Source organism: Lepisosteus oculatus, chromosome 14 (assembly GCF_040954835.1).
Source record: "Lepisosteus oculatus isolate fLepOcu1 chromosome 14, fLepOcu1.hap2, whole genome shotgun sequence".
Classification (NCBI taxonomy): domain Eukaryota; kingdom Metazoa; phylum Chordata; class Actinopteri; order Semionotiformes; family Lepisosteidae; genus Lepisosteus; species Lepisosteus oculatus.
This window is the reverse complement of record NC_090709.1, coordinates 56,040,001-56,109,927: the sequence shown is the minus strand read 5'-3', so window position 1 is coordinate 56,109,927 and position 69,927 is coordinate 56,040,001. Positions and strand designations below refer to the sequence as shown.

General features: G+C 42.0%; 24 non-coding genes and 1 pseudogene across 24 annotated transcripts; 22 read left to right on the top strand and 3 right to left on the bottom strand.

Annotated features, from left to right (window-relative positions):
• Nucleotides 1-4,457: 4,457 nt before the first annotated feature.
• On the bottom strand, nt 4,458-4,529 carry trnat-cgu (transfer RNA threonine (anticodon CGU)). Its single transcript has one exon. It is a non-coding gene; the product is annotated as a tRNA-Thr (tRNA).
• A 2,381-nt stretch (nt 4,530-6,910) lies between these two features.
• Nucleotides 6,911-6,983, bottom strand: trnak-uuu (transfer RNA lysine (anticodon UUU)). Its single transcript has one exon. It is a non-coding gene; the product is annotated as a tRNA-Lys (tRNA).
• Nucleotides 6,984-9,837: 2,854 nt separating this feature from the next.
• LOC138218230 (5S ribosomal RNA) lies at nt 9,838-9,956 on the bottom strand (annotated as a pseudogene).
• Nucleotides 9,957-18,127: 8,171 nt separating this feature from the next.
• Nucleotides 18,128-18,201, top strand: trnan-guu (transfer RNA asparagine (anticodon GUU)). The gene has a single exon. It is a non-coding gene; the product is annotated as a tRNA-Asn (tRNA).
• Nucleotides 18,202-19,642: 1,441 nt separating this feature from the next.
• Nucleotides 19,643-19,714, top strand: trnaw-cca (transfer RNA tryptophan (anticodon CCA)). The gene has a single exon. It is a non-coding gene; the product is annotated as a tRNA-Trp (tRNA).
• Nucleotides 19,715-21,321: 1,607 nt separating this feature from the next.
• On the top strand, nt 21,322-21,395 carry trnan-guu (transfer RNA asparagine (anticodon GUU)). Its single transcript has one exon. It is a non-coding gene; the product is annotated as a tRNA-Asn (tRNA).
• Nucleotides 21,396-22,836: 1,441 nt separating this feature from the next.
• On the top strand, nt 22,837-22,908 carry trnaw-cca (transfer RNA tryptophan (anticodon CCA)). The gene has a single exon. It is a non-coding gene; the product is annotated as a tRNA-Trp (tRNA).
• Nucleotides 22,909-26,030: 3,122 nt separating this feature from the next.
• Nucleotides 26,031-26,102, top strand: trnaw-cca (transfer RNA tryptophan (anticodon CCA)). The gene has a single exon. It is a non-coding gene; the product is annotated as a tRNA-Trp (tRNA).
• Nucleotides 26,103-29,224: 3,122 nt separating this feature from the next.
• On the top strand, nt 29,225-29,296 carry trnaw-cca (transfer RNA tryptophan (anticodon CCA)). Its single transcript has one exon. It is a non-coding gene; the product is annotated as a tRNA-Trp (tRNA).
• A 1,609-nt stretch (nt 29,297-30,905) lies between these two features.
• trnan-guu (transfer RNA asparagine (anticodon GUU)) lies at nt 30,906-30,979 on the top strand. The gene has a single exon. It is a non-coding gene; the product is annotated as a tRNA-Asn (tRNA).
• A 1,440-nt stretch (nt 30,980-32,419) lies between these two features.
• On the top strand, nt 32,420-32,491 carry trnaw-cca (transfer RNA tryptophan (anticodon CCA)). Its single transcript has one exon. It is a non-coding gene; the product is annotated as a tRNA-Trp (tRNA).
• Nucleotides 32,492-34,100: 1,609 nt separating this feature from the next.
• Nucleotides 34,101-34,174, top strand: trnan-guu (transfer RNA asparagine (anticodon GUU)). The gene has a single exon. It is a non-coding gene; the product is annotated as a tRNA-Asn (tRNA).
• Nucleotides 34,175-35,614: 1,440 nt separating this feature from the next.
• Nucleotides 35,615-35,686, top strand: trnaw-cca (transfer RNA tryptophan (anticodon CCA)). The gene has a single exon. It is a non-coding gene; the product is annotated as a tRNA-Trp (tRNA).
• Nucleotides 35,687-37,293: 1,607 nt separating this feature from the next.
• trnan-guu (transfer RNA asparagine (anticodon GUU)) lies at nt 37,294-37,367 on the top strand. Its single transcript has one exon. It is a non-coding gene; the product is annotated as a tRNA-Asn (tRNA).
• A 1,441-nt stretch (nt 37,368-38,808) lies between these two features.
• trnaw-cca (transfer RNA tryptophan (anticodon CCA)) lies at nt 38,809-38,880 on the top strand. The gene has a single exon. It is a non-coding gene; the product is annotated as a tRNA-Trp (tRNA).
• A 1,608-nt stretch (nt 38,881-40,488) lies between these two features.
• On the top strand, nt 40,489-40,562 carry trnan-guu (transfer RNA asparagine (anticodon GUU)). Its single transcript has one exon. It is a non-coding gene; the product is annotated as a tRNA-Asn (tRNA).
• Nucleotides 40,563-42,003: 1,441 nt separating this feature from the next.
• trnaw-cca (transfer RNA tryptophan (anticodon CCA)) lies at nt 42,004-42,075 on the top strand. The gene has a single exon. It is a non-coding gene; the product is annotated as a tRNA-Trp (tRNA).
• A 3,123-nt stretch (nt 42,076-45,198) lies between these two features.
• trnaw-cca (transfer RNA tryptophan (anticodon CCA)) lies at nt 45,199-45,270 on the top strand. The gene has a single exon. It is a non-coding gene; the product is annotated as a tRNA-Trp (tRNA).
• A 1,608-nt stretch (nt 45,271-46,878) lies between these two features.
• Nucleotides 46,879-46,952, top strand: trnan-guu (transfer RNA asparagine (anticodon GUU)). The gene has a single exon. It is a non-coding gene; the product is annotated as a tRNA-Asn (tRNA).
• A 1,441-nt stretch (nt 46,953-48,393) lies between these two features.
• Nucleotides 48,394-48,465, top strand: trnaw-cca (transfer RNA tryptophan (anticodon CCA)). Its single transcript has one exon. It is a non-coding gene; the product is annotated as a tRNA-Trp (tRNA).
• Nucleotides 48,466-51,588: 3,123 nt separating this feature from the next.
• On the top strand, nt 51,589-51,660 carry trnaw-cca (transfer RNA tryptophan (anticodon CCA)). Its single transcript has one exon. It is a non-coding gene; the product is annotated as a tRNA-Trp (tRNA).
• A 1,608-nt stretch (nt 51,661-53,268) lies between these two features.
• Nucleotides 53,269-53,342, top strand: trnan-guu (transfer RNA asparagine (anticodon GUU)). The gene has a single exon. It is a non-coding gene; the product is annotated as a tRNA-Asn (tRNA).
• A 1,441-nt stretch (nt 53,343-54,783) lies between these two features.
• On the top strand, nt 54,784-54,855 carry trnaw-cca (transfer RNA tryptophan (anticodon CCA)). Its single transcript has one exon. It is a non-coding gene; the product is annotated as a tRNA-Trp (tRNA).
• A 1,608-nt stretch (nt 54,856-56,463) lies between these two features.
• On the top strand, nt 56,464-56,537 carry trnan-guu (transfer RNA asparagine (anticodon GUU)). Its single transcript has one exon. It is a non-coding gene; the product is annotated as a tRNA-Asn (tRNA).
• A 13,101-nt stretch (nt 56,538-69,638) lies between these two features.
• trnak-uuu (transfer RNA lysine (anticodon UUU)) lies at nt 69,639-69,711 on the top strand. The gene has a single exon. It is a non-coding gene; the product is annotated as a tRNA-Lys (tRNA).
• The last annotated feature ends 216 nt before the right edge of the window (nt 69,712-69,927 follow it).

Sequence of the window (69,927 nt, the reverse complement as noted above, 5' to 3'; positions counted from 1 at the left end):
ACCAATCAGAAAAAAAACCAAACGCAACAACTTCAAAAGAAAAAGAACATTAAAAACAAATCTGGGGAACAACATAAACACAGAATCTAATGCGAGAGCTTTATCAAGTCTTCAGTGCTCCTCTTGTCTCAGTAGACCTCTCTCATATATTTGTGTACAGGTCAACTGGAGGTACACAGCTGATAGAAATTTAAGTAGGGAGCTGCATCACAGCATGCGTGGGCTGCAAATGGAAAAGTATAGGTTTATTCCATGCTGAAAATAGAAGTAAACACAACGTTTCAGCTGTGGAGCCTTCTTTGATTGTGACTCGAAATAAATCTTTACTTGTTCGTTTGATGTTAATTTATCTCCATCAAATACCTAACAGTATCTAAACTCGACAGTTGCTCTCAGTAGCTAAAGACACTGCTCCAGGTGAGGCTTGAACTCAAAACCTCAGCATGCCTCCGCTGTGCACTGCTGTATAAGTACCGCGCACTGACCGATTGCGCCACTGGAGCTGTGCAAGTCGTGCTCCTCATACAGACTGACGCTGCAGAAACACAGGGTGAAAACGGTTTCGGTTGTGGATCCATCTATACATGGGGAACACTAAGATAGCAAGGAAAATACAAGAAAAGAAACTGAAAGAATTGTGCTAACAGCAAAGGGGAACTGAGGGAGGTGGTCAGACAAGTAAATCAGCCTGGTAGATTATTTGTATCGACATTTTTTGAGTCAATCAGCAAACAGATTTCTCTTCATGTGCCTTAAACTGTGCAGTTTGTATCTTCGCTGTAGATAGGTTTCTTCAGAAGTCCAGTAAACTGACAATAATGGAGAACTAGCTGACGCACCCCGTCGTGAAGACCTTCTGTAAGGTGATTACACGTTTCAATTTCAAGTCGCCTCCTTTACACTCAATTGCAGCTCCGAAACTGAGAGAAAGCATGAGAAATGGCTTCAGTTTCAATGTGAAAGTGCAGTACAGGCTCGATGGCTTCACATCTCCCATCAATCACATAAAATTGCAGTAAAGCGATCTAAATATGACTCTTTAGTACTTGGAAAGATGATTATTTTGAGCGTGCCTCCAAGGGTCTGCTACGAGGCTTAAGTTGGCTTCTTATTCGCCAGCTTCTTATGCGTGTTTTTCGTTCCACCTTAAATGGTGCTGCTGTGATGTTATGTCGCCTTTCGCCTGTAGATGGCTCTCTTCGATCAGTACTAATCCGGCTGGAATACTGCAGACATCTTCACTGAAAAGGAATATCCAAATAAATAGCGACTGTCCAAATTATATTTTTGTATGGAATATATTTCAGAAAATGGCAAACCAATTTTAAAAACTCACCACAACACGGACTTACACTGGGAAAAGGTGACTGCACTTTCTGCTTATTGCTACGGCCTTCCCCCCGATTATGAAAATGTCTCACAGTTCTAACACCGACGTGTGAAAGACAATGTAACAGACTATCAAAATCCTGAAGTACAAGAAATTTTAAGGCACCAGTTTTTTAAATATGACCCTCTGACCCTGGCATGTCAGTATACATTTCGAAAAAGTATGGCACCAATCGCACGAATTGCAATGGCACAAATTGTTGAGAATATCACTGACCTTGCCGATATTTGCAGGGGATACGAATGTTTTGCACATGTTGAACTACAACACGTAAAAATTGAGCTGCTTAGTCAATATCATCGGGAATGTCCAATAATGACGAACATCAGTAGCTTCAAGGAAACTTTGACTCGCACATGGAGTTTTATCTTCAAATGGAGGGTGGGAGAATTTATTTGTACTCTCGTTGCTCATTAGCTAAACTATTTTAAAAATATGACACAGATTTGTTCGAGAAACTTGTAATTGCCTTAAAGAGAGTCTTCTTGAAGATGTGCACCAGCTAGCTCTCCACTGTCAATTGACAGGACTTTAGGAGAAACTGTTCTCATACAACCAACATACAAATTACACATCTTAAGGAACATGAAGAGAAATCCATGTACTAAATAACATAAAACTGTCGCTGCAACGTATCACCAAGCTGTTTCATGTGTCTGACCACCTCTTTCCTACTTTGCAGCGAGCACAAATCTTTCTGTTTCTTCATCGCAATTTTACTGTCTCTTTCCCCCATGTGGAGATAGATCCACAGCCGAAACTTTAGGTCAGTTCCTGTTACTCTGTCCGATTGAAAGAGCTGTATTAAAGGCACTCCCATCTCTGCAGGAAAGTTATTGCTGCTCTCAACACAATATACTGCAGCCAAATATAGCGATACTGTCACTGCCTGTGGGCCACGTGTTCCTGCTGTCAGTCTATAATGTCATGTTCATCCACACCCAGAAACATTACTGCTGGAGCACAAGAGTTATATAGGCGCAGTCCATAGAGCAAGAATCTCTTAATCTCATAACTGTGGGTTCAGCCCCTACATTGGGTCCCTCTGTGTCAATTTCATCCCCCCAATCCTCCTAGCATGACCTGATGGCGTAACAGTGATACCCAGTACCCAGCGTAATTCAGCTTTCTTTCCACTTGATTCAGATTTTGATCTGAAATCGTCAGCCGAACAAGAGTTTGTCTAAATCGAGGGAGATCTGCTCACAAGCAAGTATTAAACACTTCAGCATTTACTGTTCGAATACCACACTTTGTCAAAACACTGCCGTTTTGTAAGCTAATAAGTAACGGTTTTTGAGCACGCATTGTATTGTTAATGCTTATATTAAAAAAGCATAAATTCACATAGTGGAATTTGGACTGAACAAAGTAGTCCAGCCCTTTTACAACATTACATACCCACTGATTAAAGCTTAAAACTACAGCAGCAGGAGTAACAATAATGGCAACAACATTTATTTATTCTGCGGAAACGTATCGGAATGAACTGCCCGAGATAAAAGAGTAATTGCGGCTTCAGATCGTTTTTACAGAGCATTGCGTTGTTCTGTTCATGCTGACTACACGCATTACATTTGTCATTTACTGCAAGCGTTGCTTTTCCAGGTTTTTCTGAAATTCCTCGCATTTGAGCCAGCACTAAAATATTTCATTCCCGTCGCTGAATACATCGTGGAAACGGTATTTGGAACGGAATGCTGTCACTCATGAAACCTCTTTGTTATTCGGTTCTGAAGTTTGAAAATGAAAATAAAACGGGGGTCACTTCATAGGCTTGAAAGAAGTCCAAGCAGCATAAAAACCCGCGAATTCTCACAAAGGCTGCACCTTTCTTCTGCTGCTGTTATAAATCAGCCTTAAACATTTGAATACATACCTTACTGCTGCTAATCACATTCACGTGTTTACGAAGCTTTTTTCTGTCCGTTATGTTTTTGCTAAGCAGTTTCTCCGTTTTCCTCGTACTGTGATTGTCAGCGAGCACAACAAGACTGAAACAGTGTAAAGGCAGGTAAAAAAGACCGGGTAAAACGCCTGATTGTCGGCAGTGGGATTTGAACCCGTGCCTCTATTTGGAGAGTGAAACACGAAGCTGTGAATTTGCTGTTTTAAACCGCTCGACTATCCTGAAGAAATAGGTGCTGACTGCACCAGTCGCATCCGATTTTCCGTAATTTTAGGACGATTGATACGACTGGACTAACACAATTTGTGGCGTTTAGTATGACATGGAAAACGGTACCGGAGCATTCGGGTCCGGACTACTAGACTCAGAAACAGTTTTTACCCCCGCACTATCAAACTATCAAACTCCCAGCCTCTCTCACTCTCTCCTCACCTCTCACCTATGATCTGAACCTCACAGTGCCTTCTTTCTTACCAAAAACCCAAACACACATCTACCTCTACCATACATGTCAAAAGCTCACTCCCCATCATTTCTATCCCTTTATTTCATTCTTTTGATGCATGTTTTTGCACATAACCTGTTACCTTTTTGTTGTTTTGCACGCTGCCTGTTGTTTTTTGGACATCGGCTGTTGTCTCTGTCTTTCTTTTGTTATACAATTGTATTGTTGTTGTGTTTTTTTCTTTGTACTACTTATGTCCGAGAGCTAGCTAAATAGCATTTCGTTATACCATATACCTGTGTATGAGTATAATGACAATAAACTTGAACTTTAAACTTGAACTTGACATAGTCTTGCAGGCAGTATATTATTTTATCGTTTACTCGTTTAAAAAAACACGGTCTTCTCGTTCCTAAGTCAGATTTTTAGTGCTTTCGAACGTTACTTCCAACCTGGACTGACAGCTCACCCGATCTGTTTGTGATCAGACCATGGAGTCGGGGGCTGTACCAAGCGCACGTTCCTTCCCAATGCTAAGGCGATCATTCGGAAGATGGGTGTGAAGAGAAACAAGCTTTGTCGACTAAAAAACAAGGCAGGATATGCAAGAATACTAATCACTGGCGACAGTTATGTTCTCTTACTATTGAGATCCCTACATTGCGAGTTTTTTTAAGACTTTGAAACTGAAGGAAAGCGGTGACAAATGAAACTGGCACGGGTGGGGCTTGAACCCACGTTCTTCGGTTTACGAGACCGACGCCTTACCACTTGGCCACGGCTCCCTTCGCGTAAGCAGGGGAATAAGGTTGTTCAAATTATTTTTTTCTGAATCTGGTTTACATCGCCAAATGTAAACCGGAGGCAGCAACAACAATAAAAGGGATACTTGTCCTTAAACTCGGACGTGATGTTCTGCAGACATGTGCACAATGTCCTGTTTTCTTGCAGTGTAGACATTTTGCTGTTCACGCTCCGCATTCATCTGCTTTGTGCATTGTTAGTCCGCACCTGTAACATGTAATGTCAGCCGTCCCCTGTTCTTCTATTTCTCTAGCATGACTGCGTCCTGCTGCTCGGCTTTTGTTTGTAAAGTTTGAGCGAGCGCCCCGTTCAGTTTCACTTTGTCACTGTGGTCAGAAAGCATTCTTGATTCTGCTTGAGCTGCTTCATGAATTCTAGCGACTGTAAGAGCTCTTTCTAAAGTCAGCCCTTCCTCCTGCAGCAATTTATAGTCTCTTATGTGCACATTTTTCCACAAGTTGATCTCTTAACATGTCAGTTTCCAATACTCCAAAGTCACAAGATTTAGCCAGTTCTCTTAGTGCAGTCACAAAAGCATCAACAGATTCGTCCTGAGACTAAGTTCTCTGCCTAAATGTATGCCGTTTCTCCGCGGTGTAAAGGAAGCGTCTAAAGCAGCTACAGTCTTTTTTCTCCAGGGAGGTTGGCGAAAATCCGCTGCACGGGAGCCCCGATACAGTGCAGTAATGTAGCACGTCTCACGGCATCCTGAGCTTCTGTAGATCCACTGGCTATTTAAAAAAAATCTGTACGACTCCATCCATATCTTGTATTCCGTATACAAATCCGGGGCTCCGAGGTTCATTAGAAGCGGTGGAAAAAGCTGGGCATAAGCAAAGCTTCTCGGCGCGGCTACCATATCTTCCATGGCGCAAGCTAAACGAAAAGTCCGAAAATTCAGAAGTTCGTTTCTACCAGTAAGAGAACTAAAATCTGCACTGCACTCGCTTTGAGTCCGTCAAGCACTCATCTCTCGTCGCCTTCAATGTTGTGTATCTTAATAAAGAGACGTTTTTATATTATTTTAACTATTTTGTTAACTACACAGATCACACCCTTACACCATATATTCCTGCCTTCTACTCTCTCGTTCTGTTGTCTCGCGATGTCTACTCACTATACTACATTAAGCATGACTTCTTGTTGCAGTTGAGCTCAAAGCTGGAGATGATCTCCATATTCTACCGCACTATCTAGTCCGAAACGTAGTACACAGTACATACTTTTTTAAGTGAAGTCAGGTTGTTAAAAAATTAAACCAGCGCCCTGTCACAGAAACGTACCCCCAGTCTCCCGCGCAACAAGCGGGGGTACTCAGCACTATACTAAAGAGGAGCGCTTGTCTGCAGCTGAGCGTCAGCTCTGTTTACTGTCAGCAGTCATTGCCTCATTTCCAAAGACTTTTTCACCTGCTCTCAGCTTTAAAAGACAGTCATAAACGCTCAAGAAGTAATTCATGTCAGTTGGAAGTCTGTTTCTGTTGTCTCAGCTCTTGATAAAGAAAAACCGTGCGTGGGAGACTCCCTCTCTGAAGAAGTTTGCCGTCACCTTGCGAGGGAGAAGAGCCATCAATCACCGAGGCAACCACTGAGACAGTTAACATTAAACACGTGAAATGCGAGATGTTGTGATTTTTTTCCCGCTTAAGGCTTCTATCGTTTCTACTCTAACGAGAAAGACCTCTTTATTAGAAGTGAGATTTTAACAAACGTCTCCAGGGTTAACTGCGACCTGAACGCAACGCCTAAGACCATAGCAGCGCTCAATAAAAATGATCAGAAACCGAAAGCGCTTCCTATCCGGATCAGTATATTCCGATACCACTGGTTCTACCGAAGAAATAAGAAAAGCCGAACTCAAAGCACTGTGTTGCCATTACGGGTACTCTGTCTGCAGCTGCTTTAAGATCTACTCACACCGTGTTGCCATTAAGGCTACCTAGTTAAAAAAACTTATCGTCACCTTTTTGAACGTGATTATTAGACACCCGTTAAATCTTCACCGAGGTTTCTTGAGAGATCGTTCAGCGAGCGAGTAATAAAAAAATACGTCGCTTCCAACCTCTGCTGTCACTGTAAACTCGGACGTGATGTTCTGCAGATGTGCAGTGTGCCTTTCCTCTTGTCAAATTCAAGAGTACTCACTGTGTGAGCTCCTCACTGCGTGTTCTGTACTCTACTGTGATTTAATTTGGATGATTACGTGGAGTAGAGCGACAAGATCTACTTGAACATTTTCGGTTTGTGAAATGAAACACTAAATACACTACTGTAAATACAAGTAATGGACATTACAGCTAGAAGAGTGAAAGATAAAAGACTAATTAGAATGACATTCACAATAGACTTAAGAACAGCACAACCGCCCGAACAGGGACTTGAACCCTGGGCCCTCAGATTAAAAGTCTGATGCTCTACCGACTGAGCTATCCGGGCTCTGAAAGAAAGTTGACACTGTCGGGATCCTCCCAAGTCACCTGTCTCTTGTGCCGAAGAGTAGTCATACCTGACCCGTCTGGAATGACCACTGACAGACTTTATCCAGAAGCGACGGCACCACTCCCAGTAGAATGAGTGAGAAATACAGCATGACATGGGTAGTTAAGGGGCTCCCACAATCCATCTTTCCTCACATTACTGATTTTTTTCAATAGCATTTTGACCTTTTTTCACATTCAGATTTTTTTCACATTTAATAAAATCTTTTAATCAACAACATTAAAAAGAAAACAAATAGAACATTTTTTGGAACAATAATTAAAAAAAAAACTTTCAATGCCTTGGTTGTATACGTGTGCACACCCTTTATAAAAGGAGTTGCAACAGTGCTGAAATGTAAAGAGCATTTCTGTAGAGAAAACAGCATTTTTTCTGCCTTGATGTTATAGGGAGCCTGTCTTTTAGAAATTCTATTTCTTAACACCTTGCACAGCCTCCCGGCAGACTAACAAATATTTTTTTGGAGAAATTGGCTCACACACCGGAAGACACTAACGTTTATTTACGTTAGAGTATGTAAAACTCAGGCTTTAACAGATGTTCATGATGTGTCACACGGGGTGTTACCTGTTGTAGTGTTTCAAAAGATGTGTTAGCGGACCACAAATTATCTTGAAAAGATTTGGATTTGTACTGGCTGGGATTCAAACCCGACTCAATTATTTGGAAGGCGCCTGTACCACCAACGCACTTCCGAGAAGCACCTGCAAATTATCACAATCAGTGTTGTCAGGCCCTGACAGACAATGTACAGATTTGATAAAGTTATAAAATAATGTAATTAGGCACAGAACAAGTTTACAGCACAGTACAATAATAAATGCTGACCATGACTTTAGCATAAATTACCTTACACTCAATTTAAACACAAGCTGTCTTTAGCCCTCTAAGCTGGTTCATACAGAAATGTAGAGAACCAGGCTCAGAACACACAGCTTCATTAGCGAATACATATGCAGGACAACTAGAGAAGACGTTTTACAGAGGATGGATTTTTAGAAACATCCCATCAGTGACATCACTGAAGTCAACTCCTAGGTACTGTAACTGTCGTGTGGATAGTTTCACAAGAATCAGACAAAGGTTTAAGCATCGCTTGTTCTAGATAAAACTGCAAAAAAAAACAACAACCCATAATGTACTTCTTTGCGGCTCTGTTTGCCCAAATCATATATTCACAACGTGAAATCTAGAAAATAATATTACGTAACCAAAATCTGCAATATGGAAACAGAACCTGTGTAATTGTTCACAGATGATGTACTCTTAACATTTTTACAAGATGAACTACAACATTTAAAAAATGACTTGTATGTACTTGATATCTCTAATCAATCCACTGCAATGCATTAAAACAAAACGAAAACTAGAACGCCCTGGGCATACCGTTTCGCGCTTCTTATCAGTTGCTCAAAAGTAATTGGACCGTATGAAATGCATAATATAAACCTAGAAACATATACGTGAGCAGTATTTACGTAGTATCGGTGTCAAGACCGATTCTGGTCATAATGAAACCATGTTTCGTGTATGTTTTCTTTAAAGTACCGAGACCAGCCATATACTGTATGTTTATGTTCCAAAATTAATATCGTTTATGGCCTTCACACGCGTTGCAGTATGTTCCTATTCTTTTTATGCTCAGGCACTAAGATTTCCCTTCAGTGGTAAAATTCCATATAAATATTCAATACTTAAACGGGCACAGTTAAGACATTAAATATACATATACATACTGTATACAGTACAGTTTGCATACGGTAATATGTTTATGTTCCTAAATCAATCTCTTTTATGAGCATGTGAAAGGCATGGTGAATCGATTCTCAAAAATTACTGTACTTTGCATGATTGGAAAAAAATGCGTGATTGTGAAATGCTGTGGTGTTACTTTTACAAAGACGGTCAATGAAAAAAATAATGTGGACCAGGGCAATACTTTGAGTTTACAGCTTGTCCAAGGTCATTTATTATTAATACTATTAGTAATATCTTTGTTAAAGACTTTGATGGCTACAGCTCAAACATGAGAGGTTGAGCTTTATTAGCTCCACCTTGCGGAAATTCCGGATACTATTATTTTGCTAGCGGTATTTACCGGTAACTCGCGGTAGACTGCGTACAGCGTACCGGAAAATAATGCGGTATCACATGCGCATTTTGAATGGCTGCATCTGTACTAACCAGGCCCATCCCTGCTTAGCTTCCAAGATCAGATGAGATCAGGTGTGCTCAAGGGGGTGTGGCCGTAAGCGAGAGCAAGGCTCACTGGCACCCTTCTTATTGAGAGGACAGCTCCGTCACCTCTTTTACGACGCTGCTTTTTTTCCCTTGCGTTTTTCTCTTCTTCCCACGTTCTCTCTCTTCACTGCCTTCGTCCCCGCTCTATTTCACTTCAGCCTTTCACTCTTGCTTCCTTCCAATGAGGACGGAGCTGCGGGAGAAAGGGCGCTATAGAGGATCGCTGTGGAGAGCTGCTGCTGTGCTTTGACATCTGAGCTCTGTGGAAAACGATCTCAATACAATTCTGAAAAACGCGACTCCCAGAACGCCAGCTGAAAAAGTCTCCACAGCTGAAGCGCTGTGTCTCTTTTCAGCTGGCGATAAACCTTTCCTCGATCCTTTGCGGACTTGTAAAACTGTTCATGATCAGAATAAAAAACGCTCACGCTAATACACAAGCACCCGTGTCTCGCCAAAGCTGACAAATAAACAGACGGACAAGCCGCACTGCACGTGTGAACAGGGGAATGAGCGAGCGAGCGGGGATAGGGCACCTCCTGCGCTTAAAAGCTTACAGCACCTGGTATTCCCAGGCGGTTTCCCATCCAAGTACTAACCAGGCCCATCCCTGTTCAGCTTCCGAGATCAGACGAGATCAGGCATGCTCAAGGGGGTGTGGCCGTAAGCGAGAGCAGGGCTCACTGGCACCCTTCTTATAGAGAGGACAGCTCCGTCACCTCTTTTACGACGCTACTTTATTTCCCTTGCGTTTTTCTCTTCTTCCCACGTTCTCTCTCTTCACTGCCTTCGTCCCCGCTCTATTTCACTTCAGTCTTTCACTTGTAGCGGCAATGCTTGTTAATAAGCCAGAATTAAGTGTTGCTGTGCTTTTCCAAATGAGGCCCCATCTCTCTGTTCATCTCTGTGGTGCAGCCACAGATAAACTATTCATGCAGGCTGATTTAAAGATGTTTTCTTTTGTTAAGGGACAGCTCCCAAATGGGGATGCACTTAGCTAAGCCTGGCTATCATGATCAATGGTCATCCATTGGCGCCTATCTGTCTAGGGTGTGCCAGATGGACATCTGGACTGCATTCCTAAGTGTCAGGAGTAAGTGACTCATATCTCACCCTGATCAACCAATCAGGGACTGGTAGGGCCGAGTAACCCACGTGGGACTCTGATGCCCATGGAACTTTAAGCCATTGAACGAGCTGAAGTTCCTCCAGGTAAAAACAGGCAACACAGAGGGCCTGAGAGACTATTTCGTGGACTTTTCTAAAGGGAATTCAAAGGAGAATTGCAGGGCAGGACAGCCCAGGAGCAAAAGGCTCCCAAGGGCAGGACATTCTCGCAGTGTGCCTCCTGACCATCCTGAGACTCAACCCGGACAACCACGGAACGGCCAGTGTGTCCGAGTGCCAGAACTTTCCTTTGTTCTAAGAGTCTAGAGCGGAGGTTGCCAGAGAGTAACCAGAGGATCCACCTGAGGTTAGCACCAGCAGCAAGCCTTGTGAACTGGTCGGAACTGTGGACAGCTGAATCAGCTGAATGAACCGGTCCTCTTCCTTACTTGCTGGGACCCACAGTCAATTTTTCTCCTGTGCACAAACTTTGCTCGTTAAAGCCAACACTAACTAGCCGGTCAGTGAGCATCTGCAGCACAGCACAGCCTGGCACGGAGCCAGAGAGCCCGCAGGAGATCTGAATCCCCAGAGATTGGATGAGTATTCAACTTCAATGCATTACAGCTTGAGAATTCAAATGTTATCCCAACCAGTTGATATCAACTTAATTCCTAAGAGTTATGTACTTGTTTTCAGTATCTAATGTAGAAGTTGTAACAAAGTTCACTTTATGAAACGGTCTTAATGAATGATATACTGAACGTATGTCCTCTTGATATATGTAACTCTTTGTAATTGATTGTATATATACCTTTTGTATTCTGATAACCCTCTCGATAAGATCTGTTAGGTTTATATGCATATTTTATGTATTAATAAATGTATCCTCGTGTATTAGTACCCGTGTGTGTGCGTTGTTTGAGTTATATCCCATGGTTGGATTCTAAGGCCATCAAAAGAATCATTTTGTGATTTATGGCTACAATTAATAAATGTCCCCGTAAATGCCCAAACCCTACAAAACTGGTGCCTTCAGAGAGCACACTACATTTATTGGTGTCCCTGGACGGGCTATGGTAAGACTGAAATGAGTCAACCAAGCTGAATAATTCAATATAAAACACCACGGGTTTCAAACTCGACAATACAGTGTGCTGAAAGCCGCAAGGAAAAAAGTTCCCCTTGCTCTTTAAGCAGTGCCTGATTGTTTTGTGATCTTTTGCGATCTACTGGGTTGATTGCATACTTTATCTTATGGTTTTCTGTGGTAGAACTGTGATTTCGTACTTAAAATTGATACTCTTTAAGTTTAACAATGGTTGCTAAAAGGTCTGAATTCGAGTCGCTATTAAGCACTCTCTCTAGCAGTGACAGGTCTGACCATGATCTCCATCATATCTCCATCAGCGGAGAAGCTAGGAGAATAAACCTCCATTCTCTGAGAGAGCTAGCGAAGGACATGGAGAGATTTTACCCTGCAGTGTCAGAGAATAATATCGAGAGTTATATTCAGGACCTCAGGTATACCCTGCAGTACCTGCCAAACGCCACAGAACAGGAGAAAGTGTTTCTGGTCAGGAAAACTAGCAGCAGAGCTGTACATGAGTGGATGGCTAGGCAGATGAAGAAAGTCTGTGATGACTTTGAAGAGCTGTGTCAAGCACTTATCCGAGAATACAGTGCGTTTATTGACCCGACTGCCGCGATAGCCGGCGCCCTTAACATTAAGCACGAGAGAGCAGAGTCCCCTCGCGAATATTACGAGAGACTTAGACGAACTTATTTTGCAGGGCGAAATGATGAGGGTTGCGAAGAGAACACCCGTCAGTCAGAAAGATGATCTTAATGCATACAGATGCACAGACCATGAAAATGACTGATATTAAGAGATTCGTGCAGAAAGCCTGGGAGTATGATGTCCAAAGTCACTCTGAGCAAAAAGCTGTTAAAGCGACTGTGTTCGCCGTCAGAGCCAGCAGGGTTAATTCCCCCCTGCTCGAAGGAGCACAGGCTCCTGAGCTGGCTAAGCCCCGTTCCAAAGCACTCACACAGGACCGCACCCAGCGTCCTAAGTGCCATGAGAACACCGGGGGAGGGAAAGGGCTAGAAAAAGCTGAACAAAAGGATTCAGTAGCCACCCGCCTGGCCAGGCTTGAACAAGCTTTATTAGGACAGGGACAACCGCTCCCCAAGGCTGCCGGAAGCGTGAATGAGCTGATACTCTCCACTGGAGGAGGCGGAGACCCGCCCCCTCTCCCTCCCTCAGTCTATGTGATTGAGCGGAAGGGTTCCTGCCTGGATGAATTCAGCCACTCCCAAGTGAGTGCTGACTCCACCCCTGAAGTCACAGAGCAGGCAGTAAAACACAGAGGAAAAGCAGGAAGCTTTTACCTCAAGTCTGCCATGGGAGATGTCTTACACAGTGAGACACTGATTGACACTGAGGTTGAAAGGTGTTTGATGTCACACGGCAAGCTCAAACGGGTAGAAAAAGAAAAGGGCATGCTACTCAGAGAGGAACCTTTGGTGGATCACCAGAAAGGCAAGGTGTGGAAACAGGTCAAGGCTCCTAAGCCTTCTGTACAGAAGGAAAGGGGGGCCAAGAGGCAGACTGTGCTCACACAGTGCCCACCGAACACAGAAGCCTATGTGGAGATTCCTTCTGTTCCCTCTGGACAAGAAATAAAAATAATTCCTTGTTCCCCGGATATACCGGGAAGTCGTGTCCCGGCTGAGGTCCCAACAGCCTCCATGCCACAGGAGCGGTGCTCCAAGCAGCCGCCTGATCCACCAGGTAAAGCACACACCTTTTAAGTCCCTAAAAAGGAGCAGATCTCCCCACCTGGCGATGAAAAGGAGCTTTCCCCGTGCACCCTGGCACCCAAGAGGGGTCAGGACCACCACCCTGCAGTGGTGGAAGGGATCCAGATGGCAGGAGAGCAGGTTGGTGATGTAGCCCTCACCCTTAGCCCTGACAGGTCCTCTATTAGTGAGGATCTGCTTGAGCAGCTGTCGCTGGGCCACCGCCAGGTGCCCCTGGTGCAACATTCACAGGTTAGACAGGAGGTCCAGCTGGACACTGGGACTACTGCGCTGTGGACACACCTGATCCCAGATGCCGATTCCCTCTGCTGTGACCCAGGGAACCTGCAGTCAGGTAACATTATTTCTCACAACTACCAGGTAGTGAGTGAGACTGACCTGATTGTTCCTGCCTCAACGGCAGGGTTGCCAACACACCCAGTCCCCCAGAAGGGACAGGGAATGAAAGCCGAGACGGTTTTCTTACGGCCACCAGCTCAGTCTGTCAGTCTGAGTCTGACCAACAGTGGTTCAGCCAGACTGGAGCTGGATGGTAAAGTCACCCGCCTGCCAGTGCAGGACATCGCAAAGAGAGGTGTCAGAATCCCCGCCTGCACTGACATGGGCCTGGTGAGTGATAGTGAGTTCAAAGACAGTGAACTAGCTATCCCAGTGCTGGGGCAGCTCCCTGAACCCCTAGCGAGGGAAGGGGGGAGCGAGCAGGTGTCCTACACCTACCCCCAGCGAACGATTGTAAACATGCCGATAGAAGGATTCCTCAATCAGGAAGTGTGCATGGACCTGAACAGTGAGAATAGGGTAACAATCCCAGATCACTCAGGTGCTCCAGATGACCACTCAGCTGAGGGTCAGGCATGCTCCACCGCTGCACCACCCCCTGCAGGGTTCTTAGAGCACAGGCATGGACAAATCGAAAAAGCAGATCCTGATCCTGGAAAAGGAGGAGCAGCATCAGCAGCTGTGTCAGATCTCCCCAGATTTCCAGGATGTTGGTGCCCAAGATGCCACAGGGCATACTGAGGAAGACACCATGTACATGCTGCGCCAGCTTAGAAAGGCAACAGTCACTCAGAAGGAGATGACTGGGATCAGCCACCCGAAAAGACTTTTGGGAGGACTGATTGATGCCACCACTGTTGCACATTTGCTATTTCTGGTAGGTTTGTGTGCTACTGGCACTCTCACCCTGACTGCCCCAAGAAGGCAGGTGTCAGAAATGCCAGAGGGTAGTGACAGACTGTATCGACAGCAGAAAAAGTTGGAAAGCTTAGGGAAAACCCTACAGGCAATTTCCTATGCAACAGGGTTAAACCTTATTCCCCAACCAGTGGACATGATTGTTGGTGTTATACAGTGGGTTTATGCTTGTGTGCAACAGGCCAGAATGTTGACACAAGACCTGTTAAGGGAGTTTAGTGCCACTGTAGCCAGTCTAACCATGGCACAAATCCCAACCCACTTGATTCCACTCTTTTCAGTAGAGGAGTATGTGACATTAACCCCATCGCTCATAGCTCACCCAGAAGGCAATCCAAGATTGAATTCGGTTCCAAATCTTGAGATGGGTATGGCTACCAAAGCTATCCATTGGCTGTGTATAAACGATTCACCAATGAAGGGTGTAAAGCTGCTAACGAGCAGAGGGAGGTTAATGAACCCCATGAAGAGCAGGTGGGAAGTAAATGGCTGGTCAGCACACCACATTTAACTGACACTATGACTTGTGACAGGCATGATACAGCTACCGCAATGCAGCTACCTAATCAAACAGTTTTCCTGTAAGTTTCCGAGGAGGCCATAGTACAGCATGGTAACTTAACACTGTACGGTCTGGAACCAGACAACATAAGACCAAACTTGAGGTCATGGATGCCTTCAGGTGCCACACTAAGGAATTGGATAGAAATCCAAGAAACAGTAAGCCCTGAAGAGGTACAGGTAGTTGAGTTTGCTTTAATGGAACAAACCTCCAAACCACCCTAGCAGATACCCAACACAGGTGTTGTGGTTTATCTGGGGGGCTGGGAACAGGAACTGTTGTTATTGTAACACTACTGCCAGGTAGCTGGATCATGACTGACAGTGTACTCTGAATGATGTACTCTCACATCAAGATGTACTCTGGGTAGCATGAATGAGTCAAAGGTAGCATGCCAAAAGAAAGGAAGTTACTTCTTCCCAAATATCTACTACAGAGGTATCAGATATTGACAGTGAACTTCCTGATGTGTAATTCCTAGACTTAGATAATGTCTCCTACCGTGTTTATACATACTCCAGATGTTATTCATCCTGTTTGTATCCAATGCTGGTTCCGGTATGAATTCTCGAGGAGTAATGTGGACATTTAAGATTAATGTTCTAATGGCAAGGAACATCACTTAACTCTGTTTTGTTTTGAAGGCAACAATGCCTCAGGACCTCGTGACCTTCAAAAAGGGGGGATATGTAGCGGCGAGGCTTATTAATAAGAAAGAATTAAGTGTTCTGAGCCTTCCCAAATGAGGCCTCATTTCTCTGTTCATCTCTGTGGTGCAGCCACAGAGAAACCATGCAGGCTGATTTAGGGTTCCTTTGATAAAAGACAGCTCCCAAAGGGGGGTGCACTTAGCTAAGCCTGGCTATCATGATCAATGGTCATCCATTGGCGCCTATCTGTCTAGGGAGTAACCCACGTGGGACTCTGATGCCCATGGAACTTTCAGCCAATCAATGAGCTGAAGTTCCTCCAGGTAAAAACAGGCAACACAGAGAGCCTGAGAGATTCAACGAGATTCAGTAAGATTCTGGAGAGGATTCTGTGGACTGTTCTAAAGGGAATTCAAAGGAGAATTCCAGGGCAGGACGGCCCAGGAGCAGAAGGCTCCCAAGGGCAGGACATTCTCGTAGCGCGCCTCCTGACCATCCTGAAACAGCCCGGACAACCACGGAACGGCCAGTGTGTCCGAGTGCCAGAACCTTCCTTTGTTCTAAGAGTCTAGAGTGGAGGTTGCCAGAGAGTAACCAGCAGCAGGCCTCGTGAACAGGTCGGAACTGTGGACAGCTGAATCACTATTCAGAACTAGCTCTTCATCAGGAACGAACCGGTCCTCTTCCTGACTTGCTGGGACCCACAGTCATCTTTTCTCCTGTGCACAAACTTTGCTAGTTAAAGCCAACAGTGAGCATCAGCAGCGCACCGTCGCAAGCCGCACAGCACAGCCTGGCACGGAGCCAGAGAGCGCGGAGTGCAAAGAGTTTTTCTTTGTGCCCGCAGGAGATCTGAATCCCCAAAGATTGGATGAGTATTCAACTTCAATGCATTACAGCTCGAGAATTCAATTGTTATCCCAACCAGTTGATATCAATTTAATTCCTAAGAGTTATGTACTTGTTTGAGTATCTAATGTAGAAGTTGTAACCAAGTTCACTTTACGAAACGGTCTTAATGAATGATATACTGAACGTATGTCCTCTTGATATATGTAACTCTTTGTAACTGAATGAATATATATCTTTTGTATTCTGATAACCCTCTCGATAAGATCTGTTAGGTTTATATGCATATTCTATGTATTAATAAATGTATCCTCGTGTATTAGTACCTGTGTGTGTGCGTTGTTTGAGTTATATCGCATGGTTGGATTCTAAAGCCATCAAAAGAATCAACTTTGTGGTTTACTGCTACAATTAATAATTGTCTCAGTAAATGCCCAAACCCTACAGAACTGGTGCCTTCAGAGAGCCACTGTGATTACATATTTGGCGTCCCTGAACCGGTTTTCCCTACACAGGAAAGAAAGGAACCCAGACCCAACGTTTGCTTTCAGGTGGGGTTCATTTACATAACAGACATTGATTTCTGAGGAGCCTGATTTGAATCACACAACCCCGGTAGAAGTCGAATCGACAATCTTATAAACCGAAATCAGACGCGTTATCCATTAAACCACTAGCCCGTCACGTAAATTAATTGCACCATGGTGAGTTCAGTGCCGCTACTAGTAATACCCCACCCCCATCTTAAATTTCTAAGTGAGAAACGTGTTTTCTACATTTTTTTTAGTTTTAAAAAATCATCACTTTTAAGCAGACAAAGCCTTTATGTGTCGCTCTGAATTTCTAATTGATTTAGAATTTCAAGACAAAAGCGTTTCGTTCCACAACGGCGTGAAATGATCACGTCTTTCACTCTACTTCTCTCTAGTAGTAAAGCAGATCTTGCTTGGTGAGCATTTGCTCCGGTAAATTAGGTCACTTTTCATGTTAACTCACTTCTTCTAAACACAACATTTCCCGGTGCATGTTTTCTCCATGAAAAAAGACATTTTCCCTTACATGATTTCTCGTTTTGTTTCATCAAAGTGTACAGAAAGAAGAAAGAAAGGAAAAGTGTCGTTAATGAACTCTGTCCCCCTTGGGAGATGTCAAGCGCATTGGACATGAAAAGTGCCCAATAAAAGCCATTTCTCTTCATTTCTCTTACGGTCAGGGCTCCTGTTCCGTGTAAAGGAGGCAGCTTGCTCAGCCGGCAGACTCAGGGCTTCGTGAACGCAGATGGCTCAGAGCGGTGTGTCCAAGCCGCTATAAAAGAGGAGAATTCTGCCGGCACCGTAGCTGAGTCGGTTTAAGTACCTGTCTCGTTAACTGGAGATCCGGGCTCCACATCCCAGCTGTGCCTTTCTTCCTGTCTTTTTGTGCAGAAACTACCATCTTGGACAACCGCATAGGGCTTGATTTAGTTTAAAGCATGAATGCATTTCCTTTCTGCAACAACTTGTTTTTCAAGAAATTCATACAGCTTGTGAAAAATGAAATGTAATTCTTGGCTATCAGAGCAGTAGGAATATTGCCGACTGGCAAGAAAATGCAAGCAATGTTTATTTTTTGACCGGAAAGGTGCGAATGGAGAAAAGCCTCTCTCGTCAGTCTCTGTGGCGCAATCGGCGAGCGCTTTCGGCTGTTAACTGAAAGGTTGGTGGTTCAAACCCACCCAGGGACGATCTTCTTATTATTGTCAATGTAAACACTGTCTCTGCTAAAGCCGAAACCTTAACCCTCTTTATATTTGCAGAAAATGCGAGTCTTTTGCCCGTGTCCAACAACAACACTTGAGACCGGGGAAGTCCAATAGTGATCAACACCGCAACTCCCCAGAAATCCATATTCACCCTTGGAAACGTATCTTTGAATGGCTGGCGGGAGATATCATTTATACTCCTGTTGCGTCTTCTGCTAAAAGAGTTTAGAAATACAACGCAGATTTGTTTGAGAATTTGACAAGCACTGTTACAGTACGTTAGCACTGTGAAGTTGGATGTTGATATTTTGATATATTTACCTTAATTTTAACATAAATGTAAACATACATGCTGTACAATCTATGCTGTACAATCAAACACAGGTATATTTTGAGTCTCATGCTGATCGTCCTGTGGATCCAAAAGAAAATTTTAAAGCAGATACATTTTCGATTGGAATTTGCATCTAGCTACAACGTCCCTGGATAAGAGATTTTATTAGTTGCGTGCAATCGGTATCTTTTACTTTATGTATGGTAGTGGAAATAGTTTTAAAAATGTTTTCTAAAGAAGATTGTATTGCCAGGACCTGCCTTTAGCGCTCAGTAGCGATGACGCTGTTGATATAGGTGGAGAAGAAATGTAAGATGAATTGATGATCTAAGCTAAAATAGCCCTAACACGCCTCCTGTAACAGTGTTTGTATTCATAGCAAGTAATACTTTTTTTTCAAACCCGAACGTTGCTTTTGCATTAAGTGTTATGTAACCATTAGCGGTTTCAGTAGCTTCTGAAGACCGCACTTTTCCAAACTGAAGCCTATAAGAACATTATTCAAGACACACCATGGCCCAGAATCGTGCATCGGGACAAAGATTAACATCCATTGAAAGTACTCCCAAATAAAAGATTTGACCGAAAAATTAAAAGAGTAGGCAAGTATTAAAACAAAACCATAATTTCTTGACTTCCAGCCTCTTTCCTGGTTCAGGCCATGTAAAATGACATATTCAGTGGACTCATGCCGAGGTTGTGAGTTTAAGCCTCACCTGGAGCAGCCTGGTTTTCTGTCTTGACAGGTAAACAGTGTTTTGTGTTATTTGCTAAATGGAGAGAGGATTCTGTGTTAATTGTGCTCCTCCTGGGAGAGGTCAAGATGAGAAGTTCACCGGGCTGGTGGTAAATATCCTGTCCAGGAATATCGGGGCTGTAGGGGGTCAGATCTATAGATGTAGTAAACACATTAGTGGAGACGGTGTGTCTGCTCTCCGTGAGAGAGCCGGGCGGGAAGAATAATCTGTGGTCTGGGAAGAAGAGACCCTCGTTGGAAGAGCGGCGCTCCTCACAGGAGAGAATGAAAACAATCTTTTTCAGGGACGCTGATTTTTCTCTTTGGGTGAATTAAAAGCACTTGTCGCAAGTGACCTCGTGGCGCAACGGTAGCGCGTCTGACTCCAGATCAGAAGGTTGCGTGTTCAAATCACGTCGAGGTCAGCTGATGTGTTGGCAGGTGCGGCTGGTGCCGAACCCGGAATTTACACCATGCAGTTGGGTTTTAGCTGTACACCACCTAGGTAATCCGAACGAAATAACAGAACAGTACAGAACACCCAGTCAGGAGCTTATGCAGCATTTCATCTTGAACACGACAAGAGAAAAGGCACACTGCACTTCCGCGAAACATCACGTCCGACTATAGAGACAGTGACATCAGAGAATGGAAGTTTCAAACTGCTTTTCTGTTACAGGTTCAAGCAAACCTGAAAGTTAGGGAGTGTTTGGTCACTTTTGTATGAAAAAGTGTCTGAAGCCTGTAATTATAATTTGCCCTTCTTTTAATTGTGGTTGAAATCCACTCCCATGTACCAGGACCTTACAGTATATTCATGTTTACTTAAATGACTAACTATTGGACTATTGGACATTAGTTGGTGTTTTTTTTGTAACGATTTGCTATTTCATGCAGGAAAGAAAGGAACCCAGACCCAACGTTTGCTTTCAGGTGGGGTTCATTTACATAACAGACATCTATTTCTGAGGAGCCTGATTTGAATCACACAACCCCGGTAGAAGTCGAATCGACAATCTTATAAACCGAAATCAGACGCGTTATCCATTAAACCACTAGCCCGTCACGAAAATTAATTGCACCATGGTGAGTTCAGTGCCGCTACTAGTAATACCCCACCCCCATCTTAAATTTCTAAGTGAGAAACGTGTTTTCTACATTTTTTTTTAGTTTTAAAAAATCATCACTTTTAAGCAGACAAAGCCTTTATGTGTCGCTCTGAATTTCTAATTGATTTAGAATTCCAAGACAAAAGCGTTTCGTTCCACAACGGCGTGAAATGACCACGTCTTTCACTCTACTTCTCTCTAGTAGTAAAGCAGATCTTGCTTGGTGAGCATTTGCTCCGGTAAATTAGGTCACTTTTCATGTTAACTCACTTCTTCTAAACACAACATTTCCCGGTGCATGTTTTCTCCATGAAAAAAGACATTTTCCCTTACATGATTTCTCGTTTTGTTTCATCAAAGTGTACAGAAAGAAGAAAGAAAGGAAAAGTGTCGTTAATGAACTCTGTCCCCCTTGGGAGATGTCAAGCGCATTGGACATGAAAAGTGCCCAATAAAAGCCATTTCTCTTCATTTCTCTTACGGTCAGGGCTCCTGTTCCGTGTAAAGGAGGCAGCTTGCTCAGCCGGCAGACTCAGGGCTTCGTGAACGCAGATGGCTCAGAGCGGTGTGTCCAAGCCGCTATAAAAGAGGAGAATTCTGCCGGCACCGTAGCTGAGTCGGTTTAAGTACCTGTCTCGTTAACTGGAGATCCGGGCTCCACATCCCAGCTGTGCCTTTCTTCCTGTCTTTTTGTGCAGAAACTACCATCTTGGACAACCGCATAGGGCTTGATTTAGTTTAAAGCATGAATGCATTTCCTTTCTGCAACAACTTGTTTTTCAAGAAATTCATACAGCTTGTGAAAAATGAAATGTAATTCTTGGCTATCAGAGCAGTAGGAATATTGCCGACTGGCAAGAAAATGCAAGCAATGTTTATTTTTTGACCGGAAAGGTGCGAATGGAGAAACGCCTCTCTCGTCAGTCTCTGTGGCGCAATCGGCGAGCGCTTTCGGCTGTTAACTGAAAGGTTGGTGGTTCAAACCCACCCAGGGACGATCTTCTTATTATTGTCAATGTAAACACTGTCTCTGCTAAAGCCGAAACCTTAACCCTCTTTATATTTGCAGAAAATGCGAGTCTTTTGCCCGTGTCCAACAACAACACTTGAGACCGGGGAAGTCCAATAGTGATCAACACCGCAACTCCCCAGAAATCCATATTCACCCTTGGAAACGTATCTTTGAATGGCTGGCGGGAGATATCATTTATACTCCTGTTGCGTCTTCTGCTAAAAGAGTTTAGAAATACAACGCAGATTTGTTTGAGAATTTGACAAGCACTGTTACAGTACGTTAGCACTGTGAAGTTGGATGTTGATATTTTGATATATTTACCTTAATTTTAACATAAATGTAAAGATACATGCAGTACAATCTATGCTGTACAATCAAACACAGGTATATTTTGAGTCTCATGCTGATCGTCCTGTGGATCCAAAAGAAAATTTTAAAGCAGATACATTTTCGATTGGAATTTGCATCTAGCTACAACGTCCCTGGATAAGAGATTTTATTAGTTGCGTGCAATCGGTATCTTTTACTTTATGTATGGTAGTGGAAATAGTTTTAAAAATGTTTTCTAAAGAAGATTGTATTGCCAGGACCTGCCTTTAGCGCTCAGTAGCGATGACGCTGTTGATATAGGTGGAGAAGAAATGTAAGATGAATTGATGATCTAAGCTAAAATAGCCCTAACACGCCTCCTGTAACAGTGTTTGTATTCATAGCAAGTAATATTTTTTTTTCAAACCCGAACGTTGCTTTTGCATTAAGTGTTATGTAACCATTAGCGGTTTCAGTAGCTTCTGAAGACCGCACTTTTCCAAACTGAAGCCTATAAGAACATTATTCAAGACACACCATGGCCCAGAATCGTGCATCGGGACAAAGATTAACATCCATTGAAAGTACTCCCAAATAAAAGATTTGACCTTAAAATTAAAAGAGTAGGCAAGTATTAAAACAAAACCATAATTTCTTGACTTCCAGCCTCTTTCCTGGTTCAGGCCATGTAAAATGACATATTCAGTGGACTCATGCCGAGGTTGTGAGTTTAAGCCTCACCTGGAGCAGCCTGGTTTTCTGTCTTGACAGGTAAACAGTGTTTTGTGTTATTTGCTAAATGGAGAGAGGATTCTGTGTTAATTGTGCTCCTCCTGGGAGAGGTCAAGATGAGAAGTTCACCGGGCTGGTGGTAAATATCCTGTCCAGGAATATCGGGGCTGTAGGGGGTCAGATCTATAGATGTAGTAAACACATTAGTGGAGACGGTGTGTCTGCTCTCCGTGAGAGAGCCGGGCGGGAAGAATAATCTGTGGTCTGGGAAGAAGAGACCCTCGTTGGAAGAGCGGCGCTCCTCACAGGAGAGAATGAAAACAATCTTTTTCAGGGACGCTGATTTTTCTCTTTGGGTGAATTAAAAGCACTTGTCGCAAGTGACCTCGTGGCGCAACGGTAGCGCGTCTGACTCCAGATCAGAAGGTTGCGTGTTCAAATCACGTCGAGGTCAGCTGATGTGTTGGCAGGTGCTGCTGGTGCCGAACCCGGAATTTACACCATGCAGTTGGGTTTTAGCTGTACACCACCTAGGTAATCCGAACGAAATAACAGAACAGTACAGAACACCCAGTCAGGAGCTTATGCAGCATTTCATCTTGAACACGACAAGAGAAAAGGCACACTGCACTTCCGCGAAACATCACGTCCGACTATAGAGACAGTGACATCAGAGAATGGAAGTTTCAAACTGCTTTTCTGTTACAGGTTCAAGCAAACCTGAAAGTTAGGGAGTGTTTGGTCACTTTTGTATGAAAAAGTGTCTGAAGCCTGTAATTATAATTTGCCCTTCTTTTAATTGTGGTTGAAATCCACTCCCATGTACCAGGACCTTACAGTATATTCATGTTTACTTAAATGACTAACTATTGGACTATTGGACATTAGTTGGTGTTTTTTTTGTAACGATTTGCTATTTCATGCAGGAAAGAAAGGAACCCAGACCCAACGTTTGCTTTCAGGTGGGGTTCATTTACATAACAGACATCTATTTCTGAGGAGCCTGATTTGAATCACACAACCCCGGTAGAAGTCGAATCGACAATCTTATAAACCGAAATCAGACGCGTTATCCATTAAACCACTAGCCCGTCACGAAAATTAATTGCACCATGGTGAGTTCAGTGCCGCTACTAGTAATACCCCACCCCCATCTTAAATTTCTAAGTGAGAAACGTGTTTTCTACATTTTTTTTAAGTTTTAAAAAATCATCACTTTTAAGCAGACAAAGCCTTTATGTGTCGCTCTGAATTTCTAATTGATTTAGAATTCCAAGACAAAAGCGTTTCGTTCCACAACGGCGTGAAATGACCACGTCTTTCACTCTACTTCTCTCTAGTAGTAAAGCAGATCTTGCTTGGTGAGCATTTGCTCCGGTAAATTAGGTCACTTTTCATGTTAACTCACTTCTTCTAAACACAACATTTCCCGGTGCATGTTTTCTCCATGAAAAAAGACATTTTCCCTTACATGATTTCTCGTTTTGTTTCATCAAAGTGTACAGAAAGAAGAAAGAAAGGAAAAGTGTCGTTAATGAACTCTGTCCCCCTTGGGAGATGTCAAGCGCATTGGACATGAAAAGTGCCCAATAAAAGCCATTTCTCTTCATTTCTCTTACGGTCAGGGCTCCTGTTCCGTGTAAAGGAGGCAGCTTGCTCAGCCGGCAGACTCAGGGCTTCGTGAACGCAGATGGCTCAGAGCGGTGTGTCCAAGCGGCTATAAAAGAGGAGAATTCTGCCGGCACCGTAGCTGAGTCGGTTTAAGTACCTGTCTCGTTAACTGGAGATCCGGGCTCCACATCCCAGCTGTGCCTTTCTTCCTGTCTTTTTGTGCAGAAACTACCATCTTGGACAACCGCATAGGGCTTGATTTAGTTTAAAGCATGAATGCATTTCCTTTCTGCAACAACTTGTTTTTCAAGAAATTCATACAGCTTGTGAAAAATGAAATGTAATTCTTGGCTATCAGAGCAGTAGGAATATTGCCGACTGGCAAGAAAATGCAAGCAATGTTTATTTTTTGACCGGAATGTTGCGAATGGAGAAAAGCCTCTCTCGTCAGTCTCTGTGGCGCAATCGGCGAGCGCGTTCGGCTGTTAACTGAAAGGTTGGTGGTTCAAACCCACCCAGGAACGATCTTCTTATTATTGTCAATGTAAACACTGTCTCCGCTAAAGCCGAAACCTTAACCCTCTTTATATTTGCAGAAAATGCGAGTCTTTTGCCCGTGTCCAACAACAACACTTGAGACCGGGGAAGTCCAATAGTGATCAACACCGCAACTCCCCAGAAATCCATATTCACCCTTGGAAACGTATCTTTGAATGGCTGGCGGGAGATATCATTTATACTCCTGTTGCGTCTTCTGCTAAAAGAGTTTAGAAATACAACGCAGATTTGTTTGAGAATTTGACAAGCACTGTTACAGTACGTTAGCACTGTGAAGTTGGATGTTGATATTTTGATATATTTACCTTAATTTTAACATAAATGTAAAGATACATGCAGTACAATCTATGCTGTACAATCAAACACAGGTATATTTTGAGTCTCATGCTGATCGTCCTGTGGATCCAAAAGAAAATTTTAAAGCAGATACATTTTCGATTGGAATTTGCATCTAGCTACAACGTCCCTGGATAAGAGATTTTATTAGTTGCGTGCAATCGGTATCTTTTACTTTATGTATGGTAGTGGAAATAGTTTTAAAAATGTTTTCTAAAGAAGATTGTATTGCCAGGACCTGCCTTTAGCGCTCAGTAGCGATGACGCTGTTGATATAGGTGGAGAAGAAATGTAAGATGAATTGATGATCTAAGCTAAAATAGCCCTAACACGCCTCCTGTAACAGTGTTTGTATTCATAGCAAGTAATATTTTTTTTTCAAACCCGAACGTTGCTTTTGCATTAAGTGTTATGTAACCATTAGCGGTTTCAGTAGCTTCTGAAGACCGCACTTTTCCAAACTGAAGCCTATAAGAACATTATTCAAGACACACCATGGCCCAGAATCGTGCATCGGGACAAAGATTAACATCCATTGAAAGTACTCCCAAATAAAAGATTTGACCGAAAAATTAAAAGAGTAGGCAAGTATTAAAACAAAACCATAATTTCTTGACTTCCAGCCTCTTTCCTGGTTCAGGCCATGTAAAATGACATATTCAGTGGACTCATGCCGAGGTTGTGAGTTTAAGCCTCACCTGGAGCAGCCTGGTTTTCTGTCTTGACAGGTAAACAGTGTTTTGTGTTATTTGCTAAATGGAGAGAGGATTCTGTGTTAATTGTGCTCCTCCTGGGAGAGGTCAAGATGAGAAGTTCACCGGGCTGGTGGTAAATATCCTGTCCAGGAATATCGGGGCTGTAGGGGGTCAGATCTATAGATGTAGTAAACACATTAGTGGAGACGGTGTGTCTGCTCTCCGTGAGAGAGCCGGGCGGGAAGAATAATCTGTGGTCTGGGAAGAAGAGACCCTCGTTGGAAGAGCGGCGCTCCTCACAGGAGAGAATGAAAACAATCTTTTTCAGGGACGCCGATTTTTCTCTTTGGGTGAATTAAAAGCACTTGTCGCAAGTGACCTCGTGGTGCAACGGTAGCGCGTCTGACTCCAGATCAGAAGGTTGCGTGTTCAAATCACGTCGAGGTCAGCTGATGTGTTGGCAGGTGCTGCTGGTGCCGAACCCGGAATTTACACCATGCAGTTGGGTTTTAGCTGTACACCACCTAGGTAATCCGAACGAAATAACAGAACAGTACAGAACACCCAGTCAGGAGCTTATGCAGCATTTCATCTTGAACACGACAAGAGAAAAGGCACACTGCACTTCCGCGAAACATCACGTCCGACTATAGAGACAGTGACATCAGAGAATGGAAGTTTCAAACTGCTTTTCTGTTACAGGTTCAAGCAAACCTGAAAGTTAGGGAGTGTTTGGTCACTTTTGTATGAAAAAGTGTCTGAAGCCTGTAATTATAATTTGCCCTTCTTTTAATTGTGGTTGAAATCCACTCCCATGTACCAGGACCTTACAGTATATTCATGTTTACTTAAATGACTAACTATTGGACTATTGGACATTAGTTGGTGTTTTTTTTGTAACGATTTGCTATTTCATGCAGGAAAGAAAGGAACCCAGACCCAACGTTTGCTTTCAGGTGGGGTTCATTTACATAACAGACATCTATTTCTGAGGAGCCTGATTTGAATCACACAACCCCGGTAGAAGTCGAATCGACAATCTTATAAACCGAAATCAGACGCGTTATCCATTAAACCACTAGCCCGTCACGAAAATTAATTGCACCATGGTGAGTTCAGTGCCGCTACTAGTAATACCCCACCCCCATCTTAAATTTCTAAGTGAGAAACGTGTTTTCTACATTTTTTTTTAGTTTTAAAAAATCATCACTTTTAAGCAGACAAAGCCTTTATGTGTCGCTCTGAATTTCTAATTGATTTAGAATTCCAAGACAAAAGCGTTTCGTTCCACAACGGCGTGAAATGACCACGTCTTTCACTCTACTTCTCTCTAGTAGTAAAGCAGATCTTGCTTGGTGAGCATTTGCTCCGGTAAATTAGGTCACTTTTCATGTTAACTCACTTCTTCTAAACACAACATTTCCCGGTGCATGTTTTCTCCATGAAAAAAGACATTTTCCCTTACATGATTTCTCGTTTTGTTTCATCAAAGTGTACAGAAAGAAGAAAGAAAGGAAAAGTGTCGTTAATGAACTCTGTCCCCCTTGGGAGATGTCAAGCGCATTGGACATGAAAAGTGCCCAATAAAAGCCATTTCTCTTCATTTCTCTTACGGTCAGGGCTCCTGTTTCGTGTAAAGGAGGCAGCTTGCTCAGCCGGCAGACTCAGGGCTTCGTGAACGCAGATGGCTCAGAGCGGTGTGTCCAAGCGGCTATAAAAGAGGAGAATTCTGCCGGCACCGTAGCTGAGTCGGTTTAAGTACCTGTCTCGTTAACTGGAGATCCGGGCTCCACATCCCAGCTGTGCCTTTCTTCCTGTCTTTTTGTGCAGAAACTACCATCTTGGACAACCGCATAGGGCTTGATTTAGTTTAAAGCATGAATGCATTTCCTTTCTGCAACAACTTGTTTTTCAAGAAATTCATACAGCTTGTGAAAAATGAAATGTAATTCTTGGCTATCAGAGCAGTAGGAATATTGCCGACTGGCAAGAAAATGCAAGCAATGTTTATTTTTTGACCGGAATGTTGCGAATGGAGAAAAGCCTCTCTCGTCAGTCTCTGTGGCGCAATCGGCGAGCGCGTTCGGCTGTTAACTGAAAGGTTGGTGGTTCAAACCCACCCAGGAACGATCTTCTTATTATTGTCAATGTAAACACTGTCTCCGCTAAAGCCGAAACCTTAACCCTCTTTATATTTGCAGAAAATGCGAGTCTTTTGCCCGTGTCCAACAACAACACTTGAGACCGGGGAAGTCCAATAGTGATCAACACCGCAACTCCCCAGAAATCCATATTCACCCTTGGAAACGTATCTTTGAATGGCTGGCGGGAGATATCATTTATACTCCTGTTGCGTCTTCTGCTAAAAGAGTTTAGAAATACAACGCAGATTTGTTTGAGAATTTGACAAGCACTGTTACAGTACGTTAGCACTGTGAAGTTGGATGTTGATATTTTGATATATTTACCTTAATTTTAACATAAATGTAAAGATACATGCAGTACAATCTATGCTGTACAATCAAACACAGGTATATTTTGAGTCTCATGCTGATCGTCCTGTGGATCCAAAAGAAAATTTTAAAGCAGATACATTTTCGATTGGAATTTGCATCTAGCTACAACGTCCCTGGATAAGAGATTTTATTAGTTGCGTGCAATCGGTATCTTTTACTTTATGTATGGTAGTGGAAATAGTTTTAAAAATGTTTTCTAAAGAAGATTGTATTGCCAGGACCTGCCTTTAGCGCTCAGTAGCGATGACGCTGTTGATATAGGTGGAGAAGAAATGTAAGATGAATTGATGATCTAAGCTAAAATAGCCCTAACACGCCTCCTGTAACAGTGTTTGTATTCATAGCAAGTAATATTTTTTTTTCAAACCCGAACGTTGCTTTTGCATTAAGTGTTATGTAACCATTAGCGGTTTCAGTAGCTTCTGAAGACCGCACTTTTCCAAACTGAAGCCTATAAGAACATTATTCAAGACACACCATGGCCCAGAATCGTGCATCGGGACAAAGATTAACATCCATTGAAAGTACTCCCAAATAAAAGATTTGACCGAAAAATTAAAAGAGTAGGCAAGTATTAAAACAAAACCATAATTTCTTGACTTCCAGCCTCTTTCCTGGTTCAGGCCATGTAAAATGACATATTCAGTGGACTCATGCCGAGGTTGTGAGTTTAAGCCTCACCTGGAGCAGCCTGGTTTTCTGTCTTGACAGGTAAACAGTGTTTTGTGTTATTTGCTAAATGGAGAGAGGATTCTGTGTTAATTGTGCTCCTCCTGGGAGAGGTCAAGATGAGAAGTTCACCGGGCTGGTGGTAAATATCCTGTCCAGGAATATCGGGGCTGTAGGGGGTCAGATCTATAGATGCAGTAAACACATTAGTGGAGACGGTGTGTCTGCTCTCCGTGAGAGAGCCGGGCGGGAAGAATAATCTGTGGTCTGGGAAGAAGAGACCCTCGTTGGAAGAGCGGCGCTCCTCACAGGAGAGAATGAAAACAATCTTTTTCAGGGACGCTGATTTTTCTCTTTGGGTGAATTAAAAGCACTTGTCGCAAGTGACCTCGTGGCGCAACGGTAGCGCGTCTGACTCCAGATCAGAAGGTTGCGTGTTCAAATCACGTCGAGGTCAGCTGATGTGTTGGCAGGTGCTGCTGGTGCCGAACCCGGAATTTACACCATGCAGTTGGGTTTTAGCTGTACACCACCTAGGTAATCCGAACGAAATAACAGAACAGTACAGAACACCCAGTCAGGAGTTTATGCAGCATTTCATCTTGAACACGACAAGAGAAAAGGCACACTGCACTTCCGCGAAACATCACGTCCGACTATAGAGACAGTGACATCAGAGAATGGATGTTTCAAACTGCTTTTCTGTTACAGGTTCAAGCAAACCTGAAAGTTAGGGAGTGTTTGGTCACTTTTGTATGAAAAAGTGTCTGAAGCCTGTAATTATAATTTGCCCTTCTTTTAATTGTGGTTGAAATCCACTCCCATGTACCAGGACCTTACAGTATATTCATGTTTACTTAAATGACTAACTATTGGACTATTGGACATTAGTTGGTGTTTTTTTTTTGTAACGATTTGCTATTTCATGCAGGAAAGAAAGGAACCCAGACCCAACGTTTGCTTTCAGGTGGGGTTCATTTACATAACAGACGTCTATTTCTGAGGAGCCTGATTTGAATCACACAACCCCGGTAGAAGTCGAATCGACAATCTTATAAACCGAAATCAGACGCGTTATCCATTAAACCACTAGCCCGTCACGTAAATTAATTGCACCATGGTGAGTTCAGTGCCGCTACTAGTAATACCCCACCCCCATCTTAAATTTCTAAGTGAGAAACGTGTTTTCTACATTTTTTTTTAGTTTTAAAAAATCATCACTTTTAAGCAGACAAAGCCTTTATGTGTCGCTCTGAATTTCTAATTGATTTAGAATTCCAAGACAAAAGCGTTTCGTTCCACAACGGCGTGAAATGATCACGTCTTTCACTCTACTTCTCTCTAGTAGTAAAGCAGATCTTGCTTGGTGAGCATTTGCTCCGGTAAATTAGGTCACTTTTCATGTTAACTCACTTCTTCTAAACACAACATTTCCCGGTGCATGTTTTCTCCATGAAAAAAGACATTTTCCCTTACATGATTTCTCGTTTTGTTTCATCAAAGTGTACAGAAAGAAGAAAGAAAGGAAAAGTGTCGTTAATGAACTCTGTCCCCCTTGGGAGATGTCAAGCGCATTGGACATGAAAAGTGCCCAATAAAAGCCATTTCTCTTCATTTCTCTTACGGTCAGGGCTCCTGTTCCGTGTAAAGGAGGCAGCTTGCTCAGCCGGCAGACTCAGGGCTTCGTGAACGCAGATGGCTCAGAGCGGTGTGTCCAAGCGGCTATAAAAGAGGAGAATTCTGCCGGCACCGTAGCTGAGTCGGTTTAAGTACCTGTCTCGTTAACTGGAGATCCGGGCTCCACATCCCAGCTGTGCCTTTCTTCCTGTCTTTTTGTGCAGAAACTACCATCTTGGACAACCGCATAGGGCTTGATTTAGTTTAAAGCATGAATGCATTTCCTTTCTGCAACAACTTGTTTTTCAAGAAATTCATACAGCTTGTGAAAAATGAAATGTAATTCTTGGCTATCAGAGCAGAAGGAATATTGCCGACTGGCAAGAAAATTCAAGCAATGTTTATTTTTTGACCGGAAAGGTGCGAATGGAGAAAAGCCTCTCTCGTCAGTCTCTGTGGCGCAATCGGCGAGCGCGTTCGGCTGTTAACTGAAAGGTTGGTGGTTCAAACCCACCCAGGGACGATCTTCTTAATATTGTCAATGTAAACACTGTCTCCACTAAAGCCGAAACCTTAACCCTCTTTATATTTGCAGAAAATGCGAGTCTTTTGCCCGTGTCCAACAACAACACTTGAGACCGGGGAAGTCCAATAGTGATCAACACCGCAACTCCCCAGAAATCCATATTCACCCTTGGAAACGTATCTTTGAATGGCTGGCGGGAGATATCATTTATACTCCTGTTGCGTCTTCTGCTAAAAGAGTTTAGAAATACAACGCAGATTTGTTTGAGAATTTGACAAGCACTGTTACAGTACGTTAGCACTGTGAAGTTGGATGTTGATATTTTGATATATTTACCTTAATTTTAACATAAATGTAAACATACATGCTGTACAATCTATGCTGTACAATCAAACACAGGTATATTTTGAGTCTCATGCTGATCGTCCTGTGGATCCAAAAGAAAATTTTAAAGCAGATACATTTTCGATTGGAATTTGCATCTAGCTACAACGTCCCTGAATAAGAGATTTTATTAGTTGCGTGCAATCGGTATCTTTTACTTTATGTATGGTAGTGGAAATAGTTTTAGAAATGTTTTCTAAAGAAGATTGTATTGCCAGGACCTGCCTTTAGCGCTCAGTAGCGATGACGCTGTTGATATAGGTGGAGAAGAAATGTAAGATGAATTGATGATCTAAGCTAAAATAGCCCTAACACGCCTCCTGTAACAGTGTTTGTATTCATAGCAAGTAATATTTTTTTTCAAACCCGAACGTTGCTTTTGCATTAAGTGTTATGTAACCATTAGCGGTTTCAGTAGCTTCTGAAGACCGCACTTTTCCAAACTGAAGCCTATAAGAACATTATTCAAGACACACCATGGCCCAGAATCGTGCATCGGGACAAAGATTAACATCCATTGAAAGTACTCCCAAATAAAAGATTTGACCGAAAAATTAAAAGAGTAGGCAAGTATTAAAACAAAACCATAATTTCTTGACTTCCAGCCTCTTTCCTGGTTCAGGCCATGTAAAATGACATATTCAGTGGACTCATGCCGAGGTTGTGAGTTTAAGCCTCACCTGGAGCAGCCTGGTTTTCTGTCTTGACAGGTAAACAGTGTTTTGTGTTATTTGCTAAATGGAGAGAGGATTCTGTGTTAATTGTGCTCCTCCTGGGAGAGGTCAAGATGAGAAGTTCACCGGGCTGGTGGTAAATATCCTGTCCAGGAATATCGGGGCTGTAGGGGGTCAGATCTATAGATGCAGTAAACACATTAGTGGAGACGGTGTGTCTGCTCTCCGTGAGAGAGCCGGGCGGGAAGAATAATCTGTGGTCTGGGAAGAAGAGACCCTCGTTGGAAGAGCGGCGCTCCTCACAGGAGAGAATGAAAACAATCTTTTTCAGGGACGCTGATTTTTCTCTTTGGGTGAATTAAAAGCACTTGTCGCAAGTGACCTCGTGGCGCAACGGTAGCGCGTCTGACTCCAGATCAGAAGGTTGCGTGTTCAAATCACGTCGAGGTCAGCTGATGTGTTGGCAGGTGCTGCTGGTGCCGAACCCGGAATTTACACCATGCAGTTGGGTTTTAGCTGTACACCACCTAGGTAATCCGAACGAAATAACAGAACAGTACAGAACACCCAGTCAGGAGTTTATGCAGCATTTCATCTTGAACACGACAAGAGAAAAGGCACACTGCACTTCCGCGAAACATCACGTCCGACTATAGAGACAGTGACATCAGAGAATGGATGTTTCAAACTGCTTTTCTGTTACAGGTTCAAGCAAACCTGAAAGTTAGGGAGTGTTTGGTCACTTTTGTATGAAAAAGTGTCTGAAGCCTGTAATTATAATTTGCCCTTCTTTTAATTGTGGTTGAAATCCACTCCCATGTACCAGGACCTTACAGTATATTCATGTTTACTTAAATGACTAACTATTGGACTATTGGACATTAGTTGGTGTTTTTTTTTTGTAACGATTTGCTATTTCATGCAGGAAAGAAAGGAACCCAGACCCAACGTTTGCTTTCAGGTGGGGTTCATTTACATAACAGACGTCTATTTCTGAGGAGCCTGATTTGAATCACACAACCCCGGTAGAAGTCGAATCGACAATCTTATAAACCGAAATCAGACGCGTTATCCATTAAACCACTAGCCCGTCACGTAAATTAATTGCACCATGGTGAGTTCAGTGCCGCTACTAGTAATACCCCACCCCCATCTTAAATTTCTAAGTGAGAAACGTGTTTTCTACATTTTTTTTTAGTTTTAAAAAATCATCACTTTTAAGCAGACAAAGCCTTTATGTGTCGCTCTGAATTTCTAATTGATTTAGAATTCCAAGACAAAAGCGTTTCGTTCCACAACGGCGTGAAATGATCACGTCTTTCACTCTACTTCTCTCTAGTAGTAAAGCAGATCTTGCTTGGTGAGCATTTGCTCCGGTAAATTAGGTCACTTTTCATGTTAACTCACTTCTTCTAAACACAACATTTCCCGGTGCATGTTTTCTCCATGAAAAAAGACATTTTCCCTTACATGATTTCTCGTTTTGTTTCATCAAAGTGTACAGAAAGAAGAAAGAAAGGAAAAGTGTCGTTAATGAACTCTGTCCCCCTTGGGAGATGTCAAGCGCATTGGACATGAAAAGTGCCCAATAAAAGCCATTTCTCTTCATTTCTCTTACGGTCAGGGCTCCTGTTCCGTGTAAAGGAGGCAGCTTGCTCAGCCGGCAGACTCAGGGCTTCGTGAACGCAGATGGCTCAGAGCGGTGTGTCCAAGCGGCTATAAAAGAGGAGAATTCTGCCGGCACCGTAGCTGAGTCGGTTTAAGTACCTGTCTCGTTAACTGGAGATCCGGGCTCCACATCCCAGCTGTGCCTTTCTTCCTGTCTTTTTGTGCAGAAACTACCATCTTGGACAACCGCATAGGGCTTGATTTAGTTTAAAGCATGAATGCATTTCCTTTCTGCAACAACTTGTTTTTCAAGAAATTCATACAGCTTGTGAAAAATGAAATGTAATTCTTGGCTATCAGAGCAGAAGGAATATTGCCGACTGGCAAGAAAATTCAAGCAATGTTTATTTTTTGACCGGAAAGGTGCGAATGGAGAAAAGCCTCTCTCGTCAGTCTCTGTGGCGCAATCGGCGAGCGCGTTCGGCTGTTAACTGAAAGGTTGGTGGTTCAAACCCACCCAGGGACGATCTTCTTAATATTGTCAATGTAAACACTGTCTCCACTAAAGCCGAAACCTTAACCCTCTTTATATTTGCAGAAAATGCGAGTCTTTTGCCCGTGTCCAACAACAACACTTGAGACCGGGGAAGTCCAATAGTGATCAACACCGCAACTCCCCAGAAATCCATATTCACCCTTGGAAACGTATCTTTGAATGGCTGGCGGGAGATATCATTTATACTCCTGTTGCGTCTTCTGCTAAAAGAGTTTAGAAATACAACGCAGATTTGTTTGAGAATTTGACAAGCACTGTTACAGTACGTTAGCACTGTGAAGTTGGATGTTGATATTTTGATATATTTACCTTAATTTTAACATAAATGTAAACATACATGCTGTACAATCTATGCTGTACAATCAAACACAGGTATATTTTGAGTCTCATGCTGATCGTCCTGTGGATCCAAAAGAAAATTTTAAAGCAGATACATTTTCGATTGGAATTTGCATCTAGCTACAACGTCCCTGAATAAGAGATTTTATTAGTTGCGTGCAATCGGTATCTTTTACTTTATGTATGGTAGTGGAAATAGTTTTAGAAATGTTTTCTAAAGAAGATTGTATTGCCAGGACCTGCCTTTAGCGCTCAGTAGCGATGACGCTGTTGATATAGGTGGAGAAGAAATGTAAGATGAATTGATGATCTAAGCTAAAATAGCCCTAACACGCCTCCTGTAACAGTGTTTGTATTCATAGCAAGTAATATTTTTTTTCAAACCCGAACGTTGCTTTTGCATTAAGTGTTATGTAACCATTAGCGGTTTCAGTAGCTTCTGAAGACCGCACTTTTCCAAACTGAAGCCTATAAGAACATTATTCAAGACACACCATGGCCCAGAATCGTGCATCGGGACAAAGATTAACATCCATTGAAAGTACTCCCAAATAAAAGATTTGACCGAAAAATTAAAAAAGTAGGCAAGTATTAAAACAAAACCATAATTTCTTGACTTCCAGCCTCTTTCCTGGTTCAGGCCATGTAAAATGACATATTCAGTGGACTCATGCCGAGGTTGTGAGTTTAAGCCTCACCTGGAGCAGCCTGGTTTTCTGTCTTGACAGGTAAACAGTGTTTTGTGTTATTTGCTAAATGGAGAGAGGATTCTGTGTTAATTGTGCTCCTCCTGGGAGAGGTCAAGATGAGAAGTTCACCGGGCTGGTGGTAAATATCCTGTCCAGGAATATCGGGGCTGTAGGGGGTCAGATCTATAGATGTAGTAAACACATTAGTGGAGACGGTGTGTCTGCTCTCCGTGAGAGAGCCGGGCGGGAAGAATAATCTGTGGTCTGGGAAGAAGAGACCCTCGTTGGAAGAGCGGCGCTCCTCACAGGAGAGAATGAAAACAATCTTTTTCAGGGACGCTGATTTTTCTCTTTGGGTGAATTAAAAGCACTTGTCGCAAGTGACCTCGTGGCGCAACGGTAGCGCGTCTGACTCCAGATCAGAAGGTTGCGTGTTCAAATCACGTCGAGGTCAGCTGATGTGTTGGCAGGTGCTGCTGGTGCCGAACCCGGAATTTACACCATGCAGTTGGGTTTTAGCTGTACACCACCTAGGTAATCCGAACGAAATAACAGAACAGTACAGAACACCCAGTCAGGAGCTTATGCAGCATTTCATCTTGAACACGACAAGAGAAAAGGCACACTGCACTTCCGCGAAACATCACGTCCGACTATAGAGACAGTGACATCAGAGAATGGAAGTTTCAAACTGCTTTTCTGTTACAGGTTCAAGCAAACCTGAAAGTTAGGGAGTGTTTGGTCACTTTTGTATGAAAAAGTGTCTGAAGCCTGTAATTATAATTTGCCCTTCTTTTAATTGTGGTTGAAATCCACTCCCATGTACCAGGACCTTACAGTATATTCATGTTTACTTAAATGACTAACTATTGGACTATTGGACATTAGTTGGTGTTTTTTTTTGTAACGATTTGCTATTTCATGCAGGAAAGAAAGGAACCCAGACCCAACGTTTGCTTTCAGGTGGGGTTCATTTACATAACAGACATCTATTTCTGAGGAGCCTGATTTGAATCACACAACCCCGGTAGAAGTCGAATCGACAATCTTATAAACCGAAATCAGACGCGTTATCCATTAAACCACTAGCCCGTCACGAAAATTAATTGCACCATGGTGAGTTCAGTGCCGCTACTAGTAATACCCCACCCCCATCTTAAATTTCTAAGTGAGAAACGTGTTTTCTACATTTTTTTTTTAGTTTTAAAAAATCATCACTTTTAAGCAGACAAAGCCTTTATGTGTCGCTCTGAATTTCTAATTGATTTAGAATTCCAAGACAAAAGCGTTTCGTTCCACAACGGCGTGAAATGACCACGTCTTTCACTCTACTTCTCTCTAGTAGTAAAGCAGATCTTGCTTGGTGAGCATTTGCTCCGGTAAATTAGGTCACTTTTCATGTTAACACTTCTTCTAAACACAAAATTTCCCGGTGCATGTTTTCTCCATGAAAAAAGACATTTTCCCTTACATGATTTCTCGTTTTGTTTCATCAAAGTGTACAGAAAGAAGAAAGAAAGGAAAAGTGTCGTTAATGAACTCTGTCCCCCTTGGGAGATGTCAAGCGCATTGGACATGAAAAGTGCCCAATAAAAGCCATTTCTCTTCATTTCTCTTACGGTCAGGGCTCCTGTTCCGTGTAAAGGAGGCAGCTTGCTCAGCCGGCAGACTCAGGGCTTCGTGAACGCAGATGGCTCAGAGCGGTGTGTCCAAGCGGCTATAAAAGAGGAGAATTCTGCCGGCACCGTAGCTGAGTCGGTTCAAGTACCTGTCTCGTTAACTGGAGATCCGGGCTCCACATCCCAGCTGTGCCTTTCTTCCTGTCTTTTTGTGCAGAAACTACCATCTTGGACAACCGCATAGGGCTTGATTTAGTTTAAAGCATGAATGCATTTCCTTTCTGCAACAACTTGTTTTTCAAGAAATTCATACAGCTTGTGAAAAATGAAATGTAATTCTTGGCTATCAGAGCAGTAGGAATATTGCCGACTGGCAAGAAAATTCAAGCAATGTTTATTTTTTGACCGGAAAGGTGCGAATGGAGAAAAGCCTCTCTCGTCAGTCTCTGTGGCGCAATCGGCGAGCGCGTTCGGCTGTTAACTGAAAGGTTGGTGGTTCAAACCCACCCAGGGACGATCTTCTTATTATTGTCAATGTAAACACTGTCTCTGCTAAAGCCGAAACCTTAACCCTCTTTATATTTGCAGAAAATGCGAGTCTTTTGCCCGTGTCCAACAACAACACTTGAGACCGGGGAAGTCCAATAGTGATCAACACCGCAACTCCTCAGAAATCCATATTCACCCTTGGAAACGTATCTTTGAATGGCTGGCGGGAGATATCATTTATACTCCTGTTGCGTCTTCTGCTAAAAGAGTTTAGAAATACAACGCAGATTTGTTTGAGAATTTGACAAGCACTGTTACAGTACGTTAGCACTGTGAAGTTGGATGTTGATATTTTGATATATTTACCTTAATTTTAACATAAATGTAAACATACATGCTGTACAATCTATGCTGTACAATCAAACACAGGTATATTTTGAGTCTCATGCTGATCGTCCTGTGGATCCAAAAGAAAATTTTAAAGCAGATACATTTTCGATTGGAATTTGCATCTAGCTACAACGTCCCTGGATAAGAGATTTTATTAGTTGCGTGCAATCGGTATCTTTTACTTTATGTATGGTAGTGGAAATAGTTTTAAAAATGTTTTCTAAAGAAGATTGTATTGCCAGGACCTGCCTTTAGCGCTCAGTAGCGATGACGCTGTTGATATAGGTGGAGAAGAAATGTAAGATGAATTGATGATCTAAGCTAAAATAGCCCTAACACGCCTCCTGTAACAGTGTTTGTATTCATAGCAAGTAATATTTTTTTTTCAAACCCGAACGTTGCTTTTGCATTAAGTGTTATGTAACCATTAGCGGTTTCAGTAGCTTCTGAAGACCGCACTTTTCCAAACTGAAGCCTATAAGAACATTATTCAAGACACACCATGGCCCAGAATCGTGCATCGGGACAAAGATTAACATCCATTGAAAGTACTCCCAAATAAAAGATTTGACCGAAAAATTAAAAGAGTAGGCAAGTATTAAAACAAAACCATAATTTCTTGACTTCCAGCCTCTTTCCTGGTTCAGGCCATGTAAAATGACATGTTCAGTGGACTCATGCCGAGGTTGTGAGTTTAAGCCTCACCTGGAGCAGCCTGGTTTTCTGTCTTGACAGGTAAACAGTGTTTTGTGTTATTTGCTAAATGGAGAGAGGATTCTGTGTTAATTGTGCTCCTCCTGGGAGAGGTCAAGATGAGAAGTTCACCGGGCTGGTGGTAAATATCCTGTCCAGGAATATCGGGGCTGTAGGGGGTCAGATCTATAGATGTAGTAAACACATTAGTGGAGACGGTGTGTCTGCTCTCCGTGAGAGAGCCGGGCGGGAAGAATAATCTGTGGTCTGGGAAGAAGAGACCCTCGTTGGAAGAGCGGCGCTCCTCACAGGAGAGAATGAAAACAATCTTTTTCAGGGACGCTGATTTTTCTCTTTGGGTGAATTAAAAGCACTTGTCGCAAGTGACCTCGTGGCGCAACGGTAGCGCGTCTGACTCCAGATCAGAAGGTTGCGTGTTCAAATCACGTCGAGGTCAGCTGATGTGTTGGCAGGTGCTGCTGGTGCCGAACCCGGAATTTACACCATGCAGGTTGGTTTTAGCTGTACACCACCTAGGTAATCCGAACGAAATAACAGAACAGTACAGAACACCCAGTCAGGAGTTTATGCAGCATTTCATCTTGAACACGACAAGAGAAAAGGCACACTGCACTTCCGCGAAACATCACGTCCGACTATAGAGACAGTGACATCAGAGAATGGAAGTTTCAAACTGCTTTTCTGTTACAGGTTCAAGCAAACCTGAAAGTTAGGGAGTGTTTGGTCACTTTTGTATGAAAAAGTGTCTGAAGCCTGTAATTATAATTTGCCCTTCTTTTAATTGTGGTTGAAATCCACTCCCATGTACCAGGACCTTACAGTATATTCATGTTTACTTAAATGACTAACTATTGGACTATTGGACATTAGTTGGTGTTTTTTTTTGTAACGATTTGCTATTTCATGCAGGAAAGAAAGGAACCCAGACCCAACGTTTGCTTTCAGGTGGGGTTCATTTACATAACAGACATCTATTTCTGAGGAGCCTGATTTGAATCACACAACCCCGGTAGAAGTCGAATCGACAATCTTATAAACCGAAATCAGACGCGTTATCCATTAAACCACTAGCCCGTCACGTAAATTAATTGCACCATGGTGAGTTCAGTGCCGCTACTAGTAATACCCCACCCCCATCTTAAATTTCTAAGTGAGAAACGTGTTTTCTACATTTTTTTTTAGTTTTAAAAAATCATCACTTTTAAGCAGACAAAGCCTTTATGTGTCGCTCTGAATTTCTAATTGATTTAGAATTCCAAGACAAAAGCGTTTCGTTCCACAACGGCGTGAAATGACCACGTCTTTCACTCTACTTCTCTCTAGTAGTAAAGCAGATCTTGCTTGGTGAGCATTTGCTCCGGTAAATTAGGTCACTTTTCATGTTAACTCACTTCTTCTAAACACAACATTTCCCGGTGCATGTTTTCTCCATGAAAAAAGACATTTTCCCTTACATGATTTCTCGTTTTGTTTCATCAAAGTGTACAGAAAGAAGAAAGAAAGGAAAAGTGTCGTTAATGAACTCTGTCCCCCTTGGGAGATGTCAAGCGCATTGGACATGAAAAGTGCCCAATAAAAGCCATTTCTCTTCATTTCTCTTACGGTCAGGGCTCCTGTTCCGTGTAAAGGAGGCAGCTTGCTCAGCCGGCAGACTCAGGGCTTCGTGAACGCAGATGGCTCAGAGCGGTGTGTCCAAGCGGCTATAAAAGAGGAGAATTCTGCCGGCACCGTAGCTGAGTCGGTTTAAGTACCTGTCTCGTTAACTGGAGATCCGGGCTCCACATCCCAGCTGTGCCTTTCTTCCTGTCTTTTTGTGCAGAAACTACCATCTTGGACAACCGCATAGGGCTTGATTTAGTTTAAAGCATGAATGCATTTCCTTTCTGCAACAACTTGTTTTTCAAGAAATTCATACAGCTTGTGAAAAATGAAATGTAATTCTTGGCTATCAGAGCAGTAGGAATATTGCCGACTGGCAAGAAAATTCAAGCAATGTTTATTTTTTGACCGGAAAGGTGCGAATGGAGAAAAGCCTCTCTCGTCAGTCTCTGTGGCGCAATCGGCGAGCGCGTTCGGCTGTTAACTGAAAGGTTGGTGGTTCAAACCCACCCAGGGACGATCTTCTTATTATTGTCAATGTAAACACTGTCTCTGCTAAAGCCGAAACCTTAACCCTCTTTATATTTGCAGAAAATGCGAGTCTTTTGCCCGTGTCCAACAACAACACTTGAGACCGGGGAAGTCCAATAGTGATCAACACCGCAACTCCCCAGAAATCCATATTCACCCTTGGAAACGTATCTTTGAATGGCTGGCGGGAGATATCATTTATACTCCTGTTGCGTCTTCTGCTAAAAGAGTTTAGAAATACAACGCAGATTTGTTTGAGAATTTGACAAGCACTGTTACAGTACGTTAGCACTGTGAAGTTGGATGTTGATATTTTGATATATTTACCTTAATTTTAACATAAATGTAAACATACATGCTGTACAATCTATGCTGTACAATCAAACACAGGTATATTTTGAGTCTCATGCTGATCGTCCTGTGGATCCAAAAGAAAATTTTAAAGCAGATACATTTTCGATTGGAATTTGCATCTAGCTACAACGTCCCTGGATAAGAGATTTTATTAGTTGCGTGCAATCGGTATCTTTTACTTTATGTATGGTAGTGGAAATAGTTTTAAAAATGTTTTCTAAAGAAAATTGTATTGCCAGGACCTGCCTTTAGCGCTCAGTAGCGATGACGCTGTTGATATAGGTGGAGAAGAAATGTAAGATGAATTGATGATCTAAGCTAAAATAGCCCTAACACGCCTCCTGTAACAGTGTTTGTATTCATAGCAAGTAATATTTTTTTTTCAAACCCGAACGTTGCTTTTGCATTAAGTGTTATGTAACCATTAGCGGTTTCAGTAGCTTCTGAAGACCGCACTTTTCCAAACTGAAGCCTATAAGAACATTATTCAAGACACACCATGGTCCAGAATCGTGCATCGGGACAAAGATTAACATCCATTGAAAGTACTCCCAAATAAAAGATTTGACCGAAAAATTAAAAGAGTAGGCAAGTATTAAAACAAAACCATAATTTCTTGACTTCCAGCCTCTTTCCTGGTTCAGGCCATGTAAAATGACATGTTCAGTGGACTCATGCCGAGGTTGTGAGTTTAAGCCTCACCTGGAGCAGCCTGGTTTTCTGTCTTGACAGGTAAACAGTGTTTTGTGTTATTTGCTAAATGGAGAGAGGATTCTGTGTTAATTGTGCTCCTCCTGGGAGAGGTCAAGATGAGAAGTTCACCGGGCTGGTGGTAAATATCCTGTCCAGGAATATCGGGGCTGTAGGGGGTCAGATCTATAGATGCAGTAAACACATTAGTGGAGACGGTGTGTCTGCTCTCCGTGAGAGAGCCGGGCGGGAAGAATAATCTGTGGTCTGGGAAGAAGAGACCCTCGTTGGAAGAGCGGCGCTCCTCACAGGAGAGAATGAAAACAATCTTTTTCAGGGACGCTGATTTTTCTCTTTGGGTGAATTAAAAGCACTTGTCGCAAGTGACCTCGTGGCGCAACGGTAGCGCGTCTGACTCCAGATCAGAAGGTTGCGTGTTCAAATCACGTCGAGGTCAGCTGATGTGTTGGCAGGTGCTGCTGGTGCCGAACCCGGAATTTACACCATGCAGTTGGGTTTTAGCTGTACACCACCTAGGTAATCCGAACGAAATAACAGAACAGTACAGAACACCCAGTCAGGAGCTTATGCAGCATTTCATCTTGAACACGACAAGAGAAAAGGCACACTGCACTTCCGCGAAACATCACGTCCGACTATAGAGACAGTGACATCAGAGAATGGAAGTTTCAAACTGCTTTTCTGTTACAGGTTCAAGCAAACCTGAAAGTTAGGGAGTGTTTGGTCACTTTTGTATGAAAAAGTGTCTGAAGCCTGTAATTATAATTTGCCCTTCTTTTAATTGTGGTTGAAATCCACTCCCATGTACCAGGACCTTACAGTATATTCATGTTTACTTAAATGACTAACTATTGGACTATTGGACATTAGTTGGTGTTTTTTTTTGTAACGATTTGCTATTTCATGCAGGAAAGAAAGGAACCCAGACCCAACGTTTGCTTTCAGGTGGGGTTCATTTACATAACAGACATCTATTTCTGAGGAGCCTGATTTGAATCACACAACCCCGGTAGAAGTCGAATCGACAATCTTATAAACCGAAATCAGACGCGTTATCCATTAAACCACTAGGCCGTCACGTAAATTAATTGCACCATGGTGAGTTCAGTGCCGCTACTAGTAATACCCCACCCCCATCTTAAATTTCTAAGTGAGAAACGTGTTTTCTACATTTTTTTTTAGTTTTAAAAAATCATCACTTTTAAGCAGACAAAGCCTTTATGTGTCGCTCTGAATTTCTAATTGATTTAGAATTCCAAGACAAAAGAGTTTCGTTCCACAACGGCGTGAAATGACCACGTCTTTCACTCTACTTCTCTCTAGTAGTAAAGCAGATCTTGCTTGGTGAGCATTTGCTCCGGTAAATTAGGTCACTTTTCATGTTAACTCACTTCTTCTAAACACAACATTTCCCGGTGCATGTTTTCTCCATGAAAAAAGACATTTTCCCTTACATGATTTCTCGTTTTGTTTCATCAAAGTGTACAGAAAGAAGAAAGAAAGGAAAAGTGTCGTTAATGAACTCTGTCCCCCTTGGGAGATGTCAAGCGCATTGGACATGAAAAGTGCCCAATAAAAGCCATTTCTCTTCATTTCTCTTACGGTCAGGGCTCCTGTTCCGTGTAAAGGAGGCAGCTTGCTCAGCCGGCAGACTCAGGGCTTCGTGAACGCAGATGGCTCAGAGCGGTGTGTCCAAGCGGCTATAAAAGAGGAGAATTCTGCCGGCACCGTAGCTGAGTCGGTTTAAGTACCTGTCTCGTTAACTGGAGATCCGGGCTCCACATCCCAGCTGTGCCTTTCTTCCTGTCTTTTTGTGCAGAAACTACCATCTTGGACAACCGCTTAGGGCTTGATTTAGTTTAAAGCATGAATGCATTTCCTTTCTGCAACAACTTGTTTTTCAAGAAATTCATACAGCTTGTGAAAAATGAAATGTAATTCTTGGCTATCAGAGCAGTAGGAATATTGCCGACTGGCAAGAAAATTCAAGCAATGTTTATTTTTTGACCGGAAAGGTGCGAATGGAGAAAAGCCTCTCTCGTCAGTCTCTGTGGCGCAATCGGCGAGCGCGTCCGGCTGTTAACTGAAAGGTTGGTGGTTCAAACCCACCCAGGGACGATCTTCTTATTATTGTCAATGTAAACACTGTCTCTGCTAAAGCCGAAACCTTAACCCTCTTTATATTTGCAGAAAATGCGAGTCTTTTGCCCGTGTCCAACAACAACACTTGAGACCGGGGAAGTCCAATAGTGATCAACACCGCAACTCTCCAGAAATCCATATTCACCCTTGGAAACGTATCTTTGAATGGCTGGCGGGAGATATCATTTATACTCCTGTTGCGTCTTCTGCTAAAAGAGTTTAGAAATACAACGCAGATTTGTTTGAGAATTTGACAAGCACTGTTACAGTACGTTAGCACTGTGAAGTTGGATGTTGATATTTTGATATATTTACCTTAATTTTAACATAAATGTAAACATACATGCTGTACAATCTATGCTGTACAATCAAACACAGGTATATTTTGAGTCTCATGCTGATCGTCCTGTGGATCCAAAAGAAAATTTTAAAGCAGATACATTTTCGATTGGAATTTGCATCTAGCTACAACGTCCCTGGATAAGAGATTTTATTAGTTGCGTGCAATCGGTATCTTTTACTTTATGTATGGTAGTGGAAATAGTTTTAAAAATGTTTTCTAAAGAAGATTGTATTGCCAGGACCTGCCTTTAGCGCTCAGTAGCGATGACGCTGTTGATATAGGTGGAGAAGAAATGTAAGATGAATTGATGATCTAAGCTAAAATAGCCCTAACACGCCTCCTGTAACAGTGTTTGTATTCATAGCAAGTAATATTTTTTTTTCAAACCCGAACGTTGCTTTTGCATTAAGTGTTATGTAACCATTAGCGGTTTCAGTAGCTTCTGAAGACCGCACTTTTCCAAACTGAAGCCTATAAGAACATTATTCAAGACACACCATGGCCCAGAATCGTGCATCGGGACAAAGATTAACATCCATTGAAAGTACTCCCAAATAAAAGATTTGACCGAAAAATTAAAAGAGTAGGCAAGTATTAAAACAAAACCATAATTTCTTGACTTCCAGCCTCTTTCCTGGTTCAGGCCATGTAAAATGACATGTTCAGTGGACTCATGCCGAGGTTGTGAGTTTAAGCCTCACCTGGAGCAGCCTGGTTTTCTGTCTTGACAGGTAAACAGTGTTTTGTGTTATTTGCTAAATGGAGAGAGGATTCTGTGTTAATTGTGCTCCTCCTGGGAGAGGTCAAGATGAGAAGTTCACCGGGCTGGTGGTAAATATCCTGTCCAGGAATATCGGGGCTGTAGGGGGTCAGATCTATAGATGTAGTAAACACATTAGTGGAGACGGTGTGTCTGCTCTCCGTGAGAGAGCCGGGCGGGAAGAATAATCTGTGGTCTGGGAAGAAGAGACCCTCGTTGGAAGAGCGGCGCTCCTCACAGGAGAGAATGAAAACAATCTTTTTCAGGGACGCTGATTTTTCTCTTTGGGTGAATTAAAAGCACTTGTCGCAAGTGACCTCGTGGCGCAACGGTAGCGCGTCTGACTCCAGATCAGAAGGTTGCGTGTTCAAATCACGTCGAGGTCAGCTGATGTGTTGGCAGGTGCTGCTGGTGCCGAACCCGGAATTTACACCATGCAGTTGGGTTTTAGCTGTACACCACCTAGGTAATCCGAACGAAATAACAGAACAGTACAGAACACCCAGTCAGGAGCTTATGCAGCATTTCATCTTGAACACGACAAGAGAAAAGGCACACTGCACTTCCGCGAAACATCACGTCCGACTATAGAGACAGTGACATCAGAGAATGGAAGTTTCAAACTGCTTTTCTGTTACAGGTTCAAGCAAACCTGAAAGTTAGGGAGTGTTTGGTCACTTTTGTATGAAAAAGTGTCTGAAGCCTGTAATTATAATTTGCCCTTCTTTTAATTGTGGTTGAAATCCACTCCCATGTACCAGGACCTTACAGTATATTCATGTTTACTTAAATGACTAACTATTGGACTATTGGACATTAGTTGGTGTTTTTTTTTGTAACGATTTGCTATTTCATGCAGGAAAGAAAGGAACCCAGACCCAACGTTTGCTTTCAGGTGGGGTTCATTTACATAACAGACATCTATTTCTGAGGAGCCTGATTTGAATCACACAACCCCGGTAGAAGTCGAATCGACAATCTTATAAACCGAAATCAGACGCGTTATCCATTAAACCACTAGCCCGTCACGTAAATTAATTGCACCATGGTGAGTTCAGTGCCGCTACTAGTAATACCCCACCCCCATCTTAAATTTCTAAGTGAGAAACGTGTTTTCTACATTTTTTTTTAGTTTTAAAAAATCATCACTTTTAAGCAGACAAAGCCTTTATGTGTCGGTCTGAATTTCTAATTGATTTAGAATTCCAAGACAAAAGCGTTTCGTTCCACAACGGCGTGAAATGACCACGTCTTTCACTCTACTTCTCTCTAGTAGTAAAGCAGATCTTGCTTGGTGAGCATTTGCTCCGGTAAATTAGGTCACTTTTCATGTTAACTCACTTCTTCTAAACACAACATTTCCCGGTGCATGTTTTCTCCATGAAAAAAGACATTTTCCCTTACATGATTTCTCGTTTTGTTTCATCAAAGTGTACAGAAAGAAGAAAGAAAGGAAAAGTGTCGTTAATGAACTCTGTCCCCCTTGGGAGATGTCAAGCGCATTGGACATGAAAAGTGCCCAATAAAAGCCATTTCTCTTCATTTCTCTTACGGTCAGGGCTCCTGTTCCGTGTAAAGGAGGCAGCTTGCTCAGCCGGCAGACTCAGGGCTTCGTGAACGCAGATGGCTCAGAGCGGTGTGTCCAAGCGGCTATAAAAGAGGAGAATTCTGCCGGCACCGTAGCTGAGTCGGTTTAAGTACCTGTCTCGTTAACTGGAGATCCGGGCTCCACATCCCAGCTGTGCCTTTCTTCCTGTCTTTTTGTGCAGAAACTACCATCTTGGACAACCGCATAGGGCTTGATTTAGTTTAAAGCATGAATGCATTTCCTTTCTGCAACAACTTGTTTTTCAAGAAATTCATACAGCTTGTGAAAAATGAAATGTAATTCTTGGCTATCAGAGCAGTAGGAATATTGCCGACTGGCAAGAAAATTCAAGCAATGTTTATTTTTTGACCGGAAAGGTGCGAATGGAGAAAAGCCTCTCTCGTCAGTCTCTGTGGCGCAATCGGCGAGCGCGTTCGGCTGTTAACTGAAAGGTTGGTGGTTCAAACCCACCCAGGGACGATCTTCTTATTATTGTCAATGTAAACACTGTCTCTGCTAAAGCCGAAACCTTAACCCTCTTTATATTTGCAGAAAATGCGAGTCTTTTGCCCGTGTCCAACAACAACACTTGAGACCGGGGAAGTCCAATAGTGATCAACACCGCAACTCCCCAGAAATCCATATTCACCCTTGGAAACGTATCTTTGAATGGCTGGCGGGAGATATCATTTATACTCCTGTTGCGTCTTCTGCTAAAAGAGTTTAGAAATACAACGCAGATTTGTTTGAGAATTTGACAAGCACTGTTACAGTACGTTAGCACTGTGAAGTTGGATGTTGATATTTTGATATATTTACCTTAATTTTAACATAAATGTAAACATACATGCTGTACAATCTATGCTGTACAATCAAACACAGGTATATTTTGAGTCTCATGCTGATCGTCCTGTGGATCCAAAAGAAAATTTTAAAGCAGATACATTTTCGATTGGAATTTGCATCTAGCTACAACGTCCCTGGATAAGAGATTTTATTAGTTGCGTGCAATCGGTATCTTTTACTTTATGTATGGTAGTGGAAATAGTTTTAAAAATGTTTTCTAAAGAAGATTGTATTGCCAGGACCTGCCTTTAGCGCTCAGTAGCGATGACGCTGTTGATATAGGTGGAGAAGAAATGTAAGATGAATTGATGATCTAAGCTAAAATAGCCCTAACACGCCTCCTGTAACAGTGTTTGTATTCATAGCAAGTAATATTTTTTTTTCAAACCCGAACGTTGCTTTTGCATTAAGTGTTATGTAACCATTAGCGGTTTCAGTAGCTTCTGAAGACCGCACTTTTCCAAACTGAAGCCTATAAGAACATTATTCAAGACACACCATGGCCCAGAATCGTGCATCGGGACAAAGATTAACATCCATTGAAAGTACTCCCAAATAAAAGATTTGACCGAAAAATTAAAAGAGTAGGCAAGTATTAAAACAAAACCATAATTTCTTGACTTCCAGCCTCTTTCCTGGTTCAAGCCATGTAAAATGACATGTTCAGTGGACTCATGCCGAGGTTGTGAGTTTAAGCCTCACCTGGAGCAGCCTGGTTTTCTGTCTTGACAGGTAAACAGTGTTTTGTGTTATTTGCTAAATGGAGAGAGGATTCTGTGTTAATTGTGCTCCTCCTGGGAGAGGTCAAGATGAGAAGTTCACCGGGCTGGTGGTAAATATCCTGTCCAGGAATATCGGGGCTGTAGGGGGTCAGATCTATAGATGTAGTAAACACATTAGTGGAGACGGTGTGTCTGCTCTCCGTGAGAGAGCCGGGCGGGAAGAATAATCTGTGGTCTGGGAAGAAGAGACCCTCGTTGGAAGAGCGGCGCTCCTCACAGGAGAGAATGAAAACAATCTTTTTCAGGGACGCTGATTTTTCTCTTTGGGTGAATTAAAAGCACTTGTCACAAGTGACCTCGTGGCGCAACGGTAGCGCGTCTGACTCCAGATCAGAAGGTTGCGTGTTCAAATCACGTCGAGGTCAGCTGATGTGTTGGCAGGTGCTGCTGGTGCCGAACCCGGAATTTACACCATGCAGTTGGGTTTTAGCTGTACACCACCTAGGTAATCCGAACGAAATAACAGAACAGTACAGAACACCCAGTCAGGAGCTTATGCAGCATTTCATCTTGAACACGACAAGAGAAAAGGCACACTGCACTTCCGCGAAACATCACGTCCGACTATAGAGACAGTGACATCAGATAATGGAAGTTTCAAACTGCTTTTCTGTTACAGGTTCAAGCAAACCTGAAAGTTAGGGAGTGTTTGGTCACTTTTGTATGAAAAAGTGTCTGAAGCCTGTAATTATAATTTGCCCTTCTTTTAATTGTGGTTGAAATCCACTCCCATGTACCAGGACCTTACAGTATATTCATGTTTACTTAAATGACTAACTATTGGACTATTGGACATTAGTTGGTGTTTTTTTTTGTAACGATTTGCTATTTCATGCAGGAAAGAAAGGAACCCAGACCCAACGTTTGCTTTCAGGTGGGGTTCATTTACATAACAGACATCTATTTCTGAGGAGCCTGATTTGAATCACACAACCCCGGTAGAAGTCGAATCGACAATCTTATAAACCGAAATCAGACGCGTTATCCATTAAACCACTAGCCCGTCACGTAAATTAATTGCACCATGGTGAGTTCAGTGCCGCTACTAGTAATACCCCACCCCCATCTTAAATTTCTAAGTGAGAAACGTGTTTTCTACATTTTTTTTTAGTTTTAAAAAATCATCACTTTTAAGCAGACAAAGCCTTTATGTGTCGCTCTGAATTTCTAATTGATTTAGAATTCCAAGACAAAAGAGTTTCGTTCCACAACGGCGTGAAATGACCACGTCTTTCACTCTACTTCTCTCTAGTAGTAAAGCAGATCTTGCTTGGTGAGCATTTGCTCCGGTAAATTAGGTCACTTTTCATGTTAACTCACTTCTTCTAAACACAACATTTCCCGGTGCATGTTTTCTCCATGAAAAAAGACATTTTCCCTTACATGATTTCTCGTTTTGTTTCATCAAAGTGTACAGAAAGAAGAAAGAAAGGAAAAGTGTCGTTAATGAACTCTGTCCCCCTTGGGAGATGTCAAGCGCATTGGACATGAAAAGTGCCCAATAAAAGCCATTTCTCTTCATTTCTCTTACGGTCAGGGCTCCTGTTCCGTGTAAAGGAGGCAGCTTGCTCAGCCGGCAGACTCAGGGCTTCGTGAACGCAGATGGCTCAGAGCGGTGTGTCCAAGCGGCTATAAAAGAGGAGAATTCTGCCGGCACCGTAGCTGAGTCGGTTTAAGTACCTGTCTCGTTAACTGGAGATCCGGGCTCCACATCCCAGCTGTGCCTTTCTTCCTGTCTTTTTGTGCAGAAACTACCATCTTGGACAACCGCATAGGGCTTGATTTAGTTTAAAGCATGAATGCATTTCCTTTCTGCAACAACTTGTTTTTCAAGAAATTCATACAGCTTGTGAAAAATGAAATGTAATTCTTGGCTATCAGAGCAGTAGGAATATTGCCGACTGGCAAGAAAATTCAAGCAATGTTTATTTTTTGACCGGAAAGGTGCGAATGGAGAAAAGCCTCTCTCGTCAGTCTCTGTGGCGCAATCGGCGAGCGCGTCCGGCTGTTAACTGAAAGGTTGGTGGTTCAAACCCACCCAGGGACGATCGTCTTATTATTGTCAATGTAAACACTGTCTCTGCTAAAGCCGAAACCTTAACCCTCTTTATATTTGCAGAAAATGCGAGTCTTTTGCCCGTGTCCAACAACAACACTTGAGACCGGGGAAGTCCAATAGTGATCAACACCGCAACTCCCCAGAAATCCATATTCACCCTTGGAAACGTATCTTTGAATGGCTGGCGGGAGATATCATTTATACTCCTGTTGCGTCTTCTGCTAAAAGAGTTTAGAAATACAACGCAGATTTGTTTGAGAATTTGACAAGCACTGTTACAGTACGTTAGCACTGTGAAGTTGGATGTTGATATTTTGATATATTTACCTTAATTTTAACATAAATGTAAACATACATGCTGTACAATCTATGCTGTACAATCAAACACAGGTATATTTTGAGTCTCATGCTGATCGTCCTGTGGATCCAAAAGAAAATTTTAAAGCAGATACATTTTCGATTGGAATTTGCATCTAGCTACAACGTCCCTGGATAAGAGATTTTATTAGTTGCGTGCAATCGGTATCTTTTACTTTATGTATGGTAGTGGAAATAGTTTTAAAAATGTTTTCTAAAGAAGATTGTATTGCCAGGACCTGCCTTTAGCGCTCAGTAGCGATGACGCTGTTGATATAGGTGGAGAAGAAATGTAAGATGAATTGATGATCTAAGCTAAAATAGCCCTAACACGCCTCCTGTAACAGTGTTTGTATTCATAGCAAGTAATATTTTTTTTTCAAACCCGAACGTTGCTTTTGCATTAAGTGTTATGTAACCATTAGCGGTTTCAGTAGCTTCTGAAGACCGCACTTTTCCAAACTGAAGCCTATAAGAACATTATTCAAGACACACCATGGCCCAGAATCGTGCATCGGGACAAAGATTAACATCCATTGAAAGTACTCCCAAATAAAAGATTTGACCGAAAAATTAAAAGAGTAGGCAAGTATTAAAACAAAACCATAATTTCTTGACTTCCAGCCTCTTTCCTGGTTCAGGCCATGTAAAATGACATGTTCAGTGGACTCATGCCGAGGTTGTGAGTTTAAGCCTCACCTGGAGCAGCCTGGTTTTCTGTCTTGACAGGTAAACAGTGTTTTGTGTTATTTGCTAAATGGAGAGAGGATTCTGTGTTAATTGTGCTCCTCCTGGGAGAGGTCAAGATGAGAAGTTCACCGGGCTGGTGGTAAATATCCTGTCCAGGAATATCGGGGCTGTAGGGGGTCAGATCTATAGATGTAGTAAACACATTAGTGGAGACGGTGTGTCTGCTCTCCGTGAGAGAGCCGGGCGGGAAGAATAATCTGTGGTCTGGGAAGAAGAGACCCTCGTTGGAAGAGCGGCGCTCCTCACAGGAGAGAATGAAAACAATCTTTTTCAGGGACGCTGATTTTTCTCTTTGGGTGAATTAAAAGCACTTGTCGCAAGTGACCTCGTGGCGCAACGGTAGCGCGTCTGACTCCAGATCAGAAGGTTGCGTGTTCAAATCACGTCGAGGTCAGCTGATGTGTTGGCAGGTGCTGCTGGTGCCGAACCCGGAATTTACACCATGCAGTTGGGTTTTAGCTGTACACCACCTAGGTAATCCGAACGAAATAACAGAACAGTACAGAACACCCAGTCAGGAGCTTATGCAGCATTTCATCTTGAACACGACAAGAGAAAAGGCACACTGCACTTCCGCGAAACATCACGTCCGACTATAGAGACAGTGACATCAGAGAATGGAAGTTTCAAACTGCTTTTCTGTTACAGGTTCAAGCAAACCTGAAAGTTAGGGAGTGTTTGGTCACTTTTGTATGAAAAAGTGTCTGAAGCCTGTAATTATAATTTGCCCTTCTTTTAATTGTGGTTGAAATCCACTCCCATGTACCAGGACCTTACAGTATATTCATGTTTACTTAAATGACTAACTATTGGACTATTGGACATTAGTTGGTGTTTTTTTTTGTAACGATTTGCTATTTCATGCAGGAAAGAAAGGAACCCAGACCCAACGTTTGCTTTCAGGTGGGGTTCATTTACATAACAGACATCTATTTCTGAGGAGCCTGATTTGAATCACACAACCCCGGTAGAAGTCGAATCGACAATCTTATAAACCGAAATCAGACGCGTTATCCATTAAACCACTAGCCCGTCACGTAAATTAATTGCACCATGGTGAGTTCAGTGCCGCTACTAGTAATACCCCACCCCCATCTTAAATTTCTAAGTGAGAAACGTGTTTTCTACATTTTTTTTTAGTTTTAAAAAATCATCACTTTTAAGCAGACAAAGCCTTTATGTGTCGGTCTGAATTTCTAATTGATTTAGAATTCCAAGACAAAAGCGTTTCGTTCCACAACGGCGTGAAATGACCACGTCTTTCACTCTACTTCTCTCTAGTAGTAAAGCAGATCTTGCTTGGTGAGCATTTGCTCCGGTAAATTAGGTCACTTTTCATGTTAACTCACTTCTTCTAAACACAACATTTCCCGGTGCATGTTTTCTCCATGAAAAAAGACATTTTCCCTTACATGATTTCTCGTTTTGTTTCATCAAAGTGTACAGAAAGAAGAAAGAAAGGAAAAGTGTCGTTAATGAACTCTGTCCCCCTTGGGAGATGTCAAGCGCATTGGACATGAAAAGTGCCCAATAAAAGCCATTTCTCTTCATTTCTCTTACGGTCAGGGCTCCTGTTCCGTGTAAAGGAGGCAGCTTGCTCAGCCGGCAGACTCAGGGCTTCGTGAACGCAGATGGCTCAGAGCGGTGTGTCCAAGCGGCTATAAAAGAGGAGAATTCTGCCGGCACCGTAGCTGAGTCGGTTTAAGTACCTGTCTCGTTAACTGGAGATCCGGGCTCCACATCCCAGCTGTGCCTTTCTTCCTGTCTTTTTGTGCAGAAACTACCATCTTGGACAACCGCATAGGGCTTGATTTAGTTTAAAGCATGAATGCATTTCCTTTCTGCAACAACTTGTTTTTCAAGAAATTCATACAGCTTGTGAAAAATGAAATGTAATTCTTGGCTATCAGAGCAGTAGGAATATTGCCGACTGGCAAGAAAATGCAAGCAATGTTTATTTTTTGACCGGAAAGGTGCGAATGGAGAAAAGCCTCTCTCGTCAGTCTCTGTGGCGCAATCGGCGAGCGCGTTCGGCTGTTAACTGAAAGGTTGGTGGTTCAAACCCACCCAGGGACGATCTTCTTATTATTGTCAATGTAAACACTGTCTCCGCTAAAGCCGAAACCTTAACCCTCTTTATATTTGCAGAAAATGCGAGTCTTTTGCCCGTGTCCAACAACAACACTTGAGACCGGGGAAGTCCAATAGTGATCAACACCGCAACTCCCCAGAAATCCATATTCACCCTTGGAAACGTATCTTTGAATGGCTGGCGGGAGATATCATTTATACTCCTGTTGCGTCTTCTGCTAAAAGAGTTTAGAAATACAACGCAGATTTGTTTGAGAATTTGACAAGCACTGTTACAGTACGTTAGCACTGTGAAGTTGGATGTTGATATTTTGATATATTTACCTTAATTTTAACATAAATGTAAACATACATGCTGTACAATCTATGCTGTACAATCAAACACAGGTATATTTTGAGTCTCATGCTGATCGTCCTGTGGATCCAAAAGAAAATTTTAAAGCAGATACATTTTCGATTGGAATTTGCATCTAGCTACAACGTCCCTGGATAAGAGATTTTATTAGTTGCGTGCAATCGGTATCTTTTACTTTATGTATGGTAGTGGAAATAGTTTTAAAAATGTTTTCTAAAGAAGATTGTATTGCCAGGACCTGCCTTTAGCGCTCAGTAGCGATGACGCTGTTGATATAGGTGGAGAAGAAATGTAAGATGAATTGATGATCTAAGCTAAAATAGCCCGAACACGCCTCATGTAACAGTGTTTGTATTCATAGCAAGTAATATTTTTTTTTCAAACCCGAACGTTGCTTTTGCATTAAGTGTTATGTAACCATTAGCGGTTTCAGTAGCTTCTGAAGACCGCACTTTTCCAAACTGAAGCCTATAAGAACATTATTCAAGACACACCATGGCCCAGAATCGTGCATCGGGACAAAGATTAACATCCATTGAAAGTACTCCCAAATAAAAGATTTGACCGAAAAATTAAAAGAGTAGGCAAGTATTAAAACAAAACCATAATTTCTTGACTTCCAGCCTCTTTCCTGGTTCAGGCCATGTAAAATGACATATTCAGTGGACTCATGCCGAGGTTGTGAGTTTAAGCCTCACCTGGAGCAGCCTGGTTTTCTGTCTTGACAGGTAAACAGTGTTTTGTGTTATTTGCTAAATGGAGAGAGGATTCTGTGTTAATTGTGCTCCTCCTGGGAGAGGTCAAGATGAGAAGTTCACCGGGCTGGTGGTAAATATCCTGTCCAGGAATATCGGGGCTGTAGGGGGTCAGATCTATTGATGTAGTAAACACATTAGTGGAGACGGTGTGTCTGCTCTCCGTGAGAGAGCCGGGCGGGAAGAATAATCTGTGGTCTGGGAAGAAGAGACCCTCGTTGGAAGAGCGGCGCTCCTCACAGGAGAGAATGAAAACAATCTTTTTCAGGGACGCTGATTTTTCTCTTTGGGTGAATTAAAAGCACTTGTCGCAAGTGACCTCGTGGCGCAACGGTAGCGCGTCTGACTCCAGATCAGAAGGTTGCGTGTTCAAATCACGTCGAGGTCAGCTGATGTGTTGGCAGGTGCTGCTGGTGCCGAACCCGGAATTTACACCATGCAGTTGGGTTTTAGCTGTACACCACCTAGGTAATCCGAACGAAATAACAGAACAGTACAGAACACCCAGTCAGGAGCTTATGCAGCATTTCATCTTGAACACGACAAGAGAAAAGGCACACTGCACTTCCGCGAAACATCACGTCCGACTATAGAGAAAGTGACATCAGAGAATGAAAGTTTCAAACTGCTTTTCTGTTACAGGTTCAAGCAAACCTGAAAGTTAGGGAGTGTTTGGTCACTTTTGTATGAAAAAGTGTCTGAAGCCTGTAATTATAATTTGCCCTTCTTTTAATTGTGGTTGAAATCCACTCCCATGTACCAGGACCTTACAGTATATTCATGTTTACTTAAATGACTAACTATTGGACTATTGGACATTAGTTGGTGTTTTTTTTTGTAACGATTTGCTATTTCATGCAGGAAAGAAAGGAACCCAGACCCAACGTTTGCTTTCAGGTGGGGTTCATTTACATAACAGACATCTATTTCTGAGGAGCCTGATTTGAATCACACAACCCCGGTAGAAGTCGAATCGACAATCTTATAAACCGAAATCAGACGCGTTATCCATTAAACCACTAGCCCGTCACGAAAATTAATTGCACCATGGTGAGTTCAGTGCCGCTACTAGTAATACCCCACCCCCATCTTAAATTTCTAAGTGAGAAACGTGTTTTCTACATTTTTTTTTAGTTTTAAAAAATCATCACTTTTAAGCAGACAAAGCCTTTATGTGTCGCTCTGAATTTCTAATTGATTTAGAATTCCAAGACAAAAGCGTTTCGTTCCACAACGGCGTGAAATGACCACGTCTTTCACTCTACTTCTCTCTAGTAGTAAAGCAGATCTTGCTTGGTGAGCATTTGCTCCGGTAAATTAGGTCACTTTTCATGTTAACTCACTTCTTCTAAACACAACATTTCCCGGTGCATGTTTTCTCCATGAAAAAAGACATTTTCCCTTACATGATTTCTCGTTTTGTTTCATCAAAGTGTACAGAAAGAAGAAAGAAAGGAAAAGTGTCGTTAATGAACTCTGTCCCCCTTGGGAGATGTCAAGCGCATTGGACATGAAAAGTGCCCAATAAAAGCCATTTCTCTTCATTTCTCTTACGGTCAGGGCTCCTGTTCCGTGTAAAGGAGGCAGCTTGCTCAGCCGGCAGACTCAGGGCTTCGTGAACGCAGATGGCTCAGAGCGGTGTGTCCAAGCGGCTATAAAAGAGGAGAATTCTGCCGGCACTGTAGCTGAGTCGGTTTAAGTACCTGTCTCGTTAACTGGAGATCCGGGCTCCACATCCCAGCTGTGCCTTTCTTCCTGTCTTTTTGTGCAGAAACTACCATCTTGGACAACCGCATAGGGCTTGATTTAGTTTAAAGCATGAATGCATTTCCTTTCTGCAACAACTTGTTTTTCAAGAAATTCATACAGCTTGTGAATAATGAAATGTAATTCTTGGCTATCAGAGCAGTAGGAATATTGCCGACTGGCAAGAAAATGCAAGCAATGTTTATTTTTTGACCGGAAAGGTGCGAATGGAGAAAAGCCTCTCTCGTCAGTCTCTGTGGCGCAATCGGCGAGCGCGTTCGGCTGTTAACTGAAAGGTTGGTGGTTCAAACCCACCCAGGGACGATCTTCTTATTATTGTCAATGTAAACACTGTCTCCGCTAAAGCCGAAACCTTAACCCTCTTTATATTTGCAGAAAATGCGAGTCTTTTGCCCGTGTCCAACAACAACACTTGAGACCGGGGAAGTCCAATAGTGATCAACACCGCAACTCCCCAGAAATCCATATTCACCCTTGGAAACGTATCTTTGAATGGCCGGCGGGAGATATCATTTATACTCCTGTTGCGTCTTCTGCTAAAAGAGTTTAGAAATACAACGCAGATTTGTTTGAGAATTTGACAAGCACTGTTACAGTACGTTAGCACTGTGAAGTTGGATGTTGATATTTTGATATATTTACCTTAATTTTAACATAAATGTAAACATACATGCTGTACAATCTATGCTGTACAATCAAACACAGGTATATTTTGAGTCTCATGCTGATCGTCCTGTGGATCCAAAAGAAAATTTTAAAGCAGATACATTTTCGATTGGAATTTGCATCTAGCTACAACGTCCCTGGATAAGAGATTTTATTAGTTGCGTGCAATCGGTATCTTTTACTTTATGTATGGTAGTGGAAATAGTTTTAAAAATGTTTTCTAAAGAAGATTGTATTGCCAGGACCTGCCTTTAGCGCTCAGTAGCGATGACGCTGTTGATATAGGTGGAGAAGAAATGTAAGATGAATTGATGATCTAAGCTAAAATAGCCCTAACACGCCTCCTGTAACAGTGTTTGTATTCATAGCAAGTAATATTTTTTTTTCAAACCCGAACGTTGCTTTTGCATTAAGTGTTATGTAACCATTAGCGGTTTCAGTAGCTTCTGAAGACCGCACTTTTCCAAACTGAAGCCTATAAGAACATTATTCAAGACACACCATGGCCCAGAATCGTGCATCGGGACAAAGATTAACATCCATTGAAAGTACTCCCAAATAAAAGATTTGACCGAAAAATTAAAAGAGTAGGCAAGTATTAAAACAAAACCATAATTTCTTGACTTCCAGCCTCTTTCCTGGTTCAGGCCATGTAAAATGACATATTCAGTGGACTCATGCCGAGGTTGTGAGTTTAAGCCTCACCTGGAGCAGCCTGGTTTTCTGTCTTGACAGGTAAACAGTGTTTTGTGTTATTTGCTAAATGGAGAGAGGATTCTGTGTTAATTGTGCTCCTCCTGGGAGAGGTCAAGATGAGAAGTTCACCGGGCTGGTGGTAAATATCCTGTCCAGGAATATCGGGGCTGTAGGGGGTCAGATCTATAGATGTAGTAAACACATTAGTGGAGACGGTGTGTCTGCTCTCCGTGAGAGAGCCGGGCGGGAAGAATAATCTGTGGTCTGGGAAGAAGAGACCCTCGTTGGAAGAGCGGCGCTCCTCACAGGAGAGAATGAAAACAATCTTTTTCAGGGACGCTGATTTTTCTCTTTGGGTGAATTAAAAGCACGTGGCGCAACGGTAGCGCGTCTGACTCCAGATCAGAAGGTTGCGTGTTCAAATCACGTCGAGGTCAGCTGATGTGTTGGCAGGTGCTGCTGGTGCCGAACCCGGAATTTACACCATGCAGTTGGGTTTTAGCTGTACACCACCTAGGTAATCCGAACGAAATAACAGAACAGTACAGAACACCCAGTCAGGAGCTTATGCAGCATTTCATCTTGAACACGACAAGAGAAAAGGCACACTGCACTTCCGCGAAACATCACGTCCGACTATAGAGACAGTGACATCAGAGAATGGAAGTTTCAAACTGCTTTTCTGTTACAGGTTCAAGCAAACCTGAAAGTTAGGGAGTGTTTGGTCACTTTTGTATGAAAAAGTGTCTGAAGCCTGTAATTATAATTTGCCCTTCTTTTAATTGTGGTTGAAATCCACTCCCATGTACCAGGACCTTACAGTATATTCATGTTTACTTAAATGACTAACTATTGGACTATTGGACATTAGTTGGTGTTTTTTTTTGTAACGATTTGCTATTTCATGCAGGAAAGAAAGGAACCCAGACCCAACGTTTGCTTTCAGGTGGGGTTCATTTACATAACAGACATCTATTTCTGAGGAGCCTGATTTGAATCACACAACCCCGGTAGAAGTCGAATCGACAATCTTATAAACCGAAATCAGACGCGTTATCCATTAAACCACTAGCCCGTCACGAAAATTAATTGCACCATGGTGAGTTCAGTGCCTCTACTAGTAATACCCCACCCCCATCTTAAATTTCTAAGTGAGAAACGTGTTTTCTACATTTTTTTTTAGTTTTAAAAAATCATCACTTTTAAGCAGACAAAGCCTTTATGTGTCGCTCTGAATTTCTAATTGATTTAGAATTCCAAGACAAAAGCGTTTCGTTCCACAACGGCGTGAAATGATCACGTCTTTCACTCTACTTCTCTCTAGTAGTAAAGCAGATCTTGCTTGGTGAGCATTTGCTCCGGTAAATTAGGTCACTTTTCATGTTAACTCACTTCTTCTAAACACAACATTTCCCGGTGCATGTTTTCTCCATGAAAAAAGACATCTTCCCTTACATGATTTCTCGTTTTGTTTCATCAAAGTGTACAGAAAGAAGAAAGAATGGAAAAGTGTCGTTAATGAACTCTGTCCCCCTTGGGAGATGTCAAGTGCATTGGACATGAAAAGTGCCCAATAAAAGCCATTTCTCTTCATTTCTCTTACGGTCAGGGCTCCTGTTCCGTGTAAAGGAGGCAGCTTGCTCAGCCGGCAGACTCAGGGCTTCGTGAACGCAGATGGCTCAGAGCGGTGTGTCCAAGTGGCAGTAAAAGAAGAGAGTTCTGCTTGTGTCGTGGCTTAGATGGTTAAAGTGCCTCTTTAGTAAACAGGAGATCCTGGGTTTAAATCCCAGCGGTGCCTTTCTTCCTGTCTTCTTGCATTGTTTATTGTTATAGACAACATGCTTTTGCATTAAGTTTAATGGAGGTGTTTATTTCGTTTTTGGCACAACTTGTTTTTCAAGAACTCCACACATTGCGAAAGCTAAAATGCTTATCTTTGTTATCAGTGCAAAAGAATTACTGCCAGCTGGCAAGAAAATGACAACGATATTTTTTACTTTAGCCAAAAATCTGTGAATGTAGAAAAATACGACATGTGTCAGTTTCTATGGCACACTCAGTCAGGGTCTGCTTCAGTTAAACACAACGTTCGTAGATCAAACGCACCCAGAGACACACTTCGAATTAATCCGATCTAAACATTACCTTCTCTAAATGTTATTGAGTTTCTTTGCACGTCCTTAGCCATCTTGATGTTTGCAGAGATTTTCAACTTTTGACACGAGTCAAACTACAAGTAAATAGTTGAGTACCTAAGTCAATATCAACGGGAATGTGAATATAAATGTAAACATCAATATTTCTGCTGTCTCCTGAGAAACACAAGTATAGAGTCAAAACACAACAAATAATGATAAAAAAATATTCAGTTAACACCCAGATGTGACAAAACACATTTAAGATGTATATCCCCTTTAAATATGTATTTCCTTAATATCAGTTCTCTTCCCTCCCCAGGATACCTGCAAATTCACTATCGCAAAATAAAGGCTGTGTGTAAGTCTTACATGTGTTCTGTCACATCTGGGTATTAAATTAATAGATGTGTTGTGTTATTTAATATGATTTGACTCCATGCTTGTGTTTCTCAGGAGACAGCAGAAATATTGGGGATTTGCGGCTACAGAAAATAATGTGAACTTTACAGGCAAAAGTAAGGTTACCTTAAAGAAACAAAAAACGTATTGTCACCCTTTTCAACGTGATTTTTTAAGACATTTGTTCGGAATAGTTTATCTTCTCGTGTCTGTGGCTGTTGTCCTACAATAACGGTGGTGAAATAGCAGGAATGTGCGGAAAGAATCGGAGATTGAACAGAAGACTCATCCAGTTGATAGTAAGGTTGTGTAGGACCGCACACCCTACGATGTCAGTGTTGAGTAGTATGGTTTAAAAGCTTTTTCACGAACCAGGAAGTACAAACCTACAGTCTTCTGATCCGTAATCAGACACGTTATCCATTGTGCCATTGGCGTTTGTATTGCATTCCCATCCAGCACCACATTGAGTTCAGAGCCGCTACTAGTAATACATCGCCCCGGTCAAAGTTTTCTCAATTAGATTCATGTGTTTTGTAGGTGTGTCTAGTTACTACGTCTTTCATTATGTCTGGTTTAAAATAATGTATCGAGGGATATTGATGGTAATATCATACAGATTTTGGTTTTCTTTTGATGGAAAATTGTATTAAAATACAACCCTCTTTCACATTTGTATAATACTTTCCCTTGCATCCTCAGATAAAAATTCTAAATACCAAAAAGTTACAATATATGGAATAGCATTTATTTTAAAATGTATTTTAAAATTTGCATTTATTTAGAGCTTAGTAAAGATAACATTGCTAATATTGATGGAGTAGAAATGTAAGATGAATTGATAGCTTTTTCTGAGCTAAAAAAGTCCTACAACGCTTCCTGTAACAGATAAGGACTCATAGCAAGACAAGACATGCTATTGCATTGCGCATTTTGCAGATACGACCAGTTTCTGCTTCTGGTGAGTGCATTTTTTCCAAACTGAAATTAACAAGAACATTTTCAAGATGCACCATGTCCCTAAATCGTTCATCAGGACTACTATTAATATCAGGTGAAAGCAGTACAAAGCATAAATTTAACCTAAATATTAAGAGACTATATCTGTCAGCTACTGCTGTAAGCCATGTTCAGCCAACGCTAGAAATATTACTGCTCTACTACAGTAGCTAAAGAAAGCAAGTCCAACTTAGAAACAGATCACAAGTCGAAGACATAAACCAACAAGGATGGGATTCGAACCCACGCGTACAAAGCACAATGGATTAGCAATCCATCACCTTAACCACTCAGCCATCACATCATGAAAGCTGCCCCGCCTCCCTTGGGCATGATTTTGCTTGGCGACCAGGCTCAGCACATCGACCTCAGATGTCTCAGAGCGGTGTGTCCAAGCGGCTGTATAAGAATAGGTAATAGGTTTATTCCATGCTGAAAAAAAGAAGAAAGAGAACACAACGTTTCGGCCGTGGAGCCTTCTTCAGGTGTGAGAGAGACAGGGCAGTAGGCAAATGTAAAGTAGCGGGAGAACAAAGGTTTGAGGGTGGGTACCCACCTGTATAAGAATAGTGTTCTGCCGGTCCTGTGGTAAAGCTGGTTAAAACACCTATTTCATAAAGAGGAGATCCTGGATCTGAATTCCAGCGGTACCTTTTTTTCCTGTCTTGTTTTACAGAACATGTAATTTGGGACACTCAAAGAGGTCTTGATTTGGTTTAATGCGTTTATTCATTTCCTTTGAAGAACAACTTGTTTTTTTAAATCATACAGCTTGCGAAAGATGAAATGCGAGCGAATTTTTTTGTTCACCAAAAGTATGTAAATGAAAAAAAGCAAGGTGTAAGCATTTCTGTGGTGCAATCGGTTAGCGTGTTTAGCTATTAACCCCAAGGTGGGTTTTTTGATCCCACCCAGGGACGCACTTCTTCCTATAGTAAACATCATCACCGCAAAAATGTAATTGTTCCGCAAAACCTGAACTATTTTGATATTTGCAGTAGTAAACAATTGAGTACCAGAGTCAACATTACCGGGAATTTCCAATAATTTTCGATATTGGCAACTTGCGAGCAGTTAGTATTCACCCATGGAATTATATGTTCCAGTGGGTGGCGGGAGAATTCACTTATGCTCCCATTGCATCTTCAGCTAAAGTAATTTAAAATACAACGCAAAATTGTTTGAGAACTTGACAAGCAAAAACGACAGATCGCCGAAGTTGTATTTTAATATTTTCGTATATTTACTTTAATTTGAATATAAATGTTAACATAAATGCTGTTCAATATAATGTAATTTTGTTGTACTTTTAAAATATTTTAGCTGAGGATGCGAGGGGGGCTATTACACCTTGCCAAACATCTAAATAATTGTAAAAGAGGCTGGCATTTTAATAAAACGGGCGATCAAAAGAAAGCTACAAATAGTACGGTATTATGCTCAATATCCCTCAATATTGAAGGTCAAATGAAGAACTTGAAGAAACTCTCAAAGAATCAACGGCAATAGCAGAGGATGTTGATTTTGAACCAATGTTTTCACCTCAATTATCCAGCAGTCTTTGCTTGACAGACTTCCTCAAGATATTCGGTGTTCTATACAGAAAATCGAAAATTAAAGGGCTAATGTGCCAAGAGGGGTGGTCCGAGGCAAAGACTGTGTTAGAGGAAGACTAAGCTCCGCACGATAACACGTGTCTAATACTCGGCCCCTGAAAAGCATCATATTCGTTGAACTGCCTACCAGCTGTGACTCTTGCACGAATTTCGCGGTACATGTGTACGATCTTATAATTCAGGAATATCAATGGTCAGACGTTTATGGTGGGTTTGTGTTTTGTATTATTTAATGAATGGAAAAAAACATTTTCAAAACTACAGCTCGAATGGAATAATAAAAAAAGTTTATTTGCCTGTTTGTTGTAACAGCTGTGCCAAAAATATTCATCTACAGATGCAGCCATTCAAAGTGCGCGGTACAGACACGTACTGATGGTAATTGGCTACGGCGTCACGCATCGTGACGCAAGATGACGCGGGGTACCGCGGTACGTGATTGGTTGACTGACAGGGGCACTCGTGGTCCGTTGGTCTGTTGTAGAAAGATTTACAGTAAACGTCTTTACTGTGTCCATTGTAGTATTTAATATTTACATGGAATTTTACCTCTGAAGGGAAATCTTAGTGCCTGAGCATAAGAAGAATAGGAGCATACTGCAACGCGTGTGAAGGACATAAACGATATTAATTTTGGAACTTAAACATACAGTATATGGCTGGTCTCGGTACTTTAAAGAAAACATACACACCAGTATTCCATTTCTCCCTAAACATTTTAAGCATCAAAGACTTTAACTAACGTGATACCGGAGACAACAAGCATACTTTTAGAATTTGATTAAAAGAGAATATAATATGGAATCGCGTATCTCAAGAAATTAATAACGATATAATTATATTCATGTTGCAAAAAAACTGCAACGGACATAAAAACTCCCTTGCTTTTAACAGAGTGTTCCATAATTTCTAACTACGAAAATGATTTAAACTGCGACACTTATCATTCACCAAGAGCTCGAAATATCACAAGGATCCTCTAGAGCACAGCAAAGCCTGTATCAAAAGAATCACGTATCTCAAGAAATTAATAAGATATAATTATATTTGTGTACTGCGACAGGGCTGTGTAGGGCTGTTTCACCTCTGTCTTCATGTGACTCGATTCAAAAGCCATTTAGCAAAGAGGGGATGAGAAGAGTGACAAACTAGTATACGGTACAGTACTTCAGATCTTTTTTTCTGAACCGGGGAAAATCTGATCATGTTTCTCTATAACAATAATAAAAAAACATTGCCACACCCAAACTGTTAAACCAACGCATTAGCACGTCGAAGCCCATTGAGGAGCCGGGCGCAATAACTGTTTTGTCGTCCCTTGATTTACTGATCTGCATTAATTACAGAAATAGAGTTCCTCCTCTTTGCAGAGGAACTGGTCCTGCTGTCGCCCACAGAACAGGGGCTGGAGCAGCACTGTCAGACCTGGGCGCTGACAGTCAATCTGGACAAGACTAGAGTTATGGTTTTCCAGAAAAAAAGCCATTAGTCTTCCTGAGATCGTCGGATTATGAACGAATAAAAGCATCTTATTAAAAACACGTTTGCTTTTGTCTGGGTATTTACTTTGTAATCTGTGGTTTACATCTACTGTATTATTTTGAGATGCCACTTTTAAAGGTGATATGTAAAATAAAGTTTTTTATTATTGTTATAGAGAAACATGATCAGATTTTCCCTGGTTCAGAAAAAAGACGATTAAAATCTGTAATCTTTCCAAGAAGTTTCTGCTTTGTGCTAAGACATTAGCAAGTACAACCCCCCTCTCTGCGGGAGGGCTGGCTGTGATGAATTAAACCGGTTTCACAGGTATTTTCAAAGTAGGAAGTACAGTAGGACAGCACAAAAAAAAACAGACATTGTGTGGTACAGAACGGAGCTCAGTCAATTCAAACAAGTTCAGTTTCAAAAGAACTGCAACGGACATAAAAACTCCCTTGCTTTTAACAGAGTGTTTCATAATTGCCAACTACAAAATTTATTTAAACTGCGACACTTATCATTCAACCAGATCTCGACTATCACAAGGATCCTCTAGAGCACAGCAAAGACTGTATTAAAAGAATCGCGTATCTCAAGAAATTAATAAGATATAATTATATTTGTGTAATTCGCATAATTATAGAATGCCAGCGAACTCTTGTTTTTATGTCCACTATAACTACGCTGGGCAAACGTTCCAAGGTCAAATTCTTCCAGCACGGGGGTACCTTTAAAGCGGAGACGACGGCACCGAAATTTTTTGGCGCACCTTCTCTTTAAAGCCCTAGCCAAATATGAAGACAGTACGTACAGTTATAATTCAAACGGAATTAAAAACTACACATCCCAGTTACCATGGTGGTGCTTGTGATCATTGCGTTTAACCAACGAAACAGGGCAAAAAATCAGTCACATGACTTTGGGGCAGAGTTTCGAAAGCTTAACCTATCAGCAACAAAGCGAAATTTACACGATAGGCTACCTCAAACTGTCAGTCACACGACTGTGTATGTCGACATTATGAAAAAAATGTTTCAGGCATTGATGTGAAGGACAAGAGAGCTTTCACTGGCCGATTATCATTATTATCATTATAATCATTATTATTAATAATGATATTAATTTAAGGGTCTAAATATCTAAACATATGTATCTGTATAGCAGGTAGTATCACTGTATTCCACTTTCTTTGTGAACACGGAAAAACAGATTCACTACGCAAAGCTGTATCGCTGTGTAAAAAAACCTGGTTTGTAATGAGCTGCTGAGCTAAGAATAGGAATGTTCCTGCTGGCAGAGGGGGTGGAAAGTGCCTGCGGTCATTTAATTAGTATTGCAATTCGCACTGATTCCCTTGCGAAGATATGGACTTAAGAATATTCGTGCCTGGTCAAAAAATGGCATTAAGCACTTAAAATTAATATGGTTAATAATAGTAAACTGTAACATGCTGTAACAAGATCGGCTAAACTGCGAAGAAAATGCTTTCAGAGAAAATGTTTCAGGTGTGAAGAACATAGATCTCCAATGCAATTTCAACCAAACCTGTTCCCACACACCCTGCCCCCACTACCATTAGAATATACACAAAGCACTCAAATCTTTCGAGCTAATGATCAGGTGACCCGAGAGAGAGCGAGAGAAACACCAAGGGGTACGGAACCAGGGAACTATTTACATGGAAAACGGGCGATCTCCCCAGACTGTCTGCCCGTTTCACTGTTACCTGGATACCTCTTTATTTAACTCACTAACACTGATTTTTAGTTTAGAAGGATTCAAGTAGGGTTTTAGATGAAAGGCAGCGACCTTAATCTCTGACCAAGGTAAACGTTTCATTTTTTCAAAGAAATGTTTGTTAAAAAATAAAGTCATAGTTCCATGGGATTCAATCACAGACCATGTGACATGGGAGTCAGGAAACTAACACACAGCGCCACCGGATTTAATAACGCTATAAAAACACTATAAAATAATGTGACTAGGCACAAAACAAGTTTACAGCACAGTACAATAATAAATGCTGACCATGACTTTAGAAGCATAAATTGCCTTACACTCAATTTAAACACAAGCTGTCTTTAGCCCTCTAAGCTGGTTCATACAGAAATGTAGAGATCCTGGCTCAGAACACACAGCTTCATTAGCGAATACATATGCAGGACAACTAGAGAAGACGTTTTACAGAGGATGGATTTTTAGAAACATCCTATCAGTGACATCACTGAAGTCAACTCCTAGGTACTGTAACTGTCGTGTGGATAGTTTCACAAGAATCAGACAAAGGTTTAAGCATCGCTTGTTCTAGATAAAACTGCAAAAAAAAAACAACCCATAATGTACTTCTTTGCGGCTCTGTTTGCCCAAATCATATATTCACAACGTGAAATCTAAAATCCGCAAAATCCGCAATATGGAAACAGAACCTGTGTAATTGTTGATAGATGATGTACTCGTAACATTTTTACAAGACGAACTACAACATTTAAAAAAATGACTTGTATGTACTGTCACGACCGCCAGGCAGTCAAGATCAAATCGTAAGCGAGCTAATCAGCCCCAGCAGCGGGTGATTATTAACAAACGCCGCCGCACAAGTTAAACCACCTGCGCACACTCACGGTGCGGTGCGCACTGCTATTTATACCCTCTTCACCTGTTTCCCACTGATCGGTATTGAGTCTACTCCTTGAGAGCTCTACCTGGCGTTTTTCCCGTACCACGTTTATTCTGGATTTTGGATTCCCCTTCTGCCTTTTCGACTTTGCACCTCGCCTCTCGCCTCGGACTGTCTGCTACCGGAGAACTTCCTGGATTACGACTTGCCTTTCGCCTTTTGACTACGACCTTGCCTCTCGTTTTGGTTTGTTCGCCTGCCTCATCTATCACCCGTGCCTGCGTCTGCACAGGATCCGTGTATCTTCCTACCAGGGATTCCTAACATGTACTTGATATCTCTAATCAATCCACGGCGACATTGTTAAAAGCAGAGTCCCAGCACAAAACGAAACTAAAACGCATACCGTTTTGCGCTTCTTATTAGTTGCTCAAAAGTAATTTGACCGTATGAAATGCATAATATAAACCTAGAAACATATACGTGAGCAGTATTTACGCACTGTAGTATCGGTGTTAAGACATACCTCTCAAATACTGTAAATCAAGTTAAAAATATCTCAAGACCGATTCTGGTCATAATGAAACCATGTTTCGTGTATGTTTTCTTTAAAGTACCGAGACCAGCCATATACTGTATGTTTATGTTCCAAAATTCATATCGTTTATGGCCTTCACACGTGTTGCGGTATGCTCCTATTCTTTTTATGCTCAGCTACTAAGATTTCCCTTCAGTGGTAAAATTAGATATGAATATTCAATACTTAAACGGGCACAGTTAAGACATTAAATATACATACTGTATACAGTACAGTTTGCATACGGTAATATGTTTATGTTCCTAAATCAATCTCTTTTATGAGCATGTGAAAGGCATGGTGAATCGGAGATTCTCAAAAATTACTGTACTTTGCATGATTGGAAACAAATGCGTGATTGCGAAATGCTCTGGTGTTACTTTTAACAAGACGGTCAATGGAAAAAAAGAATGTTGACCAGGGCAATACTTTGAGTTTACACTTACAGCTTGTCCAAGGTCATTCATTATTAATACTATTAGTAATATCTTCGTTAAAGACTTTAATGGCCACAGCTCAAACATGAGAAGTTGAGCTTTATTAGCTCCACCTTGCCGTAATTCCGGATACTATTATTTTGCTTGTCGTATTATAGGAGAATTTAAGGTAACTTGCGGTATTTACCGGTAACTCGCGGTAGACTGCGTACAGCGTACCGCAAAATAATGCGGTATCCCCCGCGCATTTTGAATGGCTGCATCTGTACATGCGAAGCATGCGCTCTACCACTGAGCTACATCCCCGATGGAAAAGGTAATGGAACAGACTTGTCCAGATGCTCACTGATCACAATCCACCACTCACGAAGAAAGCCTGCAGTTTCCCACTTTCGCGTTTCCTCTACTACAGAGTAAATTAATGGGAATGAAGAAATAAGGAAGGAAAAATAATCGCATTAAAGCTTCAAGAGACTGGGAACAAATTAATCTATTATTTTTGTATCCAGTCACACGTGCGACGGTGGTTAATTCCCAGATGGGGAAGTGCTTTTTTTCTACCTCCTAACTCGACTGTCTTTCAATTCTGTTTTATTTGAAAGCTTTTTGCATCTTTTAAGTGCTCTTGATTAAACTATGCATAGAAAAACAGCACTACTGATGATTTTCATGGACCGATGCACACTTGTTCTGTACAACTCGAGTGATAAAGCCCTGTCTGCAAATAATGTAGAAGAAAATAAAAGGGTGAACGCCCCAACCACAGGAATGGTAACAGGAAGGATCGTGTTCTTATTTGATAAGTCCTTTTGAGATGTCTTGTCAATGCACACAGGCGTTAGAGCTGAATAATTTACTTTTAGTGGTGTTTTTAAACAAAGATGGAACATGTTATTTCTATACCAGGAAGAATGGAGCAGACTTTAACTTTAAGAGGCAAAAACGACACCTTATCAAAGCTAATATTAATTAAAATGACATCACAACAAAAGTGGAGCCTTGAGTGAATAAAATTAGTTTTCATTGGACGTCTGTGTCTCCATAACTTTGTAGGTGAGAGAGAGGATTGTGATAATTTGCAGGTGCTTCTCGGAAGTACGTTGGTGGTACAGGCGCTTTCCAAATAATTGAGTCGGGTTTGAATCCCAGCCAGTAAAAACCCAAATCTTTTCAAGATAATTTGTGGTCCGCTAACACATCTTTTGAAACACTACAACAGGTAACACCCCGTGTAAAACATCTTGAGCATCTGTTAAAGCCTGAGTTTTACATACTGTAACGTAAATAAACGTTAGTGTCTTCCGGTGTGTGAGCCAATTTCTCCAAAAAAATATTTGTTAGTCTGCCAGGAGGCTGTGCAAGGTGTTATAAAATAGAATTTCCAAAAGACAGGCTCCCTAAGCTTAACATCAAGGCAGAAAAAATGCTGTTTTCTCTACAGAAATGCTCTTTACATTTCTGCAATGTTGCAACTCCCTTTATAAACGTATACAACCATAACCATAACAATAATGTTGTTGATTAAAAGATTTTATTAAATGTGAAAAAAGGTCAAAATGCTATTGAAAAAAATTAGTAATGTGAGGAAAGATGGATTGTGGGAGCCCCTTAACTACCCATGTCATGCAGTATTTCTCACTCATTCTACTGGGAGTGGTGCCGTCGCTTCTGGATAAAGTCTGTCAGTGGTCATTCCAGACGGGTCAGGTATGACTGCTCTTCGGCACAAGAGACACGTGACTTGCGAGGATCCCGACAGTGTCGGCGTCCTTTCAGAGCCCGGATAGCTCAGTCGGTAGAGCATCAGACTTTTAATCTAAGGGCCCAGGGTTCAAGTCCCTGTTCGGGCGGCTGTGCCGTTTTTAATTCTATTGTGAATGTCATTCTAAATAGTCTTTTATCTTTCACTCTTCTAGCTTTACTGTGGTTATTTTAAATGTCCATTACTTGTATTTACAGTAGTGTATTTAGTGTTTCATTTCACAAACCGAAAATGTTCAAGTAGATCTTGTCACTCTACTCCACGTAATCATCTAAATTAAATCACAGTAGAGTACAGAACACGC